The 72,089-nt window shown below is 37.2% G+C and overlaps 2 protein-coding genes and 2 pseudogenes across 2 annotated transcripts in view; all 4 read right to left on the bottom strand.

Annotated features, from left to right (window-relative positions):
* LOC123947082 (olfactory receptor 6C2-like) overlaps window positions 1–759 on the bottom strand; it is a 939-nt gene extending 180 nt beyond the window's left edge. The window contains exon 1 of the mRNA XM_046013056.1: window positions 1–759. This exon is cut by the window's left edge and continues 180 nt beyond it. Coding sequence (XP_045869012.1) covers window positions 1–759 — 759 coding nt within the window.
* Window positions 760–20,796: 20,037 nt separating this feature from the next.
* Window positions 20,797–21,731, bottom strand: LOC123947104 (annotated as a pseudogene).
* A 12,669-nt stretch (window positions 21,732–34,400) lies between these two features.
* LOC123946450 lies at window positions 34,401–35,332 on the bottom strand (annotated as a pseudogene).
* Window positions 35,333–67,576: 32,244 nt separating this feature from the next.
* LOC123947071 (olfactory receptor 6C2-like) lies at window positions 67,577–68,515 on the bottom strand. The gene has a single exon (XM_046013034.1). The coding sequence runs from the start codon at window positions 68,513–68,515 to the stop codon at window positions 67,577–67,579; it is 939 nt and encodes a 312-aa protein (XP_045868990.1).
* Between the last annotated feature and the right edge of the window lie 3,574 nt (window positions 68,516–72,089).

Raw genomic sequence — 72,089 nt, 5'->3', positions numbered from 1 at the left:
ACAGCTTCCATAGGTGATGGAGACTACAATCATGTGGGAAGAACATGTGGAAAATGCCTTTTTTCTTTGTTGGGGAGAAGAGAATCGTAGAATAGCCTTGATGATGTATATGTAGGATAGAAGTACACATATGAGGGTCATAATGAAGGTCAACACAGCACAGACTATGACCATCTCCTCTATAAGCCATGTTTCTGAGCATGATATTTTTAGGAGGGGGGATGCATCACAGAAAAAATGGTCAATAACATTAGAGTCACAGAATTCCAGATTTAGGCCCAGGCTAAGTGGTGGGAGAATGATCAAGAAGCCCGCTGTCCAGCACCCAAGGATGAGTCTTCTACAGACCCTCTTGTTCATGATGGTCACATAATGCAGGGGTTTGCAGATGGCAACATATCGATCATAGGACATGGTGGCCAGGAGAAAAAATTCTGTTACACTAAAAAGATCAGTAAAAAAAATCTGAAAGGCACAATTGTCATATGTGATTGTCTTGTCATCTGTTGATATGTTGTACAAATATCTGGGAATACAAGCAGAGGTAAATGATATCTCTAAGAAGGAAAAATTTTGTAGGAAAAAGTACATGGCATTCTGAAGGTGAGAATCTATGAAGGTAAGGGAGATGATTATCAGGTTCCCAGTTATACTCAACATATAAGTGAGAAATAGAAAGATGAAAACCATAATCTTCAGTTGTGGATCATCGGTCAGTCCCAACAGGATAAAAGTGGTTATTGTGCGGTTTCTCGTCATTGACTTCTGACTTCAATTCAATCTGCATTTAGAATTCAGGTATATTTGATATAGATGTAGTGGTAATTAATGGGAAAAAAACTAAGCAAATAATCACATGCATTTACAAAATCAACACACTGGTATTCTAGGTTCTACAATTGGGTGGTTTTGGTAAATTCAGGAGATATTTTAAAAAATCAGAAAAATCTGTATCACACTCCAAAATATTATGGGTGCTTTCTTTTCATTACATTTTATTTGCAATTTATATATTTTTTACTTATACCTGGGATTTGATTTTCCCAACAGATAGATTTGACTGCTCATGTTTTGTAAGATTATTTTGTCCCTAATTCACAGAATGAATCCTAAAGCTGAATCTTAAACTTTCATTATCACCTTCATACGTTTCCTTGAAGTTTTGTTTTAATAAGGAACAAATCACAAATAGTTTGAGTCTCACTATATAGGCTCTGCAAATCCATTACTGAAGATGGCAAGTTCTAGTATTATAATTTTAAAAATATGTGTTTCCTTAAAGAACTCTTTTCTCACTCATGCATTTCTCTGACTTTCATATTTTCTTTTTAAAATTACACTAATTTCCTACTGTGGTATGGGAAGACAGGAAGTATTTTGATGACAAATATATTGTATAGAATGATAATATGTACGTGTTGGATGAAAGATATATAGGGATGTAAAAAATAATTACAATTTTTCTTAGTTTTCAAACTGTTTAGTTGAGGTTGAAACACATTTCAAAATATTGTTATTAATATCACTAACTACAAAAAAATTCAGATTGAGCTATTAAACACATTCTTCAAGCATGACTTGCTTTCACTGTGACTCAGTTTTTATAATCTACAGAATGGAAATAATATTTTCCTTCATCAAAAAATTAAAGACTAATATATAAAGTACTTAGAATGTACATGGCTGATAGAGTGATAGGTTTATTTTAACTACTTCAATTACCTTGTCCAGAATGATTTTCCTATTAGTTACCTTACATTCAATCATCAATATGCTATAGTCCTGTTTGTTCTCAAGAACATACTGAAATAATATGTGCCAGAATTTATCACTTTTGTTTTTTTGCTTTTAAAGTTTAGGAAATTTCTAAGTAGAATCTGTACCTTCAACCACCCAATATTCATAGCATTATCTCATAACTTACCTTAATACCACATACATGTTTACCTGCCATGTTTTTGCATTCTAATCTCCAGATTAGAATGTTTCACTAATTTTTTTTTTTGCTGGTCTCTCATATGTTGACATAATTCTTAACACTTTTAAAAAAGATTTTATATATTTATTTTGTCAGAGAGAGAGAGAGCACAAGCAGAGGGAGCAGCAGGGAGAAGGAGAAGCAGGCTCAAGGGAGCCTGATGTGGTACTTGATTCCAGGTCTCTGGGATCATTACCTGAGCTAAAGGCAGATGCTTAATGGACTGCATGACCCATGTGTCCCAGTTGTTAATACTTTTTTACTTCTTAACACAATGCTCCCTTTGAGTATTTTCTTGAACTTCTAATTTCTAAAAATGATTGTGCTTCAGTTACATAAACAAATGCACTCCAGACAAATGAATCTCCAAAATGAAACTCAATTTTCTGTACTCTCATCCTATTTCTCCCACTGTGTTTTTTTAAATAATCTAACTTGTATATTTATTGAAGCTTTATTATATGCTAGACACTGAAGCCAACATTTTACATGGATTATCTATCTGGAGTAATCTTCCCTCCATTGTGCTGTGTTTCCCCACCCAATCTCAGTTTCCAGTCTCCAGTTTTGCTGGGCGTGCACATCCTCAGCCAGCCACTGGTTAATAGTTTTTAGTTCCCAGAATTTGCATTTGTGAGATGTATCACTTCATCATGGAATTCAAATTATGCAACTTTTAGGTGACCTCTTATTTATTGTTGCTTAAACTAATGTTATCAGTAACTACACACTATCCAAGAATAAAGTGCTCTAAAAATGATGTTTAATACCCAGATTAGAACTGACATTGCTAAGTTTTTAAAAAAACATTTAATTTATTTTAGAGAGACAGAGTGTGTGTGAGGTGGGGGCGGGGCAGAGGGAAAGGAAGAGAGAGAGAGAATCCTAAGAAGACCCTGCACTCAGCACGGAGCCCAGCCTGATGCAGGGCTCCATCCCAGGATCCTGAGAAGATGACCTGAGCCAAACCCAAGAGTTGGTTGCTCGACTGAGAGCCACCATGGTGCCCTTCTATTGCTAAATTTTATACAATCAGTAAAGATTCACTTACTATAGGTGAATATGACCCAAGTCTCAAAACAAATGTAACTGAAATGACAGGATTCATAATACTTACACTCTGGCAGTTAATCTTAGCTTCTCTCTATTAAGTTAACTACAATTATTCTTATAGCTACAACTTAAAGATGCATATAATGTTGAAAGCTTCTGGCCCCTACTGGCTGAGTCTGGCCACTCCTGCAGTAACAGCTCTCAGGAATATACATAATTTCCTCACAGTTTTTATCTTCAGGTGATTGTATCAATTCCCACACAATAGCTGTAGTGCCATCACAAGCCTAGGAAATAGGTATTTTTGTTTTAGTTCAGTTTTTTTTTTTTTTTTAACTCTCAGCCATTGAGAAGAAAAACAGGTTCAGGGGACCTCTGGAAGAGTGGATGTTATGAACTGTTTTGCTGAGAGAAGAGAATTTTCCAGTTTCCCTAGCTTGATATTTATTTGCCATATCTGCAGCAAAATTAATAAACAGAAGAGTCCTTGGTGACTCAGGTTCAAAAATCTCAACGCAGTGATCCGAAGGGGCACGTGTACCCGAATGTTTATAGCAGCAATGTCTACAATAGCCAAACTATGGAAAGAACCTAGATGTCCATCAACAGATGAATGCATAAAGAAGAGGTGGTATATATACACAATGGAATACTATGCAGCCATCAAAAGAAATGAAATCTTGCCATTTGCGATGACGTGGATGGAACTAGAGCATATCATGCTTAGTGAAATAAGTCAATCGGAGAAAGACAACTATCATATGATCTCCCTGATATGAGGACATGGAGAAGCAACATGGGGGGTTAGGGGGATAGGAGAAGAATAAATGAAACAAGATGGGATTGGGAGGGAGACAAACCATAAATGACTCTTAATCTCACAAAACAAACTGGGGGTTGCTGGGGGGGAGGTGGGATTGGGAGGGGGGAGGGGGCTATGGACATTGGGGAGGGTATGTGCTATCATGAGTGCTGTGAAGTGTGTAAACCTGGCGATTCACAGACCTGTACCCCTGGGGATAAAAATACATTATATGTTTATTAAAAAAAAAATTTTGGAAGGGGAGGCGAACCATAATAGACTATGGACTCTGAAAACAACCTGAGGGTTTTGAAGGGTCAGGGGTGGGAGGTTGGGGGAACAGGTGGTGGGAAATGGGGAGGGCACGTTTTGCATGGAGCACTGGGTGTTGTGCAAAAACAATGAATACTGTTACGCTGAAAAAATAAATAAAATGGAAAAAAAAATCTCTAATGAGTCATCTGTGTCATCATCTTGTATCATTTGACCTTAGGGTAAAAAAAAACAAAAATAAAAATTAACTTAACACAGTAGCAGTGGGAACATGTCCTTTAGAGACAGGAAAAGCAACAGAGTCATTTAAGAGACTGGTAGGAGAACATTGACTCTTAAACTAGTCCAGTTTTTTTTTTTTAATTCTTATGGTGTAAGGTAGATAAAAGATGATAGATCTCCCTCTCTGCTTTTTCAAATAGTTATGGAATGAACAAATTATGTGCTAAAATATTTGATTAGATATATAACAACAGAAAAATCAGAAAATTAGATATATAACAACAGAAAAATGAAATATTAGAGGGAATATTTTGGAGAATACCTTTCATTCTTTCCTTCCTGTAAACATATGCATGTTTGTCAGATGTAGCAAGTACAAATGCATGAACATTAAATTAAAAATACCTCTGTATTGAGATATACAAGTTGTCTCAGCTATTTTACCCTTAAAGTGTGTGAATCTTGTTATATCTTAATTATTATTGAGATACATCATTTTAAATCTATTTAATTTTAGTACACTATATTAATATGACATCAGACTTTAAACCAAAATTGATCAGTGTCATAAATGTATAGTGCTTCCAAAGTTTCACCATTGTAAAATATCACTGTATGGATAATTATACTGTTTCCAATTACCTTAAATCATTTAGCTTCTTTTTATATTTTTTACCATTAGAAAAAATTTTATAATGATTAAAAAAATTGTGGGGGCGTCTGGGTGGCTCAGTGGGTTAACCCGCTGCCTTCAGTTCAGGTCATGATTTCAGGGTCCTGGGATCAACTCCCGCATCGGGCTCTCTGCTCAGCAGGGAGCCTGCTTCCTCCTCTCTCTCTGCCTGCCTCTCTGCCTAGTTGTGATTTCTCTCTGTCAAATAAATAAATAAAATCTTAAAAAAAAAATTGTGAAAATATTTTTTGTACATTGTCAGAAAAATGATAGAATTGAACTCTCTTCATAATATTGATATATTTCTGTGTTTTTAATTAATAATTTTATTAATTCATTATTTTAAGAAATAATTAATATCTTCTTTTAAATTAAGTGTATAAAGAGTATCTTTGTGCATACACCTAAGTCATGAACATACATCTTCTTTTTTTAAAGTAATTATTACCTTGATATATTTCTGTGTTTTTAATTAATAATTTTATTAATTCATTCTTTAAAGAAATAATTAATATCTTCTTTTAAATTAAGTGTATAAGAGTATCTTTGTGCATACACCTAAGTCATGAACATACATCTTCTTTTTTTAAAGTAATTATTACCTTCATTCATTTATGATTAACATGGGTCTAGGTTGGGTTACAGATTTGTTACAGTAAAATTTACATACAATAAATGGACCATTTTTTAATATTTCAGTTGAGGAATTTTTACAAAAATATACCTCTCTAATTATTACTACCACTGAAAATACAATGAATATTTCCATTTCCCTACAAAGTTCCTTCATGTCTCTTCCTATTAAAACCCTCTAATCCCAGCCAATGGAAATATACTTTTCATCATTTTATATTAAATTTGATTTTTTCAAATGCAAATCTTTTTCCTGTGTTTCATATGAATGGAATCATACATAACATTCTTCCCTTCTGTGTTTTATATTCATCTTTTTTTAGAAGATTTTATTTATTTATTTGAGAGAGATCACAAGTAGGCAGAGAGGCAGGCAGAGAGAGAGAGGGGAAGCAGGCACCCTGCTGAGCAGGGAGCCAGATGCAGGGCTCAATCCCAGGACCCCAAGATCATGACCTGAGCCAAAGGCAGAGGCTTAACCCACTGAGCCACCCAGGCTCCCCTATTTTCAACTTTTTTTTTTTTTTTAGGTGTTCCATAGACTTTTTTTTTAATTTTTTTAATTTTTTTTTCCATTTTATTTATTTTTTCAGCGTAACAGTATTCATTCTTTTTGCACAACACCCAGTGCTCCATGCAAAACGTGCCCTCCCCATTACCCACCACCTGTTCCCCCAACCTCCTACCCCTGACCCTTCAAAACCCTCAGGTTGTTTTTCAGAGTCCATAGTCTCTTATGGTTCGCCTCCCCTCCCCAATGAGGAACATCCATATTGTTTTCCCAGAGTTACTGCACCAACTTGCATTCCCACCAGTGGTGTAGGAGGATTCCCCTTTCTCTGCATCGTCATCAGCATCTGTCATTTCCTGACTTGTTAATTTTGGCCATTCTGACTGGTGTGGGGTGCTATTTCGCTGTGGTTTTAATTTGTATTTCCCTGATGCCAAGTGATGTTGAGCACTTTTTCATGTGTCTATTGGTCATTTGGATGTCTTCTTTGCCAAAATGTTGGTTCATGACTTATGTCAATTTCTTTCTTTTTTTTTAAAGATTTATTTATTTATTTGACAGAGAGAGATACAGCAAGAGCAAGAGGGAATAGAAGCAGGGGGAATGGGAGAGGGAGAAGCAGGCCCACCACTGAGCAGGGAGCTTGATGCAGGGCTTGATTCCAGACCCTGGGATCGTGACCTGAGCCAAAAGCAGATGCCCAACAACTGAGCCATGCAGGCACCCCCTATCCATTTCTTGATTAGATTATCAGTTCTTTGGGTATTGAGTTTGATAAGTTCTTTATAGATTTTGGATACTAGCCCTTTATCTGATATGTCATTTGCGAATATCTTCTCCCATTCTGTCAGTTGTCTTTTGGTTTTATTGACTGTTCCTTTGCTGTGCAAAAGCTTTCGATCCTGATGAGTCCCAATAGTTCATTTTTGCCCTTGCTTCCCTTGCCTTTGGCAATGTTCCTAGGAAGAAGTTGCTGAGACTGAGATCGAAGACTGTGCTGCCTGTGTTCTCCTCAAAGATTTTGATGAAGTCCTGTCTTAGATTGAGGTCTTTTATCCATTTTTAGTCTATTTTTTTGTGTGTGGAGTAAGGCCATCATCCAGTTTCATTCTTCTGCATGTGGCTCTCCAATTTTCCCAATACCATTTGTTGAAGAGATTGTCTTTTTTCCACCGGACATTCTTTCCTGCTTTGTTGAAGATTAGTTTACCATGGAGTTGAGGATCTATTTCTGGGCTATCTATTCTGTTCCACTGATCCATGTGTCTGTTTTTGTGTCAGTATCAAAGTGTCTTGATGATTACAGCTTTGTAATAGAGCTTGAAGTCTGGAAATGTGAGGCCACCAACTTTTTTTTTTTTCCCAACATTACTCTGGCTATTACAGGTCTTTTCTGGTTCCATATAAATTTTAGGATTATTTGTTATATTTCTTTGAAAAAAATTATTGGTGTTTTGATAGGGATTGCTTTAAATGTATAGAGTGCTCTAGGTAGTATAGACATTTGCACAATATTTGTTCTTCCAATCCATGACCATGGAACATTTTTCCATTTCTTTATGTCTTCCTTCATTTCTTTCATGAGTACTTTATAGTTTTCTGAGTACAGATTCCTTGACTCTTTGGTTAGATTTATTCCTACATAACTTATGGTTTTGGGTACAATTATAAATCGGATCAACTCTCTTTCTTCTGTCTTGCTGTTGGTGTATAGAAATGCAACTGATTTCTGTGCATTGATTTTATATCCCAACACTTTAATGAATTCTTGTATGAGTTCTAGCAGTTTTGGAGTGGAGTCTTTTGTGTTTTCCATATAAAGTATCATATATCTGTGATGTCCATCTGGTCCAGTGTGTCATTTAAAGCCTTTATTTCCTTGCTGATCTTTTGCTTAGATGATCTGTCCATTTCAGTAAAGAGGGTGTTAAAGTCCCCTACTATTATTGTGTTATTGTTGATGTGTTTCTTTGATTTTATTATTAATTGGTTTATATAATTGGGTGCTCCCATGTTGGGGGCATAGGTATTTAAAATTGTTAGATTTTCTTGTTGGACAAACCCTTTAAGTATGATATAGTGTCTTTCTTCATCTCTTATAGTCTTTGGCTTAAAATCTAACTTATTTCATATAAGGATCGCCACCCTAGCTTTCTTTTGTTGTCCATTAGCATGGTAAATTGTTTTCCACTCCCTCACTTTAAGTCTGGAGGTGTCTTTGGGTCTAAAATGAGTTTCTTGTAGACAGCATACTGATGGGTCTTCTTTTTTTTTTTTTAAGATTTTATTTATTTATTTATTTGACAGAGATAGAGACAGAGAGAGCAAGCAGGCAGAGAGGCAGGCAGAAGCAGAGAGAGAAGCAGGCTTCCCACTGAGCAAGGAGCCTAACGTGGGGCTCGATCCTAGGACCCTGAGATCATGAACTGAGCTGAAGGCAGCGGCTTCACCTACTGAGCCACCCAGGTGCCCCCATGGGTCTTCTTTTTTTTATCCATTCTGATACCATGTGTCTTTTGATTGGGACATTTAGCCCATTTACATTCAGGTAACTATTGAAAGATATGAATTTAGTGCCATTGTATTGCCTGTAATGTGGCTGTTACTGTATATTGTCTCTGTTCCTTTCTGGTCTGTTCCTTTTAGGCTCTCTTTTTGCTTAGAGGACTCCTTTCACTATTTCCTGTAGAGCTGGTTTGGTGTTTGCAAATTCTTTTAGTTTTTGTTTGTCCTGGTAGCTTTTTATCTCTCCTTCTACTTTCCATGATAGTCTAGCTGGATATAGTATTCTTGGCTGCATATTTTTCTCATATAGTGCTCTGAATATATCATGCCAGTCCTTTCCGGCCTGCCAGGTTTCTGTGGATAAGTCTGCTGCCAACCTAATATTTCTACCATTGTATGTTACAAACCCCTTGTCCCAAGCTACTTTGAGGATTTTCTTTGCCACTGAGACTTGTAAGTTTTACTATTAGATGACAAGGTGTAGTCCTAGTTTTATTGATTTTGAGAGGGCTTCTCTGCACCTCCTGTATTTTGATGCTTGTTCCCTTCACCAAATAGGGAAATTATCTGCTGTAATTTGCTCCAATATAACTTCTCTCTTTCTTCCTCTTCTGTGATCCCAATTATTCTAATATTATTTCATCTTATGATATCACTTAACTTTTGAGTTCTCCCCTCATGATCCAGTAGTTGTTTATATCTCTTTTTCTCAGCTTCATTATTCTCCACTATTTGGTCTTCCATACCAGTAACATTCTCCTCTGTCTCATTTATCCTAGCAGTAAGAGCCTCCATTTTTGATTGCATCTCATTAATAGCTTTATTGATTTCAGCATAGTTACATTGTATTTTTTTATTTCTCCAGAAAGGGATTCTCTAATATCTTTTAGGCTTTTTTCAAGCCTAGCTAGCACCTTGATAATCATCATTCTGAACTCTGGTTCTGACATATTACTAATGTCTGTGTTGATTAGGTCCCTAGCCCTTGCTACTGCCTCTTTTTTTTTTTTTTTTTTTGTAGTGAGATTTTCCACCTTGTCATTTTATCCAGTTAAGACTAGGTGAATGAGAGAACAAAATATTAAAAGGGTAGCAATGACCCCAGAAAAACATACACTAACCAAATCAGAAGAGACCCCAAACTGGGGGGGGGGGCAAAGGAAGGGGGAGAAAAAGAAAAATATATATATTAGACTGGTGAATAGAACAAAGCTGCACACTTGATTTGGGTGTATTTTGGTCTGTTAGAAGAAACTATCTCCTAAAATTTTGAAGAAAGAAAAACTTGTATATAGACCAAAAAAAGGGTTAAACACGATGAAGAGATGGAATATGAATGTGAAGATGAAAATTAAAATAGATTCTAAAAAAGGAATTGATAAGATAAGAAGTTGGTTGAAAAGAGGAAAGAATGTAATCAGGCTGGAGACTAGTTTTAAAGCATGCACTCAATTTAGGGTATATTTTTTATTATATTATTATATTATATATAATATATATTATATATAATAGATATTATATTATATATATATAATAGATATAATTATATCTATTAGAAGAATTGTATCCAAAATTTTAAAGAAAAAAACCTTATATTTACACAAAAAATAAGGTTAAAAACAATGAAGGAATAAAACACGAGTATGACAATGAAAATTCAAAGTTTTGAAAAGGTATTGGTAAGATAAAATAGTCAATGTTAAAATAGGAAAGAGGAAAAATTTTAAAAAATGGAATGAGAAAAAAATGAAATAAAAAAAATTAACTCTGAAAGACTAAAAGACCATAGGGGGGAAAAACCCCATGAATTCTACGTGTTGCTTTCCCCTATATCTGGAGTTTTGCATTTCTTGATGGTTGGTGAACTTGGTCTTGCCTGGATGTTCTTGCTGATATTCTGGGGGAGGGGCCTGTTGCAGTGATTCTCAAATGTCTTTTCCTGAGGCAGAATTGCACTGCCCTTGCCAGGGGCCAGGCTAAGCAATCTTCTCTTGGTAGCTTTTTTTTCCTGAACACTTTCTGTATAGCTTTGGAGGACAGGAATGAAAATGGCAGCCTCCCATTCTCCCATCCCATAAGAGGGAAGAATTCAGGGCCCCACTCCTCAGTGCACCCTCCTAGAAAAGTGGTCAATCCACTTTTGTGGGTTTTGTAATTGAGTTCTAGCTTCAGAGAAGCTCTCCCTGGTCTCCGGGTGTGCTCCAAGATCACTCATCCTGTGAGCAAGCATTTCTATCTTTGGCACATGGCTGGGTTTGGAGTCTCTATTGCCAGTAGATACCTGCAAGGTACTCCTATGTCACTCCTCCCAGAGAAGGAATGAGGTCTCTCTGGATCTCTTCAGCTGCAGTTGCCCTGTTGTGCCTTGGATCATGGCTTAAGGTAACCCCAAGCTGGGACCACACTCCTCGGCTCTGTCTCTGCAGTTGGCTTCGCTGCTCCAATACCTGGAAGCTCTGCCACACTCTGACATCTCTCGTCTTTTTGTGTCCCTGTGGGTGCTGAGACCACATTGTCCCCATGAGGGCTCCACCTCCTACTTAGCCTCTGGAGCAACAGTGGAGCAGACTTATAAAATTTCTGATTTTGTGCTCCACTGCTCTCTCACTTGCTGGGTGCTGACCCCTTCCCCTTGGTCTATCTTTCTGTCTCTTCAGATTCACTTCTCCACATGTCCTACCTTCCTGAAAGTGGTCAATTTCCTGTTCCTAGAATTGCTGCTCTTCCCCTCTTCGACCTCCTGTTAAGTTTGTAGGTGTTTGGAATGGTTTGATAACTATCCATTCAGTTTCCTACTCATCCGCCATCTTGCTCCTGCTCCATGTTAAGGAGTTTTTAAATGGAGCCAGGAGGCCATTAAGGAGATGGGTCTCATACAAGTCTTCACTGGTGGAACCATGAACTTTTAAACTGGGCCAAACCCAAAATATTCCAAGGACTCAGCCTGAACAGCTGCCTTTGTTATAGTAAGAGACAATTTACTGATAGACTTTGAGCCAATTATATTCAGTCAAGATTAGCTTTCTGTTGCCAGCACTAATAAAAAATTCTTTGTCAACAACTAATACAAGAATTCCCTATTTGCTTAAAAAAACAAAAACAAAAACAAAAAACAAACAAACAAACCAAAAAAAAAAAAAAAAACCCTGGCTTTTGCTCCCTAGTAAGACACTATTTAGTTTCTCCCAAGTCTGTGTACCCTGAATTGCAATTCTTTGATTCCAAATAAATACTCTTGGTTAATTCTTGCTTCCTGACAATTTTAGGTTGACATGACTGGTGTCAGAAGCTGGACTGGAAGCAATCCCACTGCTGCAGGTTCAGTGTGGCCTAGAACTGGCCATGGTATTCACTCAGGCATTTGTGCTCATCACTTCCCTGGACAGCTGTCTCCTTCAACTGTGAGTCCTTTCAGGTTCCAACCTCCTCCTTCTGGTTGAGATTGTAGCCTTTATTTGGGGCCAAGTTGGAGATACCAAGGGAGATGATTATGGTGCCAGCTCACAGCTATGTTGTGGTGGTGGTGGCGATGGGTCTTCCTATTGGTGAATACACTTTTCTTTCACAAGGGGGGAAAATGAGTAATTCCTGGTATCTTAAAATAGCTGTTGGATAATTTAAAATTGCATTGGCCATTTTGGGGAAGCTTTAACAGAGACTCTTAAAAGAAAAGATTCCAAACCACTTGAAGACCATGGAACGCATTCTTTGATTGGCATACAGAAGCTTCTAAAGACAAAATAGCTCCCATACAGCTCTAAAAGGATTCTGACAGCATGCAAGTAATAATAATAATAATAATTTAAAAAGTCTTATTTAAATAAAAAATACACTATACCTATCAATGTAGGTGGATGGATGATATATGTGTCTTTAATTTTACCTATAATTTACAGATTTTATTATAGATTTATTTATTACCTTTATATAAATTAAAAAGAATAATGTCATAGAATGGAAAATAGAGTATGCATGGCATATACTGAAGATATATACATGTCAGGAAATACTTGCTGAAAATATTTCCATGTCAAGGAAATACATGTCCATTTATTGAACTTTTATTTCAGTTACTTATATGGTTCTAATGTGTATGTATGTCCTGGGACACAAATGTACACTATTTCTTACTGTGAAATGATCCAGCATGTTTGAAAGCTACTGGTTTTATACCACATCCATATGTTGTCTGCAAGAGACCCATTTTGAACCTAAGGATACACCCAGACTGAAAGTGAAGGGATGGAGAAGCATCTTTCATGCCAATGGGCCTCAAAAGAAGGCCAGGGTAGCGATTCTCATATCAGATAAATTAGATTTTAAACTAAAGACTGTAGTCAGAGATACAGAAGGACACTACATAATTATTAAAGGGACTATCCGCCAAGATGATCTAACAACTGTGAATATCTATGCCTCCAAAATGGGAGCACCCAATTACATAAGAAAACTATTAATCAAGATAAAGAGTCATATTGATATGAATACAATAATAGTAGGAGATCTTAATACGCCTCTCTCAGAAATAGACAGATCATCGAAGCAGAAAATTAATAAAGAAACAAGAGCATTGAATGAAACTTTGGACAAGATGGACCTCATCGACGTATACAGAACATTCCACCCTAAATCAACAGAATACTCGTTCTTCTCAAGTGCACATGGAACCTTCTCCAGAATAGACCACATACTGGGTCACAAAGCAGGACTCAACCGATACCAAAAGACTGACATTATTCCCTGCATATTCTCCGATCACAATGCTTTGAAACTGGAGCTCAATCACAAGGAAAAGTTCAGAAGGAACTCAAACACCTGGAAGCTAAAGACCACCTTGCTTAAGAATGCTTGGATCAACCAGGAGATCAAAGACGAACTTAAACAATTCATGGAAACCAATGAGAATGAAGACACCTCGGTCCAAAACCTATGGGATACAGCAAAGGCGGTTCTAAGGGGGAAATACATAGCCATCCAAGCCTCCCTCAAAAACATTGAAAAATCCAGAATACACCAGCTGTCTCTACACCTTAAAGAACTGGAGAATCAACAACACATCAAACCAACTCCACATGCAAGAAGGGAAATAATCAAGATTAGAGCAGAGATCAATGAGGTAGAAAAGAGAGATACAGTAGAACGTATCAACGAAACTAGAAGCTGGTTTTTTGAAAGAATCAATAAGATCGATAAACCATTGGCCACACTAATCCAAAAGAAAAGAGAGAAAGCCCAAATTAATAAAATTATGAATGAAAAGGGAGAGATCACAACTAACACCAAGGAAATAGAAACAATCATCAGAAATTATTACCAACAGTTATATGCCAATAAGCTAAGCAATCTAGATGAAATGGATGCATTCCTGGAAAGCTACAAACTCCCAAAATGGAACCAGGAAGAAATTGACAACCTGAATAGACCGATATCTAGTAACGAGATTGAAGCAGTGATCAAAAACCTCCCAAAAAACAAGAGCCCAGGACCTGACGGATTCCCTGGGGAATTCTACCAAACTTTCAAAGAAGAAATAACACCAATTCTCCTGAAGCTGTTCCAAAAATTTGAAGCAGAAGGACAACTTCCAGACTCTTTTTATGAAGCCAGCATTACCCTGATCCCCAAACCAGGCAAAGACCCTACCAAAAAGGAGAATTTTAGACCAATATCACTGATGAATATGGATGCAAAGATTCTCAACAAGATCCTAGCAAACAGGATCCAGCAGCACATTCAAAAGATTATCCACCATGATCAGGTGGGATTCATCCCTGGGTTGCAAGGTTGGTTCAACATTCGCAAATCAATCAATGTGATAGAACACATCAATAAGAGAAGAGAGAAGAACCACATGGTCCTCTCAATTGATGCAGAAAAAGCATTTGACAAAATCCAGCATCCGTTCCTGATGACAATGCTTCAAAGTATAGGGATGGAGTGAACATTCCTGAACTTCATAAAATCTATCTATGAAAGACCCACAACAAATATCATCCTCAATGGGAAAAAGCTTGCAGCCTTCCTGTTGAGATCAGGAACACGACAAGGATGCCCACTCTCGCCACTCTTGTTCAACATAGTATTAGAAGTCCTAGCAATGGCAATCAGACAACAAAGAGAAATAAAAGGTATCCAAATTGGCAAGGAAGAAGTCAAACTCTCTCTCTTCGCAAATGACATGATTCTTTATATGGAAAACCCCAAAGACTCCACCCCCAAACTACTAGAACTCATACAGCAATTCAGTAACGTGGCAGGATACAAAGTCAATGTACAGAAATCAGTGGCTTTCTTATACACTAACAATGAAAATACAGAAAGGGAAATTAGAGAATCGATTCCATTTACTATAGCACCAAGAACCATAAGATACCTGGGAATAAACCTAACCAAAGAGGTAAAGGACCTGTACTCAAGGAACTACAGAACACTCATGAAAGAAATTGAAGAAGACACAAAAAGATGGAAGACTGTTCCATGCTCTTGGATTGGAAGAATAAACATTGTTAAAATGTCTATACTGCCTAGAGCAATCTATACTTTTAATGCCATTCCGATCAAAATTCCACCAGTATTTTTCAAAGAGCTGGAGCAAATAATCCTAAAATTTGTATGGAATCAGAAGAGACCCCGAATTGCTAAGGAAATGTTGAAAAACAAAAACAAAACTGGCAGCGTCACGTTACCCGATTTCAAGCTTTACTATAAAGCTGTGATCACCAAGACAGCGTGGTACTGGCATAAAAACAGACACATAGACCATTGGAATAGAGTGGAGAGCCCAGATATGGATCCTCAACTCTATGGTGAAATAATCTTCGACAAAACAGGAAAAAATATTCAATGGAAAAAAGACAGTCTCTTCAATAAATGGTGCTGGGAAAACTGGACAGCGATATGTAGAAGAATGAAACTCGACCATTCTCTTACACCGTACACAAAGATAAACTCGAAATGGATAAAAGACCTCAACGTGAGACAGGAATCCATCAGAATCCTAGAGGAGAACATAGGCTGATATCGCCACAGCAACTTCTTTCAAGATATGTCTCCAAAGGCCAAGGAAACAAAAGCAAAAATGAACTTTTGGGACTTCATCAAGATCAAAAGTTTCTGCACAGCAAAGGAAACAGTCAACAAAACAAAAAGGCAACCCACGGAATGGGAGAAGATATTTGCAAATGACAGTACAGACAAAAGGTTGATATCCAGGATCTATAAAGAACTTCTCAAACTCAACACACACAAAACAGATAATCATATCAAAAAATGGGCAGAAGATATGAACAGACACTTCTCCAACGAAGACATACAAATGGCTATCAGACACATGAAAAAATATTCATCATCACTAGCCATCAGGGAGATTCAAATTAAAACCACATTGAGATACCACCTGACACCAGTTAGAATGGCCAAAATTAGCAAAACAGGAAACAACGTGTGTTGGAGAGGATGTGGAGAAAAGGGAACCCTCTTCCACTGTTGGTGGGAATGCAAGTTAGTGCAGCCACTTTGGAGAACAGTGTGGAGACTCCTGAAGAAATTAAGAATAGAGCTTCCCTATGACCCTGCAATTGCACTGCTGGGTATTTACCCCAAAGATACAGATGTAGTGAAAAGAAGGGCCATCTGTACCCCAATGTTTATTGCTGCAATGGCTACGGTCGCCAAACTGTGGAAAGAACCAAGATGCCCTTCATCGGATGAATGGATAAGGAAGATGTGGTACATATACACGATGGAGTATTATGCCTCCATCAGAAAGGATGAATACCCAACTTTTGTAGCAATATGGACGGGACTGGAGGAGATTATGCTGAGCGAAGTAAGTCAAGCAGAGAGAGTCAAGTATCATATGGTTTCACTTATTTGTGGAGCATAACAAATAACACGGAGGACATGGGGAGATGGAGAGGAGAGGGAGTTGAGGGAAACTGGAAGGGGAGATGAACCATGAGAGACTATGGATTCTGAAAAACAACCAGAGGGTTTTGAAGGGGCGGGGGGGGGGGGTGGGAGGTTGAGGAACCAGGTGGTGGGTAATAGGGAGGGCACGTACTGCATGGAGCACTGGGTGTGATGCCAAAACAATGAACACTGTTATCCTGTAAATAAACAAGTAAAAAAATAAAAAAAAAAAACCACAACAAATAAAACCCTACAATTTATAAAGAATAATATTAACGTATTAGGTGAAGTAAGACACAAACCTGGAACTTGGAGATTATTTCAATCTCTTCAGTTGTTTACCATCAGAAATAGGATTATGGTTAAGAATGATAGGACAAACTCATTTATCGCTGTTAATCTTAATTATATGTGTTCTTATGTTAACCAGATGTTTACTAAAATTTGAATCTTATGCTGTAAATTGCCCAACTGTGCAGCTTATGTTTGCACAGAAGACTATGTCAGATAATTTTAATTGGCATGGATTTTATAGACTAGAAGACTTGGAGAAATTAATCACAGAACCTCCCCTTACTTGCTCCCCACAACTCTGTCACAGAGGGACTAGATGGAACCAGGGCAGGTATTGAAACTATGCTGGCCTTTTAGTGACTAACATTACTCTATTGATGTTTCTTCAGGGACTTATGAGGAAAGGGAAAATATATGAAAAGAGTAGCTAGCAATGATTCCATATTTGTACTTCAGATTTTATCTCATTAAAATATGAAATTTTACAGGCCTTGCTGACTTGCCAACAGTAAGGTTTTATTTCCTTGGATCTGTGCTATTGCACTAAGTTTACTGAGCCTTTAGATGTTTCATAATTCAATATTCTTAACAATTTTCTAGATTAATGCCTAATGTACATGAGTTTCAGGGAATATTATTATTGCTACTAGCTCTTTTTCTGCTTATCATCTAGCTAAGGAAGGTGAACATCTGATTATGGTCACTCCAAGGATTGATTTGCTTGAAATTCCAGGTGGCTTATTAAAGCCCCAGATGAGGAAACGGTCTAAGAACCATTTTTCTGACTGCCTCCATGTTGCTCATTGTGGCCTGATGCTAATGACAGTGTCCTTAAATTGTCCAAGATTAAAAATTCCCTCCAACATGGGACATGATTTCCTGGGATAGGTCCATCCCAGCGACATGGGACTAAGTAAATACATGACTGATTAAGGATGCTTTCAGAGAAAGTTCTTAATCCAAAGGGAGAAATGTGAAAAGTGAAATGAGATGGGGTCACTTATATCAAGGGGTTTTACAGTGAATCTGGGAGGCCATTAAGGAGGTGAACCTGTCCTTCCCCATGAAGCTATGAAATTTTAAACTGGACCAAATACCAATATCCCAAAGACTCAAACCAAATACCTGCAATTTGCTGTAATAAGAGATTTTGCTTAGCAACTAATTATATTCAGTCAATATCGGCTTTTTACGCCTAACACCAAGGAAAAGTTCTTTGTAAATAATGTATACAAATATTCCCTTTTGCTTAAAAAAACTGCTGACTTTTGCTCCCTAGTAGGATACTATTTGAGTTACTTACCCAAGTCTGTATATCCTGAATAGCAGTTCTTTGATCCCAAGTAAATTCTCTTGCCTAATTATTGCCGCCTCACAACTTTAGACTGACAGTATAAAATTGTAAAGCAGATCTCTAGAGCTTTCTTATTTCCGTGATGACTGTTGATTAATAATTTTTCATTTTTATCTCCTCTTATTCCTGGTCAGTACCATTTTAATCTTTGACTTTATGTATTTGACTATTTTAGATATTTAATATAAGTGGGATCATGAATTACTTGTCTTTCTGTGTCTGGCTTATTTCACTTAAAATAAGTCTTCAAGGTCCACTCATGTTGTTGCATGTTACAAAATTTCTTTCTTTTTAAAGGCTGGGTAGTATTCCATAGTATATACCACATTTAATATATCCATTCATCAGTTGATAGACATATCGGTTGATATACATATGTTTCTGCATTTGAGTTATAATGAATAGAGCTGCAATGAACATGAGAGGGCAGATATCTCTTTGAGATCCTGATTTCAGTTCTTTTGGGTATGTACCCAGAAGTGGGACTACTGGATCATAGGGTAGTTAATGTTTATTTTTTTGAGGAATCTGAAACATTTTTAAATTTAAAACTAAAGGAAAAAAAGAGTGAGCCAATAACGAATGAGAATATATTTAGATGGGGAAACAGCAATTGGAAAAATTTAGATGTGACACAGAGGAGAAATGTCAGTTCTAATTCCTAAAGCATGGAGAGTGGTGAGATGGGGAAAACAGTTTCAGATGATGAGCTGTATGAGGTTCTTTTTTTGGAGAAAATGTGATAAACAGTTTGTATTTTTCCAATGTGTATCTTTATATCACAAAAGATGGAACACCTTTATGTTTAGCTTTTCATAATCCTTTTGGGAGATTTTTTAAGTTTCCAAGATCCTATGTATCTAGCTATTTTTATTTCTTTGATTTCTTTCACTTTATTTATTTATTTATTTATTTTTTTTTGGCAAGGGTTTGCTTATTTTAGTGAAATTCTCTGTTAGCATTTCAGTTTGGTATATACATCTGGCAGGTTTTTAAAAAAATATTTTATTTATTTATTTGACAGAGAGAGAGTTAACAAGTAGGCAGAGAAGCAGGCAGAGAGAGGGGGAGGCAGGCTCCCCGCCAAGCAGAGAGCCCAATGTGGGGCTCCATCCCAGGATCCTGAGATATTGACCAGAGCCGAAGGCAGAGGCCTAACCCACCATGCCACTCAGGTGCCCCCAGTTTTTTTTTTTTAATACTTTAATACTTTTTTTTTAGTACTTTAATACTTTTTTTAATATTTGAATTCTTCAGGATAGTTTCCCATTTTCTTTTCTTTCTTTCTTTTATTTTTTTTTTAACCATTTTCATCATCTTCCCTTTAACTTTGTGTAGTTTTTGAGAAAGGCTTATCTGTAACATTTAAAAGTTTTGGTTATTTTCAGTTTGATGTAGTTACAAATTTTATAATTTTTGTTTCGGTATTTTAGATGATTTTCCATAATTGTAAGGTTTATAACTCCCTTTCATGGAAAAATATTTATTTGAGTGCAAGTTTCTTTCTTTCTTTCTTTTTTACTTTTACTTTATTATTTAATAATTTTTTAATTTTTTTATTAACATATAATGTATTATTAGCCCCAGGGGTATTTTCTTTCTTTAATATAGAATTGTTTCTGTTTTGTTCTGAGGGTACATGGAAGTAAATTTCTGTGATTTGGTCTCTATTGTTAGTGCTTAACATAGTACCTTACTCAAGGAAACTACCCAATTCAGTTTCGTTAAGTGAAACAAGGGATAAATCATTTGAAAGCTTTGGATTGGAAGAAACAATGCAACCATTACTTAGTCTTTAACTGGAAAAAGTAAAAGTTGTAAACTATATTTTCCTCTTTTAATATTTTCTGATTTGGAGATATACTTCTGTTTAATTTGTTGTGTTTTGTTTTTTGATTTTCCTAATTTGGAGGTAAAGCTAGGATTTAAGTTTTTAAAAGCTATTAACATGCCTGTTTGTGGAAGGATCTTACTGTGGAAAGAACCAAAATGCCCTTCAACGGATGAATGGATAAGGAAGATGTGGTCCATATACACAATGGAGTATTATGCCTCCATCAGAAAGGATGAATACCCAACTTTTGTAGCAACATGGACGGGACTGGAAGAGATTATGCTGAGCGAAGTAAGTCAAGCAGAGAGAGTCAAGTATCATATGGTTTCACTTATTTGTGGAGCATAACAAATAACACGGAGGACATGGGGAGATGGAGAGGAGAGGGAGGTGAGGGAAACTGGAAGGGGAGATGAACCATGAGAGACTATGGATTCTGAAAAACAACCAGAGGGTTTTGAAGGGGCAGGGGGGGGGGTGGGAGGTTGAGGAACCAGGTGGTGGGTAATAGGGAGGGCACGTACTGCATGGAGCACTGGGTGTGATGCCAAAATAATGAACACTGTTATGCTGTAAACAAACAAACAAACAAACAAAAATAATAAAATTTGCTACAAAAAAAAGATATTTGTGATGAAGATGTTACTAGAATAGGATGAATGAAAGTGTACTGAATAAAATAACTTGACTATGAAATTTGGCCCATTATTTTTGGTTCATTATATTTATTTATTTATTTGGCTTCACATTCTCTTATTTCCTGGAAAATAACACAATTCTTTTGATTGAGTTAGTGAAGGCTTGTTTGACTTGCTTGTTCCTCAGTGTATAAATGAAAGGGTTCAGAACTGGAGCGATAGAGGTAGTGAGCACCATCACTCCCTTATTAATCGCCACTGATTCCCTTGCTGAAGGTTTGATATAGATGAAGATGCAGCTGCCATAAGTGATAGAAACCACAATCATGTGGGAAGAACAGGTAGAAAAGGCTTTTTTCTTTTGCTGGTAAGAAGGGAATCCTAAAATTGTCTTGATGATATAAATGTAAGACAGAACTACACATGTAAGTGTCATAAGGAGGGTCAGCACAGCACAGATTATAACAGTCTGTTCCATGAACCAAGTATTTGAACAAGAGATTTTCAGGAAGGGAGATGCATCACAGATAAAATGATCAATGGTATTAGAATCACAGAATTCCAGATTTAGGCCTAAGCTAAGTGGGGGGATTATAATAAACAGAACAGCTACCCAACAACAAAAAACACATCTTCTGCAGACAGTACTACTCATGATGGTCACATAATGCAAGGGTTTGCAGATGGTCACATAGCGGTCATAGGACATAGCAGCCAACAGAAAAAATTCAGTTACACCAAAGAAGTCAGTAAAAAATACCTGACTGGCACAGGCATTGTAAGTAATGACCCTGTCACCTGTTGCTATGTTATACAAATACCTGGGAATACAAGCAGATGTGAATGAGATCTCTAAGAAGGAGAAATTTTGTAGGAAATAGTACATGGCAGTTTAAAGGTGGGAATCCAATAAGATGAGGGAGATGATAGTCAAGTTCCCAGTAATACTCAACATATAAGTAGGAAGAGAAAGATAAAGATTAAAACCTGCAGTGGAGGGTCATTTGTCAGTCCCAGCAGAATGAATGTTGTTACTGTACCGTTTCTCATTGCTGATTCCTGATAATCTGTTAAATCTGCATGTAAATCATAGTCAGGTTTTTATTTATTATTATTAAAAATGTTTGCAATTTAAGTGTACACTCTGTAATGGACTACTTTTTTTTTTAAGATTTTATTTATTTATTTGACAGAGAGAGATCACAAGTAGGCAGAGAGGCAGGCAGAGAGAGAGAGAGGGAAGCAGGCTCCCCGCTGAGCAGAAAGCCTGATGCGGGACTCAGTCCCAGGACCCTGAGATCATGACCTGAGCCGAAGGCAGCGGCTTAACCCACCGAGCCACCCAGGTGCCCTGTAATGGACTACTTTTGACTCTCATGGGTCTTTCATTTCATAAGAGAAAGATGCTTTTTGATTTTCAAGAATTCTTTGATGTATTTGCTTGACATATTGTTCCTTCTTAAAGTACTAATATGTCAGACATGTTGGGTTTAATGCATATTCTGTAGTCCCTTGAAGTCTCTGTTTATGATTAAAGAATTTTGCTTTCTGTTTTTGCTTATTGCGTACAAGTTTTCTCCCATGAATATCTCTAAACTTTATCCTGCGTGCATTCACACACACTCATACACATACACACACACAATGTCTTTACCTCTCCCTCTAAGATTTGTCTGTCCCTAAGTAATCACCTATAATTCATAGTGGAGCAGAATATATAATGTCTTAATGTGCAGTATACTTTGCATGAGATACTTTTATACTTTCACAAAGTGCTCTGATCAACCAACTTCAAAGATATTACAAATGATATATCCTTGTATATATCAGTGTTTTCTTCATTTCCCTTCATTTCTTGCCATAATATTTCCTCTGTAGCTGCATCAGTTCCTATGTTTTGAAATATTTCAAGTGGTCATCACTAAATCTGTATCTTTAGTTTATAATTGTTCTTTCTCATTCTCAGATGCAACCTAACATCTATTTGGATATTTCACATGGACTTGAAATTTCCTGTATCACAAATGAAATGTAATCTCCCTCTCTCTTCCACCTCATCTTAATATGTGTTTTTCAAGAAGGATAGTAGACTACATTTATTGAACACATTCCATGTGATTGGCATTTTAGTAAACATTTCTCCTGAAACATCTGTTCTCGGTCTTCAACTCACTGAGTAATTTCTATTCATCTTTAAGCCCTATGGAGTTTCCTAAAAGTCTGATGACTATTCTGTCTTTAAACCTCATCACTGTGTTCCCATAGAAAACAATGCTTTCTACTATTTTTTTTATTTGTTTATTTACAGCATAACAGGTTCATTGTTTTGGCAACACACCCAGTGCTCCATGCAGTACGTGCCCTCCCTATTACCCACCACCTGGTTCCTCAACCTTCCACCCCCCCGCCCCTTCAAAACTCTCTGGTTGTTTTTCAGAGTCCATAGTCTCTCATGGTTCATCTCCCCTTCCAGTTTCCCTCACCTCCCTCTCCTCTCCATCTCCCCATGTCCTCCATGTTATTTGTTATGCTCCACAAATAAGTGAGACCATATGATACTTGACTCTCTCTGCCCGACTTATTTCGCTCAGCATAATCTCTTCCAGTCCCATCCATGTTGCTACAAAAGTTGGGTATTCATCCTTTCTGATGGAGGCATAATACTCCATTGTGTATATGTACATCTTATTTGTTATGCTCCACAAATAAGTGAGACCATATGATACTTGACTCTCTCTGCCCGACTTATTTCGCTCAGCATAATCTCTTCCAGTCCCATCCATGTTGCTACAAAAGTTGGGTATTCATCCTTTCTGATGGAGGCATAATACTCCATTGTGTATATGTACATCTTCCTTATCCATTCATCCGTTGAAGGGCATCTTGGTTCTTTCCACAGTTTGGCGACTGTAGCCATTGCTGCAATAAACATTGGGGTACAGATGGCCCTTCTTTTCACTACATCTGTATCTTTGGGGTAAATACCCAGCAGGGCAATTGCAGGGTCATAGGGAAGCTCTATTCTTAATTTCTTCAGGAATCTCCACACTGTTCTCCAAAGTGGCTGCACTAACTTGCATTCCCACCAACAGTGGAAGAGTGTTCCCTTTTCTCCACATCCTCTCCAACACACGTTGTTTCCTGTTTTGCTAATTTTGGCCATTCTAACTGGTGTCAGGTGGTATCTCAATGTGGTTTTAATTTGAATCTCCCTGATGGCTAGTGATGATGAACATTTTTTCATGTGTCTGATAGCCATTTGTATGTCTTCTATTTTTAACACTCAAAAGAGAATACTAATTTGTGAAGATCATAATGTGCTTTTTTCACCATACAGCTAACACAGCTCTGTATACATTTTTAGTCACCTAATGTTTCTAAGTGAATTTATTTCCAGTGTGCTTTCCAGACACCTATGCAGATATTTTCCTATTTGGATTTCTAATTCAAAGCACTTTGATAATAATTTTGTTCATTGAAATTTTCTATTGGAGTCTATTATTGATTTTTTTTTTTTACTTTTAAAGAAGATCAAGTTTTTTTGCTTTTGTTTATTACTTTCATAGAGGATAAAAGAGAAACTGCCTTCTCTTTGCCCTATCTTCTAGTAAATTTCTGTTGATGCAATTTTTGCCACTGGATGCAAGATATTAACTCCAGAGGGAATGAAATTTTTTGATTGAGTTTCTGTTATTAGATCTTCCACAGGGTGTTTTAAGGCATTGACAGTTAATTAGTGAAGAATCAAATATGTTCATTTAAAGTTACTGTCTCTAGGTTTGAAATTTCCTATTACAGTGAATTATGAAAAGTTTCCCCTGGAGACTCCAATTTACTTATATGTGGACTACTCAGTTTAGCATGTAAAATAATGTATTGAAAAAATTAATTTTGTTCAGTTATAATTTTGTATAGTACAACATTAATTTTTGATGTAGTGTTCAATGATTCATTAGTTGCATATAACACTCAGTGCTTATCACGAGTGTATTGTTTTATTGATGTGGAACAAGGTTGGCTCTAAGGAGCAAAACCAGTTAAGGCCTCAGGATGATGATATCAAACAGAAGAAAGAACTGAACTAAGCTCATAGTTGGTCTGACAGAACACTCTAAGGGAATCAAGAGATACGTTCAACTACTGTAGTAAATCAAATTGATATGTGGGAGAAAAATTTCTGTGACCCATCTCCTACCTTCCTCCAACCCAGTTTCTAATTTTTCAGCAATGCATACATCATGGTATTAATTAAATGTACTCAGCCCTATCTCCATAGGATATTATTCTGTACTCTAAAAAGTTTTTTTTAATCTAAGGTGTCATAAGGTATAATACAAGACTTAAAAAAGACTCAGTGAAATGTGACTAATTGGTTTTTGTTTATTCTGCCTTCAAAACATGTTTGATGTGGGTTTAAGGATCTCTAATGAGGATGAAACTTTGGCTGATGTGTCATTATTCTGAGAGAGTAAGGGTATGTTTATATAATTATGTGAATATATATCTTATTTTTTGGTGAGATTGATGATACAGGTAATATATTTCTGGATAGCTATCAAATTTTAATCCTTTTAAATGTCAGTATATTCTTGTACATAAAAGTCTCTCAGAAAATTACATTTATGTATCACTCTCATTTATAATTTTTAAAAGATAGGTAAAACATGTTTTGTTAGAGCATAATAAAACTCAGGTGACATGAAAGTAAATATAATTAAAATGACACTTTTTCTCACTTACTATTATGACTGTGAATCAAAGTTTCTGCTGGTTTTTGAAACACATGAAGCTTTAAAACTCCTAAACTGAAGAGGATAGTTGGGGTGAAGATTTTTATCTGAACTTCTGGCCACTTTTGCTTATGAATCCACTGTCACATTCCAAGATGCACAGTAACGTCCATCTTCAACCAGTTACATGGAATTCCTTGTTTGCTATTAAAATCCCCCTCACAAAAGGGATAAAAACAAACAAACAAACAAAAAACCCATACACAAGTACAAGGCTGTGGAATGTCAGTAACCTTCTCCAGTTTCAAGAAAGTTGCAATTTTGACCTCTCAGGGCTGTGAGGACAATTGCTATATCTAACTTGACATTTGCGTTATTTGATAAGAATGCAACTAAGGGAATAAACAAAAAGTCCCTGATGATTGAAGAACAGAGTCCTTAATGAATCTTCTGAGAAATAAAATTGGGGTAAAAAAAGAGTACACTAACTGTGGCTTCTTTGGAGTCAGTGTCCTTGGAAACAGGAGGGTACAGCAGCAGATAATAGGCATAGGACAACAAAAAAATCTGGTTATAAACAACTTTAGCTCCTTTTGCTGTCATATCACATTAACTGAGAGACAGCACAAGGGAGGGTCATAAAGAAACCGCATTCTTCATTTACTGATTTGTTACATAAAGTATATTTGGAAAATTTAAATACATAAATTATATTTGGGAAATTATACTTGGACAAGAAAAAGGAAAACTATGTGAATCCATATAACCCATAGTGCTTAATTATAGCATCAAAACTCCAGTATTTCCCGCCCAAATATATCAATATACTTAAAGGTATGATTTAAAAATAAACATTAGTAACATAATTGGTATATCTGGACATATACATCAGTGTTCTTCTAAACATATTCTAGATTAATATACATATAATTATATTTGAATCATTTATTGTTATTAACTTATGTTCAATATCTTTTTTTTTTAACTTATGTTCAATATCTTAATGTTCCTTCAGCTCTTGAATTCAAATTACTATAAATCCATGTCCTTAAGACTTTTCCATGCTGCCATGGTCTATTAATTTATGACAAAAGAACCAAGAACATACACTAGGAAAAGGGAAAACTCTTCAGTAAATGCAATTGGGAAAATTGGACAGCTACATATAAAATAATGAAACCATACACAAAAATCAACTTGAAATGGGCTACAGACTTGAATGTAAGACCTAGAACCATAAAATTCCCAGAAGAACACATAGGAGGTATCAGTCTTGATGTCTTTGATATCAGTCTTGGCAGTGGTTTTGGATTTGACACTAAAAGTGAAACAACAAAGAAAAATAAACAAGTGGGTCTACATCAAACTAAAAAACTTTTACCCAGCATAGTAAACCATCAACAAAGTGCAAAGTCTCCCTACTGAATGGGAGAAAATATTTGGAAATCATTTATCTGATAAGAGATTAGTATCCAAAATAATATAAAGAACTAACAACTCAATAGCTAAAAAGAGAAAAACAAAACAAATAAAATTAAAATTGGACAATGGGTAGAAGATCAGAATAGATATTTTTTCAAAGACATACAAATAGCCAGAATGTACACAAAAAGGTGTTCAACATCACTAATCATCATGGAAATGCAAATCAAAACCACAATGGGATATTACTTGACACCTGTTACAATGGCAGTTATCAAAAATACAGGAGATAAAAATTGTGGTAAAATATGGAGGAAAGGGAATCCTTGTGCACTGTTGTTGAGAATATAAATTGGTGCAGCCACTGTGGAAATAGTATAGAGTTTCCTCAAAAATTTAAAAATAGCACTGGGGTGCCTGGGTAGCTCAGTGAGTTAAAGTCTCTGCCTTCGGCTCAGGTCATGACTCCAGGACTCTGGGAATGAGCCCTGCATTGGGCTCTTTGCTTGGCAGGGAGCCTGCTTCCCCCTCTTCTCTCTGCCTGCCTCTCTGCCTATTTGTGATCTCTTTCAAATAAATAAATAAAGTCTTTAAAAAAATAAAAATAAAAATAGTACTAGCATAGGATCCAGCAATACCTATTCAAGGTATATATCCAAAGGAAATGAAAACAGGGATTGAAAAGATACATGAGTTGCATTTTTGTTGCAGCATTATTCATAATAGCTGGGATATGGAAACAACCTATAAGGTTATCAACATATGAGTGGGTAAAGAAGATGTAGTGTGTATATGTACAATAGAATATTATTCAACCATAGGGAAGAAGGAAATCCTGTTTTTTGTGACAACATGGATGGTACTTGGGGGCATGATGCTAAGCAAGATAAGTTAGACAAAGAAATATAAATACTGCATGATATCACTCATATGTGGAATCTAAAAACATAAAAAAAAATCAATAACAGAGTGTAGGAAAGTTGTTGATGGGACTGGGGGATGAGGAAAATAAGCAGAGGTTGGTAAAAGCATAGGAACTATAAAGTGAATAATGTCTGAAGATCAAATGTATGACATGGTGACTATATTTGATAACACTGTGTTGTATAACTAAAATTTGCTGAGAGTAGAACTTAAATGTTCTCACCAAAAAAACAAATAAACCCTAAAAGCCTTGAAACCAAAACCAAAAAGTCAAACCAAAACATTTGATGATATATAAACTGTGATGATTTGATATATGCAGAAAGCCCATTGTTCCCATGGTGGGATCCATTTTGGAGGACAGAGTCTTGAGAGAGCAGTGTGTCGTTGAAACCATCTAGACAGTATGTGATTAAACACAGCTAAAGCTTCTACATAAACTTTTACATTCTGGAGGAGATGGGTGTAGAGATTTAATCAACTTGCAGCCACTGATGACAAGCCTCATATATAATATATTCTCCTGCTTGTTGAAACTACAGTTTATCAGTCTGGAGTGGCCTGCATCTTTTGGTCCCTCCTTGCCCTTTGTGTAATGGGACAAGTTTCAGATTTCACCTGGAAAGCTTCTGAAATTATGAATCAACAACTTTTTAAAATAAAAAAAAACTTATAAAAGGGCATTAGTTTCCACAGTGGTACATTTAGATAATTTCAAGGTATATTAAGAAAATCAGCTTATTTATAGGGCACTCTAATGACAAATCATGATTCATTTATTCCCAATTTATGTTTTATTTTTATCTGGACATTGGGTTAGAATTACTTGTATTTATATTTTACTGCTGACTGAAGATATATCCTAAAGTTAAACTTCTAAAGACTTAATTTTTCTTTGTAATTTGGTTGCTGATAAAATGCAAATATACACAAATAGTTATGGGCTTTCTGTATCCATTACTTAAGATTTTGAGATCTAGTATTATTCTAATTTTAGAACCCATGTTTTCTTCTCTAAACAACTTTTTCCTGACTCATTTCTTTTCATCTCTCCCCCTCATGAATTTTTTGTTTAAACTTTGTGGTCATTGTCTATTGCTATTGGTGAGAAATTTGTTGTTTGAAATGTTAAGATATGTTGGGTGTGACATTCATAGGATTGTATGACATCATCACAATTTTTTTTTTTTACTTTTAATTTGTTTGGCTAAAATTTAAACATTCCAACATCTTGGTTCCAATGTCATTAAGTAAAAAAAAAAGTCAGATTTAAAATATTAATCACATTTCCCAAGCACTATTTACTTTCACTATTACTCAGTTTTGTCATCTGTGAAGTGTAACTAATAATAGTGTCCTTTATATGCCATTTAAAGAAAACTAAGTTCTACATATCTGAAACTTAGAAAGTACCTAGCTTGTTATAACTATATGCTCCCTATTTCAGTGTTCTTATTCACAGTAATTTTCCTTTTGTTATTCACCCTCCATTATTCTTTACCACATTGTAATCATACATTTGACCCCATTGTTCTTTTTATAAAATTTTCTATTTATTTATTTCAGTGGAGAAGGCAAAGGGAGAGGGGGAGGAAAAGAATCTCAAGCAGACTCCCTCCTGAGTGCAAAGTCTGACACGGGGCTTGATTTCATGACCCTGAGATCATGACCTGAGCTGAAACCAAGAGTGGGTTGCTCAGACAACTGAACCATCCAGATGCCCCACCCCTGTTGTTCTAATAAAACCATGTTTACCAAAGTTTATTAAAGACCCCCCATTTTGATATAAAATAGTAGAAGACATCTATGTAGAATGGAACCCAATGAAATTATGATATATGGGTTGGATATCATTCAGTGTAATCAATTCTTTCTCCTATTCCAGTATCACCCTGATAATGTACATTATTTTGAGGCTAATGTGGTGCTTTTTATCTAGAATAGCATCTATAAGTAACACAGTTCCATATATATTCAACACCTAAAAAATTTACTGGCAAATTTTTTTTAAAAAGACTTATTTATTTATTTGAGAGAGAAGCAGAGAGAGGAAGAGAAAGATAGAGGGAGAGAGAGGAGGACGAAAGGGAGAAGGACAAGCAAACACTGTGCTGAGTGAGGAGCTCCATCTCATGATTCTGAGATCATGACCTGAGCCACAATCAAGTCCTTATTGGTAAAAAATTTAAGTCAAATTTTCCAGCTGAAGCTACATTATTTTTATTTGGGATACAGCTAAAACTGCTTGGATATTGAATTTACTTATTTGACTAATTAATTTAGCTTATTAGTATCTAATATTCTGAGTTTAACATTTTGACTTTTGTTTTTGATTTTTTTTTTCCTGGCTAGTGTGGTAAGTCTTATCATGAAGAAGCACTACTCTGATTATATTCATTATATTCACTCCTAAAAAAAGTGGTAATTTCCTTCTCTTTGCCTAACCTGTCAATCAGAGGAATAGTAGTATGTTCATGAGGAGTAATTGTATGTTCATTCATACTGTTTTTGCTTTCTTGATGAATCCCTCAGTGGGATATTAAACCCAGAAGCCAGGGTCTTTGAAATTCTAAATTTGTAGCATTATGTTTAGATTTCCCCCCCTCAATGAACACAAACTAAATACTATGCTGGCTTTTAAAATATTTTCAAAATGAAATCAGGGTTTCCCAAAATAGTATTTCCTACAATTTGAACTGGAGGCTCCAGTTCATTTACTATGTGAAATGTTTTGCTATATTGCTTTATAATATTTTCTCCATATTGAGATGGGGCCAGTACCAGCTCTGATCATGAGCTTAAATGCCAGAGTTGAATCCCAGGGATGACAGTCACTATCAAAGACAAGGGGCATGGACTTGCTCATGGTTTGCTTGAGAGCTAGAATGCTCCCATAAATGTAAGTCCACTCCTAACATTTACAATTGATCATTTCTATGATGAAATGATCAATTCATCACAGTGAGGACCATTTCTGCAGCCCACCCCCATCCCTGAATCTATTCTTCCCAACGTACAAAGACTTGGGCTTCTCTGGAAATGAATACAACCAAACTGACTCAGAATCATTTTTCTTCCAGTCATTAAAACTATACTTCCGTAAGAACTCTGACATTACAATGCAGGTGTTGAGTATAACTGATCTGAATTTTTATTGACTGATTGCTGTTTGTATGATATGTAAAAGGTTTTAAAATTTGATTTCTAATAAGATAATGCAATGTGGGCCAAGTTGTTAAGGGTTTTTTTTTTTTCATTGAGCAGGGCATCTTCATGTCTCTCAAGTTATGCTACTTTTGGATGACTTCCTATTTATTGGTACATACAAATGATCAATGAGTATAAGCTATCCCAAAGTAATACCTTTTAAAAAATAACATTTTATTAATATCCATATTAAAACTCACATCTTTTAGTTTTATACAGTCAGAGAAAATCCATTTCCCAGAGACAACATGACCCAATTATCACCAAAAGAGTATATAACTGAAAGGACAGAATTGATAATATTTATTTTTATTTCTAGTGATTAATTGTAACCTTTTGATGTTTATCTACAATTATTCTTACAGCAACAAATTTGAAAATAAATTTAATGTTGAAAACCTGCATGACAGCTTCTGCTTACTGCTGATTGAATCCATGGATACAGTTACAGAATCCTTGTGACTTAATCAATTGCATAAACTTCCTCAAGATAGATGTGCTGTCATAAGCCCAGGACATATTTTTTTTTTTTTTTACTTTCCATCACTAAAAAGAAAGGCTAATACAAAGGAACTTCCAGTAGCTTTGGAAAATTTGATGTTTTAAACTATCTTTGTTAGCGTATAGAAATGCAACTAATTTTTGTTATTGATCTTATATACTGCAAACTGGCTGCACTTAGTTCTAATAGGTGTTTGTGGATTTTCTATATACTAAATCATGTCCCTTCTTCATTTCCTGTCTTTTTTCTTTTCTTTCTTTCTTCCTCTAATTACCCTGGAAAAAAACCCTCTAGTACAATGTTGAATAGAAGTGGTGAAAGCAGATACCCTTTTGTTAACTGATCTTAGGGAGAAAACATTCAATCTTTCCCCATTAACTATGGGTTACCTGTAGATGCTTTTATGAAAAAAGACTTATATTCCTAGTCTTTCAAGTGTCTTTATCACAAAAGGGTGCTGGATTTTGTCCAGTCTTTTTACTGTGTCACTTGAGATAATCATGTGTATAATATGTAACATTTACACATTCAGAGAGGTTTTCTTTTTTGCATTTTTTTGGTTTATCTTTTATTGATCAGCAGTTAACAAAAAAAAACCCTGCAACATATTTTTTTTTTTTGGCTTGGTAATAGACATTTAATATTCTACCATTTTGTAGATGAAAATCTATTTGAAAGAAATTTTCTTTATTTTCACCCAAATGTATATACAAAACCTTCGTATATAAGTGGGATTATATGATCAGTGTTTTATTTTGATTTTTTCCTTTGTCTCATTATACCCATTCTTCTTTCTAATTACATTGTGTGGTTTCTGCTTCAGATAACCTTCATTAAAATTTGTTTTCCTTTAATATTTCATACGTTCAGTGATTATATGAAAATAAATATTCTGCACTACATAAATCTATGCATTCACACAGACACATGCTTATACTAAAATTTTCCAACCTGGAATATCTTTCTTTTGTTCTAGTCAAATTTCATATTCTTTTAAGAGATTTTATACTTTCCATATATATATATATATATATATATATATATATATATATATATATATAGTGCACTTCTTTGTTAAATTTATTCTCTTGGTAATTAAACCAAGATAACATTTTATGACCAAAATAACATTTGCTCATTGATTTCCTGTTGCTTTTTGCTACTAAAGTCTACTGCTTTTTAAAATAGTTTCCATTTTTTTAGCTAGAATACCAAATTCCCTTACTAGTTCCATTAGTTTCCTATTAGTTCCTTGAGTTTTCCTTGTATGTAAGAATGCCCTCGATATAAAAAAAGATATATCAAATTTCATCAACTTTAAGACAACATCAATTGTAAGACAACATCAATTGTAAAGCATGCCATTATTCTATTTATCACAATTGAAAAGAAAATGTTGACAATTAGCCTATGAACAATGGTAGATGCCATCCATTGTATGAAATGTCTGAATTTCAGGAAAGCAACATATGAATAATAATTTAAAATCAAGGAAATGCCATTGTTTGTATTCTCTCCTATATATCATTATTATTTTGTTTTCTTATGTCATCATCCAAGATCTAATAAAATATGGGGCATTTGTGATTTTTACTCATCACATTCATTGGGGTGGGGTTTATCTGTGCTATTAGAGTTTACAAAGAACTGGGTTTTGAATTTTTTAGACTTATTTAATTGATTTGAGTTTCTACCCACAGTAACATTTTTCATTCACTTTTATTTTCAATGTTTTTTTTTTTTCAAAATTCATTAGTTTCAAATTCATTAGTATAAATTCTTCACTTTTGGTCGTTTATATATTTTTGAAAAATGAATTTATTTAAGATAACAGAATTCCTTCTAACTACAGCTTTTTCAGTGCTCCAAATAATTTGTGATGGCATGTCTGCATTTCATTACTTTCCAGATAACAATTAGTTAATTTGATGTAAATTCCTTAATTTCCAAGGAATTATATTATGTGCATTTTTCATTCTTTACAGGTAAAACTCTGTGTATTATGGTTATTATGGCAGAATTTGGACTATGAGAGCTTAATTTGTATTAGATGTAGGCACAGGCTATCAAATACACTGGGGAATGTTTTCCCCTTGACTCAGAGTTCTATACCCAGCAGATGATATTTTTTTCAGAAACAAAGTAATCTTTCTGTGAAAATGAACTTGGTTTTCCAATTCAAACTTTCACTGAATGTGCAGCTATTGTGCTGTCCCAAGTACTTTCCACATTAATCCTGAGACTTTAAGCCTAAGCCTTCGTGATCCATAATGCGATGTCCTGTGCCCACCCTCCAGTCTATGCTCACCTCAGCACCCAGTAGTCATTTTGTAGATTATTACCGTGCTTTTAGTTGAATCTTTATTTTTGATATCTCCTGTTGACCGCTTTGCGATGATTTCAGCTATAGAGTTAAGAGAATATTTATTACATTTTATCCAGTGTTTCTGTGTGTTCATTATAGTGTATTTTCATCTATTTTCTCAATATTGGAAGTGCCATTACTCTTTTTCACATGCATTTTAAATTACATGATTATTCATCCATTTTAGACATTTCACTTATTATTACTCTTATTACGTGTGTTTACATATCATTATTGTGAATATTGAAGAGGTACAAACAATTTTACCCTATATTTACCCAAGGAATAACTCTTATTATATATTGTAACAAAATTAAGAAGTTAATTTCTCTTCAGAATGGTTTTTTAGAAATTGATATGCAAAACTACCAAATATTGGTTTGAAAAATCAAAACACAAGAATGGCATGAGCAGAGCTCAATGGAAGGTTGGTTTAAAAAGTGTTGAGAAAATTAATGTGACAGAAATATATGTTATTAAAAAACAAGATTATAGACTTCAAAATAAAATGTCTGTGGACATTTATTCTTGTTTTTGAGACATTTTAAAAATAATATATTTTTTTTTACTTAATTGAGAGAAAGGCAAATTCTTTTGACTGAGTCTTCAAAGACTTTCTTAACTTGATTGTTTCTCAAAGTATAAAGAAACGGGTTCAATATAGGTGAAATAGAGACAATGAGCAGTGAAACCACTTTATTAATGGTCACTTTTTCCTTTGCTGTAGGATTCATATAGATAAAAATGCATGTGCCATAGGTGATGGAGACCACAATCATGTGGGAAGAACAGGTTGAAAAGGCCTTTTTCCTTTGTTGAACAGAAGGGAATCTAAAAATTGTCTTGATGATATAAGCATATGACAGAACCACACATGTAAGTGTCATATTCAAGGTCAGCACAGCACAGATTATAACTGTCCATTCCATGAACCATGTATCTGAACATGAGATTTTCACTAAGGGAAATGCATCACAGCAAAAATGACCAATTATGTTAGAGTCACAAAATTTTAGATTTAAACCCAGGCTAAGTGGTGTGATTATTATACATAAACCAGCCATCCAAGAACAGATGATGAGAGTCCTGCAGGCACTGTTGCTCATGATGATCACATAATGCAAAGGTTTGCAGATGACCACATAGCGGTCATAGGACATGGCGGCTAGCATAAAAAACTCTGATACCCCACAGAGGTCAGTAAAAAGCACTTGGATGACACAAGCATTGTAGGTAATAACGTTGTCACCTGTTGCTATGCTATACAAATATCTGGGAATAATGGCAGATATGAATGAGATCTCCAAGAAGGAGAAATTTTTTAAGAAGCAGTACATGGGTGTTTTAAGGTGGGAATCCACAAAAGTGAGTGTAATGATGGTCAAGTTCCAGTTACACTCAGTGTGTAGGTCAGAAAGAGAAAGATAAAAATCAGAACTTGCAGCTCAGGGTCATCCGTAAGTCCCAGCAGAATGAATGTTGTTATTGTACCGTTTCTCATCACTGACTTCTGACTTCTCTCCAATCTGCATGTGATATTCAGATAAATGTTCTCATTGATTATAGGTTCTTTTAACTGTTCTAAAATATAATGTATACAAGCTTTTATATTTAATTCTGTTTTTAATATAAATATATATTATATGTATATTTACATTTTATGCCTATCCTGTACTTAGGATTTTCCCATGTGACCAAGTAGATTACTGAAAGAGTGTCATTTTAAGGGTAGAAAAGTTCTTCCCTATTGAGAAACTGAGTCACAAAATTTCACGCTTAATTTCGTGTCTTTTCTTGACACTTTGGGTCTTTCTAGAAAAATAGTGCTAATATAACTTGGGTTCACTATATAGACACTAGAGCAAAACAAGAGGTCTTTAGGGATACCTGAGTGGCTCAGTAGGTTGGGCATCTGCCTTCAGCTCAGGTCATGATCCAAGGGTCCTGGGATCAAGTCCTACATTAGGCTCCTTGCTCAGCAGGGAGCCTCCTTCTCCCTCTGCCTGCCTCTCATCTGCTTGTGCTCTCTCTCTCTCTGACAAATAAATAAATAAAATCTTTAAAAACAAAACAAAACTGGAGGTCTTTGTTCGAAAAGAAGATTTTTGTTCCATGGTGTGTTTTTAGGTTAAGTGAGCTTAATTCTTACGAGCAACTTCACAACCTGCTGATTCCACCTACCTCCTGCTACGTAGCCTAGCTATTTATCTTTCTGATTATTTGCATTACCGGCTGAATTTGTTACCTTTGCTGCTGATACAGGTGATGACAGCCTTCTCTTCCCTCTCTCATCTTCCAGTGAATGAATTATTTTATTTTCACTGATGTCATACCTGTAGGGACTCAGATATGTCCAATACACAATCAAGATCTTAAACATTGAGGTTTTCTGGCATACCGAGTTTCTTTGCGTTATGAGCAAATTCAGTTTATTGTTTAATTTACTGTGTGCTCTTCTCACTGAGACTGGGAGCAGAATTGTTTTTGGCAGAATTGTTTGGGACTATTCGCCTTATTCGTGGTGTTTCTAATATATAGAAAAATTGCCAAGGATCAAGGTTTACTCAAAAGTTAGAATCCTCTTAAGAAATTTAGGTTTTTTTCAACAACTACAAGATGGTTCTATCAAATGGAGATGCAAAAGGAATATTTGTATATTTATATACTTGCAACACACCCAGTTTCCTTTCACGTTTTGTCTGAATCTCTGAGATAATGTGTATTATTGTGAAATCTTCCTCAGCCCCCAAATGTTGAACATTATCCAATTTTCAAAATATACTCATTTTTCCCCCCAAGATATTACAACCTACTTTATGATGGAAGTTAGTAAGTTGAATGGAAGTGTAACTAATTGATTTTGTTTATTCTGTCTTTCTAATGAGTTTTCAAAATGAACACAGGACTCTGTCATGAGATGCTGTCGTTTCAGTCATGGTGTTCTTTTCAGGAATGGGAAGAGGAATACGGGTGCATGCTTATACACTTCTTTTTTTTTAAACCATATCTTTAAAAAAATTTTTTTTATTTATTATTTGACAGACAGAGATCACAAGTAGGCAGAGAGGCAGGCAGAGAGAGAGGAGGAAGCAGGCTCTCTGCTGAGCAGAGAGCCTGATGGGGGCTTGATCCCAGGACCCTGGGATCATGACCTGAGCCGAAGGCAGAGGCTTTAACCCACTGAGCCACCCAGGCACCCCCAAACCATATCTTTTTAAAAAAGATTTTATTTATTTATTTGACAGAGATCACAAGTAGGCAGAGAGGCAGACGGAGGGGGCATGGGGAAGCAGGCTCCCTGCTGAGCAGAGAGCGGATGCTGGGCTGGATCCAGGATCCTGGGATCATGACCTGAGCTGAAGGCAGAGACTTTAACCCACTGAGCCACCCAGGTGCTCCTGCTTATATACTTCTATATATAGGAAAACACTTTGTTTTATTTATTTTTTTCAGTGTTTCAAGATTTGTTGTTTATGCACCACACCCAGTGCTCCATGCAATACGTGCCCTCCATAATACTCACCACCATGCTTACCTAACCCACCTCCCCTCCGAAACCCTCAATTTGTTTCTCAGAGTCCACAGTCTCTAATAGTTTGTCTCCCCATCCGGTTTCCCCCAATTCACTTATCATTTCCTTCTTATAGGAAGACACTTTATTTTAAATCTGAGGTTGAATATCTATCCAAAATTACCCTAAATACTTCTTTCATTAAGTTAGATACAGATTTGTTTATGTATCTTATGTATACAATACTCCAGGCAACGACATTTATCTACACAAGGGAAATTCATTCTAAAAAATGACATCTCATACATATATCTTAGATACATTAAAAATATTAAAATTATCACTGCAAATCTATTTTCTTTCTTAGAGGTAAATATAACCTAGATCCTATAAAGGGAATCACAGTCAAAGAGACAAACTTTATTGTACTTACTTTTCTGTTAGTAGATCAGAGCTTCTGTTGTTTGTTTGACCATAGCCAATATCAAGAATACAATGTTAAAAGTGATATTTTTATAAATATCATTTATAAGTATTTATGTCTTCATATTCACTGACGCATCTGGTATTGCATAGAACTCCCTTTGCTTACTTTCTCCAACAACTTGGACTTGGTAATGGGCTTAATGCTGTTAGAAGCCTTTAAATATTTTCTTACTATCTCCATCATTGAAAAGAAAATAAATTACTCAAAAGGCTGAGGAACTCTCTGCACTGGTGGAAAAAATGAATTTTAAATCATAACAGCAGAGAAAAATGCATACACTATGTCAAATGTGAGTTATCTTTTTAATTGGCAGAAAATGTTAAGAGTGAAAAAAATAAATGGTCCTTGGGGACCTACAGTCAAGAGTCATTGATTTTCTGAGTAATGAAGTTTGGCAAAAACACAAGTAACACTGGCTTCAGTGAGGACTGTGCCTTTGGAGATAGAAGGATGTTAGAGCATCATTTGACACAAGTCAGGAGGGCAACAGTATCATTTAAGTTACGTAGTTAATTTGTTTTAAACTTTCACATCCACTAAGGCATTTGGAAGATTATAATCCTTTATTTATGAATGAAATACTTTATTATATAAATGTTTTATTATCATTGGCTAATTTTAATCAGATAAGCACAAGGAAATGTTTATATAATTATATAAGGCTACCGCTTGCATTACAGAACTTACCTTTTCAGATTTTTTCTCCAAACATATCAATTGCATTATAAGTATTAGTTATGAGTGCATAAAGATTTTCGGTCATATTTTATAATTGAATGCAAAACATATGCTTCATCATTGCATAGTAACACAGATATACTTAAAGCCACTAATTTTGTACTTCAAAATGGTCAAAATGGTAAATTTTATGTTATGTATATTTTACCACAATAAAAACATATGCTTTCATATATTTAAACATTTATTAATTTATTCCATGATATGCCTTTGCTTTTTTTCTAATTATTCAGTATTAATAATGTTGGCTGTATGAATATTTTGGCAATTTTAAACTAATGCCTGTATTAAATGTACAGTGTTCTTTATTTTTTATAGTTATCAATCATTCTATCAAAAGCATTTTCATACAAATATTTTTGCATGTGTGATAATGATTGGTGGAAGTGAAATTTCTAAATAAAAATATTATTATGCTTTTAGAAAATTTGTATAATCAGAGCCATAAGATTATTTTGGATCAAACATGTGTCACCATAATTAGGTTTTAGTGTACACTGTTTTTGTTTTTATGCTTATTTGTATCTTGTTCTTTTAAATAAGTTAAATATGAATTTTAAGATTTTGGCGAATCTTTAAAAGTGTCATTGCTGGGGATGAGTAAAGATGGTGGAGAAGTAGCAGGCTGAGATGACATCAGGTAGCAGGAGATCAGCTAGATAGCTTATCAAACCATTCTGAACACTTACAAATCCAACAGGAGATCGAAGAGAAGAAGAGCAACAATTCTAAAAACAGAAAATCCACCACTTTCTGAAAGGTAGGGCCTGCGGAGAAGTGAATCCAAAGTGATGGGAAGATAGACCATGGGGGGAGGGGCCGGCTCCCGGCAAGCGGCAGAGCAATGGAGTAAAAAATCAGAACTTTTAAAAGTCTGCTCCACTGAGGGACATCGTTCCAGAGGCTAAGCCAGGGTAAAGCCCAGGTGGGGACAATGTGGTCTCAGGTCCCCACAGGGAAACAGAAGGATCAGGGGCATCTGAGTGTCGCCGAGCTCGCAGGTCTTAGAGTGGAGAAGTCAGCTACAGAGATAGAGCCAAAGAGTGAGCTCTCAGCTCAGGGTTACCTTAAATTGTGATCCGAGGAATCCGCCACTTCTCTGTGAGCAGGGACTCCACAAGATCCAGGAGACCACCATGGAAGAGTGCAGTGACCTGTTGGGTTTGGAGACTCCAGGTGGGGCTGTGTGCCAGAGACAGACATACTTGGTCACAGGCTGGGTGAGCTTAGAGGACAGCCAGAGGCCAGGGAGACGGGAGTGATAAAGCACTTTTCTCCAAGGGCGCACTGTGAAGTGGGGTCCTGAGCTCTTGGCTGCTCCAGGCTGGAGATTGGAGGCTGCATTTTCATTCCTGTCTTCCAGAAATCTATGGATAATGTTCAGGGAAAAAAATTAACAAAATGTTAAATTACAGGCAATACAATGGCATTAAATTCATATCTCTCAATAGTTACCCTGCATGTAAATGGGCTAAAGACCCCAATCTAAAGACACAGGGTATCAGAATAGATAAAAAACCAAAATCCATCAGTATGCTGTCTACAAGAAAGCATTTTAGACCCAAAGACACCTCCAGATTTAAAGTGAGGAGGTGGAAAACAATTTACCATGCTAATGGACATCAAAAGAAAGCTGGGTGGCAATCCTTATATCAGATTAATTAGATTTTAAGCCAAAGACTATAATAAGAGATGAGGAAGGACACTCAAAGGGTCTGTCCAACAAGAAGATCTAAAAATTTTAAATATCTATGCCCCTAACATGGGAGTAGCCAACTATATAAACCAATTAATAAAATCAAAGAAACACATCAACAATAATACAATAATAGTAGATTAAAACAAACCACTAATATCATTCTAAATGGAGAAAAACTCAGAGCTTTTCCGCTAATGTCAGGAACACGGTAGGGGTGTCCACTATCACCACTGCTATTCGACATAGTCCTAGAAGTCCTAGCCTCAGCAATCAGACAACAAAAAGAAATTAAAGGCATCCAAATTGGCAAAGAAGAAGTCAAACTATCACTCTTTGCAGATGATATGAAACTATACATGGAAAACCCAAAACACTCCACTCCAATTCTGCTAGAACTTGTACAGGAATTCAGTAAAGTGTAAGGGTATAAAATCAATACACAGAAATCAGTTGCATTTCTTTACACCAATAACAAGACTGAAGAAAGAGAAATTAAGGAGTCAGTCCGATTTACAATTGCACCCAAATCCGTAAGATACCTAGGAATAAACCTAACCAAAGAGGCAAAGAATCTATACTCAGAAAACAATAAAGTACTCATGAAAGAAATTTAGGAAGATACAAAGAAATGGAAAAATGTTCCATGCTCATGGATTTGAAGAACAAATATTGTGAAAATGTCTGTGCTATCTAAGGCAATCTACACATTTAATGCAATCCTTATCAAAATACCATCCATTTTTTTTCAAAGAAATGGAACAAATAATCCTAAAATTTATATGGAACAAGAAAAGACTTTGAATAGCTAGAGTAATATTGAAAAAGAAAGCCAGAGTTGGTGACATCACAATTCCAGACTTCAAGCTCTACTACAAAGCTGTCATCATCAAGACAGCATGGTACTGGCACAAAAACAGACACAGAGATCAATGGAACAGAATAGAGAGCCCAGAAATAGACCCTCAACTCTATGGTCAACTAATCTTTGACAAAGCAGGAAAAAATGTCCAATGGAAAAAAGACAGTCTCTTCCACAAATGGTGTTGGGAAAATTGAACAGCAACATGCAGAAAAATGAAACTGGACAATTTCCTTACACCACGTACAAAAATAGACAGAAAATGGATGAAGGACCTCAATGTGAGAAAGGAATCCATCAAAATCCTGGATTTTGCAAAATCTTCAACCTCAGCCACAGCAACGTCTTCCTAGGAACATCGCCAAAGGCAAGGGAAGGAAGGGCAAAAATGAACTATTCGGATTTCATCAAGATCAAAAGCTTTTGCACAACAAAGGAAACAGTTAACAAATCCAAAAGACAACTGACAGAATGGGAGAAGATACTTGCAAGCAACGTATCAGATAAAGGGCTAGTGTCCAAAATCTATAAAGAGCTTATCAAACTCAACACCCAAAGAACAAACAATCCAATCAAGAAATGGGCAGAGGACATGAAACAGAAATTCTGCAAAGAAGACATCCAGATGGCCAACAGACACATGAAAAAGTGCTCCACGTCACTCGGCATCAGGGAAATACAAATCAAAACCACAATGAGATACCATCTCACACCAGTCAGAATGGCTAAAATTAACAAGGCAGGAAATGACAGATGCTGGCAAGGATGCGGAGAAAGGGGTACTCTCCTACACTGTTGGTGGGAATGCAAGCTGGTGCAACCGCTCTGGAAAACAGCATGGAGGTTCCTCAGAAAGTTGAAAATAGAGCTATCCTATGACCTAGCAATCCCACTACTGGGTATTTACCATAAAGATACAAATGTAGTGATCTGAAGGCGTACGTGCACCCAAATGTTTATAGCAGCAATGTCGACAATAGCCAAACTATGGAAAGAACCTAGATGTCCATCAACAGATGAATGGATAAAGAAGCTGTGCTGTATATACACAATGGAATACTATGCAGCCATAAAAAGAAATGAGATCTTGCCATTTGTGATGACATGGATGGAACTAGAGGGTATTATGCTTAGACAGATAAGTCATTCCTCTGAGAAAGACAACTTTCATATGATCTCCCTGATATGATGAAGTGGAGATACAACTTGGGAGATTTGGGGGTAAGAAAAGAATAAATGAAACAAGATGGGATTAGGAAGGAGACAAACTATCAGAGACTCTTAATCTCACAAAACAAACTGAGGGTTGTGATGGGGAGAGGGTAGGGAGAGGGTGATGGGGTTATGGACATTGGGGAGGGTATGTGCTATGGTGAGTGCTGTGAAATGTGTAAACCTGGCAATTCACAGATCTGTACCCCTGGGGCTAATAATACATTATATGTTAATAAAAAATTTAAAAAAATTTTAAAAAGTGTCATTGATGATTTTTGGCATCTAGTTCATGGCTTTATAGAGTCATATCTTTTTTTTTGTATTTTTAAAAATTTTTTAAACAGCATTATTGTGATATAATTGACATTCAATAAGCTGTACATATTTAAAGTGTACAATTTTGTAATTTTTTGATATATTGTATGTTCCTAAGAAAATAACACCGTAATTGCAATCATAAATATATCAATTATTCTTCAACGTTTTCTTGTGCCCCTTGTCAAATCCTTCCTTCTTGACCCCCACCTCTCTACCCTCACTGCTGCTATTTATAGCCAACATTTTTCATCTGGCTTATTTTATTCAACATGAGTTTTTTTTTAATAAAGATTTTATTTATTCATTTGACAGAGAGAGAGAGATCACAAGTAGGCAGAGAGGCAGGCAGAGAGATAGGAGGAAGCAGGCTCCTTGCGGACCAGAGAGCCAAGGTGGGGCTCGATCCCAGGACCCTGAGATCATGACCTGAGCCGAAGGCCAAAGGCAGAGGCTTAATCCACTGAACCACCCAGGAGCCCCATTCAACATGAGTTTTTGAGATTCATCCACATTATTATGTTTATCTAACTCACTCCTTTTATTTCTGAGAAAAATTCAATTTGTGGATATATCATAATTTGCTTACTATTCACCTGATAAAAGATATTTTGTAATTTTAGTTTTTTTAACTTTTTATTTATTTCTTATTTTTTTATAAACATATAATGTATTTTTATCCCCAGAGGTACAGGTCTGTGAATTGCCAGGTTTACACACTTCACAGCACTCACCATAGCACATACCCTCCCCAATGTCTGTAACCCCCCTCCCCCTCTCCCAACCCCACCTCCCCCCAGCAACCCCCAGTTTGTTTTGTGAGATTAAGAGTCACTTATGGTTTGTCTCCCTCCCAATTCCATCTTGTTTCATTTATTCTTCTCCTATCACCCTAATCCCCCATGTTGCATCTCCATGTCCTCATATCAGGGAGATCATATGATAGTTGTCTTTCTCCAATTGACTTATTTCACTAAGCATGATACCCTCTCGTTCCATCCACGTTGTCGCAAATGGCAAGATTTCATTTCTTTTGATGGCTGCATAGTATTCCATTGTGTATATATACCACATCTTCTTTATCCATTCATCTGTTGATGGACATCTAGGTTCTTTCCATAGTTTGGCTATTGTTGACATTGCTGCTATAAACAGTTGGGTGCACGTATGCCTTTGGATCACTACATTTGTATCTTTAGGGTAAATACCCAGTAGTGCAATTGCTGGGTCATAGGGTAGTTCTATATTCAACATTTTGAGGAACCTCCATGCTGTTTTCCAGAGTGGTTGCACCAGCTTGCATTCCCACCAACAGTGGAGGAGGGTACCCCTTTCTCTGCATCCTCGCCAGCATCTGTCATTTCCTGACTTGTTAATTTTAGCCATTCTGACTGGTGTGAGGTGATATCTCATTGTGGTTTTGATTTGTATTTCCCTGATGCCGAGTGACGTGGAGCACTTTTTCATGTGTCTGTTGGCCATCTGGATGTCTTCTTTGCAGAAATTCTGTTCATGTCCTCTGCCCATTTCTTGATTGGATTGTTTGTTCTTTGGGTGTTGCATTTGCTAAGTTCCTTATAGATTTTGGACACTAGCCCTTTATCTGATATGTTGTTTGCAAGTATCTTCTCCCATTCTGTCAGTTGTCTTTTGGATTTGTTAACTGTTTCCTTTGCTGTGCAAAAGCTTTTGATCTTGATGAAATCCCAATAGTTCATTTTTGCCCTTGCTTCCCTTGCCTTTGCCGTTGTTCCTAGGAAGATGTTGCTGCGGCTGAGGTCGAAGAGGTTGCTGCCTGTGTTCTCCTCAAGGATTTTGATGGATTCCTTTCTCACATTAAGGTCCTTCATCCATTTTGAGTCTATTTTTGTGTGTGGTGTAAGGAAGTGGTCCAATTTCATTTTTCTGCGTGTGGCTGTCCAATTTTCCCAGCACCATTATTGAAGAGGCTATCTTTTTTCCATTTTACATTGTTTCCTGCTTTGTCGAAGATTAGTTGACCATAGAGTTGAGGGTCTATTTCTGGGCTCTCTATTCTGTTCCATTGATCTATGTGTCTGTTTTTGTGCCAGTACCATGCTGTCTTGATGATGACAGCTTTGTCATAGAGCCTGAAGTCCGGAATTGTGATGCCACCCACTTTGGCTTTCTTTTTCAATATTTCTTTGGCTATTTGAGGTCTTTTCTTGTTCCATATAAATTTTAGGATTATTTGTTCCACTTTTTGGAAAAAATGGATGGTATTTTGATAGGGATTGCATTAAATGTGTACATTGCTTTAGGTAGCATAGATATTTTCACAGTATTTATTCTTCCAATCCAGGAGCATGAAACATTTTTCTATTTCTTTGTGTCTTCCTCAATTTCTTTCATGAGTACTTTATAATTTTCTGCATATAGATTCTTAGCCTCTTTGGTTAGGTTTATTCCTAGGTATCTAATAGTTTTGGGTGTAATTGTAAATGGGATTGACTCCTTAATTTCTCTTTCTTCTGTCTTGTTGTTGGTGTAGAGAAATGCAACTGATTTCTGTGTATTGATTTTATATCCTGACACTTCACTGAATTCCTGTACAAGTTCTAGTAGTTTTGGAGTGGAGTCTTTTGGGTTTTCCACATATAGTATCATATCATCTGCCAAGAGTGATAGTTTGACTTCTTCTTTGCTGATTTGGATGCCTTTAATTTTCTTTTGTTGTCTGATTGCTGAGGCTAGGACTTCTAGGACTATGTTGAATAGCAGTGGTGATAATGGACATCCCTGCCGTGTTCCTGACCTTAATGGAAAAGCTTTCAGTTTTTCTCCATTGAGAATGATATTTGCGGTGGGTTTTTCATAGATGGCTTTGATAATATTAATGTATGTGCCCTCTGTCCCTACACTTTGAAGTGTTTTGATCTGGCAGGGATGCTGTACTTTGTCAAATGCTTTTTCAGCATCTATGGAGTATCATATGGTTCTTGTTCTTTCTTTTATTAATGTGTTCTATCACATTGATTGATTTGTGGATGTTGAACCAACCTTGCAGCCCTGGAATAAATCCCACTTGGTCGTTGTGAATAATCCTTTTAATGTACTGTTGAATCCTATTGGCTAGTATTCTGGTGAGAATTTTTGCATCTGTGTTCATCAAGGATATTGGTCTGTAGTTCTCTTTTTTGGTAGGATCCTTGTCTGGTTTTGGGGTCAAGGTGATGCTGGCCTCATAAAATGAGTTTGGAAGTTTTCCATCTATTTCTATTTTTTTGGAACAGTTTCAGGAGAATAGGAATTAATTGTTCTTTAAATGTTTGGTAGAATTCCCCTGGGAAGCCGTCTGGCCCTGGGCTTTTGTTTGTTTGCAGATTTTTGATGACTGCTTCAATCTCCTTACTGGTTATGGGCCTGTTCAGGTTTTCTATTTCTCCCTGGTTCAGTTGTGGTAGTTTATATGTCTCTAGGAATGCATCCATTTCTTCCAGATTGTCGAATTTGTTGGCGTAGAGTTGCTCATAGTATGTTCTTATAATTGTCTGTATTTCCTTGGTGTTAGTTGTGATCTCTCCTCTTTCATTCATGGTTCTATTTATTTGGGTCCTTTCTCTTTTCTTTTTGATAAGTCTGTCCAGGGGTTTATCAATCTTATTGATTCTTTCAAAGAACCAGCTCCGAGTTCTGTGGATTTGTTCTATTGTTTTTTTGGTTTCCATTTCATTGATTTCTGCTTTGATCTTTATGATTTCTCTTCTTCTGCTGGATTTAGGGTTTCTTTATTGTTCTTTCTCCAGCTCCTTTAGGTGTAGGGTTAAGTTGTATACTTGAGACCTTTCCTGTTTCTTGAGAAAGGCTTGTACCGCTATATATTTTCCTCTCAGGACTGCCTTTGCTGTGTCCCACAGATTTTGAACCATTGTGTTTTCATTATCATTTGTTTCCATGAATTTTTTCAATTCTTCTTTAATTTCCTGGTTGACCCATTCATTCTTTAGAAGGATGCTGTTTAGTCTCCATGTATTTGGGTTCTTTCCAGCTTTCCTCTTGTGATTGAGTTCTAGCTTCAGAGCATTGTGGTCTGAAAATATGCAGGGAATGATCGTAATCTTTTGATACCAGTTGAGACCTGATTTAGGACCCAGGATGTGATCTATTCTGGAGAATATTCCATGTGCACTAGAGAAGTATGTGTATTCTGTTGCTTCGGGATGAAATGTTCTGAATATATCTGTGATGTCCATCTGGTCCAGTGTGTCACTGAAGGCCTTTATTTCCTTGTTGATCTTTTGCTTGAATGATCTGTCCATTTCAGTGAGGGGTGTGTTAAAGTCCTCTACTATTATTTATTATTATTGATATGTTTCTTTGATTTTGTTCTTAATTGGTTGATATAGTTGGCTGCTCCCACGTTAGGGGCATAGCTATTTAAAATTGTTAGATATTCTTGTTGGAATGACCCTTTGAGTATGATATAGTGTCCTTCCTCTTCTCTTATTATAGTCTTTGGCTTAAAATCTAATTGATCTGGATTGCATCGGGTGGGAGTCAAGATGGCAGGGAAGTAGGAGGAGGTGCTGTTTTAACCTGTACCCTAAAGTGAGCTGATTACCTACCAAAGAACTCCGACCACCCATGAAATCAGCCTGAGGTCAGAATTATACATGTCTGCATCTCTACAGGAGCAGAAGACGCCAGTGGCAGGTTAAGCAGAGTGGGAACATCGGACTGATATTGGAAGTTAAACAAAAGGGTGAGGGAGCCACCAGAGGTGACCAATTGGAAAGTAATACCCCTATATGAGAGTGCCCTGCGTCTGGGGACCAGCATTAACTTGGAGTCTGTTTAAAAGCACTCAAAAAACAAAGAGCAAAGGATTGCGGGAGGAAATAGTGGTAATCGTGGTGGATAGGGACCGGGATTTAAGTCCCCAGACCCAGGACAGTCTCCCCTGGCACTGAGCCAGAGAGAGTGTGGTGGAGAAATCAGGTCTCGGTCCCTGAGCCGCCAGCATACCCAAGAATGTGTGGGGTCCAGCTCCCGTGAGGGGCTGGGAGCCTCGCTAGATGGCAATCCTGAAACGCGTACGTCCCACACCCTCCCCTGGGAGAGGTGCACACAGGTGCTAGCCTGGAGCTCTGGCATCCAGAAAAACCAGACATTCCCAGCCCAGGACAGCAGGAAAATCTCAGTGTGCGATCTCTGCTTGGAACCTCTCTGGAGGTCTGGAGCCGCCTAGACAGCCACCGCTTCCCTGGTATTGGTCCAACAAGGAGCTCCTGCATCCCCAGGGACCGTGACTCAGAAGCGACTCTGCCAGCAGCTCTGCAGAGCATTCTGAGCCTTCTCTCTGAGAGGGAGGTTGGGGTGCAGTGTGCTCTCCTCTAAACCTCCAAAAACCATCAAAAGCTGTCAAGGCGAGAGAAAACAGATGAAAGAACATAAAAACCCCCAGAGAACAAAAGCCTGAAAAAAAACAGTTTCCTCAGAGCCCGCCCCCTTGAGGGAAGCGGGAGGACCTAACTTAGGGAACATCATTGTCTGAAAACATCTTCTGATGCCCATTAGCATGGTAAATTGTTTTCCACCCCCTCACTTTAAATCTGGAGGTGTCTTCGCATCTAAAATGAGTTTCTTGTAGGCAACATACAGATGGGTTTTATTTTTTTTATCCCTTTTGATACCCTGTGTCTTTTGCTTGGGGCATTTAGCCCATTTACATTCAGGGTAACTATTGAGAGATACGAATTTAGTGCCAATATATTGCCTGTAAGGTGACTGTTACTGTATATTGTGTCTGTACCTTTCTGATCTACTACTTTTAGGCTCTCTCTTTGCTTAGAGGACCCCTTTCAATATTTCCTGTAGAGCTGGTTTGGTGTTTGCAAATTCTTTCAGTTTTTTTTTTGTCCTGGAAGTTTTTTATCTCTCCTTCTATTTTCAGTGATAGCCTAGCTGGATAGAGTATTCTTGGCTGCATGTTTTTCTCGTTTAGTGCTCTGAGTATATCATGCCAGTTCTTTCTTGCCTGCCAGGTCTCTGTGGATAATTCAGCTGCCAATTTAATATTTTTAGCATTGTATGTTACAGATTTCTTTTCCCAGGCTGCTTTCAGGATTTTCTCTTTGTCACTAAGACTTGTAAATTTTACTATTAGGTGACATGGTGTGGACCTATTCTTGTTGATTTTGAGGGGGGTTCTCTGCACCTCCTGGATTTTGATGCTTGTTCCCTTTGCCATATTAGGGAAATTCTCTCCAATAATTCTCTCCAATAGACCTTCTGCTCCCCTCTCTGTTTCTTCTTCTTCTGGAATCCCAATTATTCTAATGTTGTTTTGTCTTATGGTGTCACTTATCTCTCGAATTCTCCCTTCGTTGTCCAGTAGCTATTTGTCCCTCTTTTGCTCAGCTTCTTTATTCTCTGTCATTTGGTCTTCTTTATCACTAATTCTTTCTTTTGCCTCACTTATCCTAACAGTGAGAGCCTCCATTTTTGATTGCACCTCATTAATAGCTTTTTTGATTTCAACTTGGTTAGTTTTAGTTCTTTAATTTCTCCAGAAAGGGCTTTTATATCTCCAGAGAGGGTTTCTCTAATACCTTCCATGCCTTTTTCAAGTCCGGCTAGAACCTTCAGAATCGTCATTCTGAACGCTAGATCTGACATATTACCAATGTCTGTGTTGATTAGGGCCCTAGCCTTCGGTACTGCCTCTTGTTCTTCTTTTTTTGTGGTGAATTTTTCCGCCTTGTCATTTTGTCGAGATAAGAGGATATGAAGGATCAAATAAAATGCTAAAACGGTAGCAAAGACCCCAGAAAAATGTGCTGTATCCAAATCAGAAGAGACCCCCAAATTGTGGGGGGGGGGAGAAAGGGGATAAAAAGAGGTTCAGGGAAAAAAAAGAAAAAAATTAAAAAAATAAAACAAATATAGAAAAAATATAAAAAAGGAAGAAAAAATATATATTTTAGATAAACTAGTCAAAAAGCGTTGAAAAAGGAAAGGGTAAAAGTTTAAAAAAATTTAGCAGAAGAATAAAAAAGAAAGAAAAAAAATTGAAAAAACAAATTGAATTAACCGCAAGACTAAAGAATCATGGGGAGAACACCATGAGTTCCGTGCTTTGCTTTCTCCTCCTCTGGAATTTCGCTGCTGTCCTATGTATTGAACCTGCTTTCCTCGACAGATGAACTTTATCCTGGCTGGATATTTTGTTGATCTTCTGGGGGATGGGCCTGTTGTAGTGACTCTCAAGTGTCTTTGCCTGAGGCAGAATTGCACCGCCCTTACCGGGGCCGGACTAAGTAATCCGCTCGGGTTCGCTTTCGGGAGCTTTTGTTCCCTGAACGCTTTCCATAGAGTTCTGGAGGACGGGAATGAAAATGGCGGCCTCCCAGTCTCCGGCCCAGAGGAGCCGAGAGCCCGGGGCCCCCTCCTTCGTGAGCCCCCAGAGAGCAGCACCCAATCACTCCTGTATCCCCAGACTCCAGCCGCGCTCCGAGCTCACCCAGCCTGTGACTGGTTCAAGGTAACCCTGAGCTGAGAGTTCAGTCCTTGGCTCTGTCTCTGTAGCTGGCTTCCCTGTTCTAATACCTGCGAGCTCTGCAACACTCTAACACGCCGATCCTTCTGTGACCCTGCCGGACTTGGGGCAATGCTGACCCTGCGTGGGCTTCACCCTGGTTTAGGCTCTGGAGAAATGTCCCTCAATGGAACAGACTTTTAAAAGTCCTGATTTTGTGCTTCTTTGCTCCGACACTTGCAGGGAGATGGCCCCTCCCCCCGTGGTCTGTCTTCCCGTTGTTTTGGATTCACTTCTCTGCCAGTCTTACCTTTCAGAAAGTGGTTGATTTTCTGTTTCTAGAATTGCTGTTCTTCTTCCCTTCGATCTCCCATTGGATTTGTAGGTGTTTTCAATGTTTAGATAAGCTATCGAACTGATCTCCGATGCTACCTGAGGTAGTCTCAGCCTGCTACTTCTCTGCCATCTTGACTTCCTCCTCCCTGTGATTTTAGTTTTAAGACACTTACAAGTAAAGCTGCTATGAGCCTTTATGCACAAATCTCTCTAATGACATATCCTTTCATTTCATTGTAGATTGGACAAAAACCTAGGAGTGGAATGGCTGGGGCATACAGAAAGTATATGTGTAACCTTTTAAGAAACCAGTTTTCCAAAGTAGTCACATGATTTTACAGTCCCACCAGTAGTGTAGGAATCTTTTCCTTCCTTCCTTCCTTCCTATTTCTTTCTTTATAAGACTTTATTTATTTATTGGAGAGAGAAAGAGAGAGACAGACAGTGAGAAAGAACCAGAGCAGGAAGGAAAGGGAGGGAGCCTAATTTGGGACTTGATTCCAGCACTCTGGGGTCATGACCTGAGCTGAAGGCTGACACTTAACAGACTGAGCCACCCTGGCACCCCTTATGGTCCACTTATTTTGTATGATCAATTTTTATACTTTTAGACATTCTAGTAGGTGTTGTATTTCCTTGTGATTTTAATTTTTATACACCTAATAGCTAATGTGTTCATTATCTTTTGGTGCATTTAGTTACCATCTGTATATTTTCTTTGGTAAGGTATCTGTTTAAATCATTTGCCTATTTTTAAACTAGGTTGTGAGTTTTCTTATTTTTTTTATTAACATTTAATGTATTATTTGTTTCAGGGGTACAGATCTGATTCACCAGTCTTACACAATTCACAGCACTCCCTGTAGCATATACCCTCCCCAATACTTTTTTTAATTTTTTTTTTTTTTTTAGGAGACAGTTAACTTGTTGAGATGTAACATGAGGGCTGGGTGGATGTTCATGTTCAGTTTCACATTAAGCCCTGCCAATACCAATACAAGCCTGGTAAAATTGGTGCACTGAATCATATTGCCTTACTGCTGATGAATGGAATTTCAGGTCCCATCTCAGCCCCACTGATACATTTCCATAACCAAGAAGGGCAGTGGCTCATATAGCCTCATTGCCTGAGTAGGGGTGGATGATTACCTCCATGCCAGGCCTCACTGCCACCAGCAAGGGGTGTGGGGAGGTGTAGCTTTACCACTTTGTTGCTCTAAGCTCCTAGTAAGGATCTGCTGATAGGTGAAAGCTCTTTATAAGCATTAGCTCACGTTTTTACAGCTCTGTGGCACAGCTGTAATTATTATTACTGTTTGCAGATAAATAAAAATACTAGAGTCCTGCAACTTGTGTAGTGTGGTGCCTCTGGGAAGTGGTGAAGTTTGGATTGAAATGAAGATCCCTGACTCTAGTGGTTGTTCTCTAGTTTTCCTCATTGTACGATTGTATTTCATGGTTGTATATGCAAGTTGTTGAATGTTAGGTACACAGAGTAAAGCAAGGTCCAATGTTAAATAGACACCCTGATCTCCCTTTGCTCCCCTGAAAGCAGAAGTGATTATTTTATGGGGGAAGAGTAAATATCTCTGATAAAATTCCACTTAACATCAGTAATACTGATATACTAAATTCTCTATAACAGGTTTGCTGTCCTTTTTCTTCAAACTCATAGAGCAGTATAGCTGTTATTAATTGGTGTTGTAAGACTCAAGTATTGTTTTGGGGTGCCTGGGTGGCTCAGTATTTTGTGTCTGCCTTCAGGTCTGGTCATGATCCCAGAGTCTTGGGATTAAGCTTGCATTGGGTTCCCTGCTCCACGGGAACCCTGCTTCTCCCTCTCCCTCTGCCTGCCTCTCTGCCTACTTGTGCTCTCTTTCTATCAGACAAATAAATAAAATCTTATTAAAAACACACTCAAGTATTGTTCGGAGAATAGTTGTGCTTATTCTCTTATAGGGTTAAACACGTGGTAAAACAGAGAGGATCCATACTATTGTACATTGCCATAAACAAAACAAAACAAATCTGGACTTAGTAAGGAGAGAGTTTATTCTAAAAAGATTATTATAAATATGAGAGCATACTGCAATAGGGGTAACTATTGCAATAGAAAGAATATTGAAACCATGAGATTTGCCAAGTGTCTCAAAGGTAGGGAAAAGAAGCTTTTCTTGTACACAGAGGAATCCCAGAAGCAGGATGTGGGGAAAGTGGGATGATAGGTATGGGGGAAATGGGAAGAAAAGTTAGCTACCTGATTAGGCATAGATTGGGAAGTAACCAAAGGAAGATTGCCCAAGGCAGTGACAGTTATGCTGAACTCTGTAGGATGGATAAGATTTATCTAAACTATGAACAAAAAACTAAAAACATACAAACAAACAAAAAGCATTTCTAGAATGAAAAAACATTTTTAAGGCATTCTGACAGTCACTCCAAACATCAGCAACCACCACCCTATCAGCTTAGCAGCTATTAACTTTGAGAAAGAACAATCCACCAGCAAAAAGATTATAAGTCACTGAAAGCTAAATGGTTAGCTTTTTATTAAAACAATAAAGTATTTTTATTTATTTAAAATTTTCAGGATTTATGTATTTTTTAATTTTTAAAAATTTTTTATTTTTAAAATTTATTTTCAGTGTTCCAGAATTCATTGTTTATGTACCAAACCCCTTGCTCCATGCAATACATGCCCTCCATAATGCCCACCAAGGCTCACCCTACCTCCCACCCCTCTGCCCTTCCAAACCCCTCAGATTGCTTTCCAGAGTCCACAATCTCTCATGGTTTGTCTCCCCCTCCAATTTTCCCCAACTCCCTTCTCCTCTCCATCTCCCCATGTCCTCCATGTTATTTCTTATGCTCCACAAATAAATGAAACCATATGATAATTGACTCTCTCTGCTTGACTTATTTCACTCAGCATAATCTCTTCCAGTCTGTCCATGTTGCTACAAAAGTTGCATATTCATCCTTTCTGATGGAGGCATAATACTCCATAGTGTATATGGACCACATCTTCCTTATCCATTCATCCACTGAGGAGCATCTTGGTTCTTTCCACAGTTTGGCGACTGTGCCCATTGTTGCTATAAACATTGGGATACAGATGGCCCTTGTTTTCACTACATCTGTATCTTTGGGGTAAATACCCAGTAGTGCAATTGCAGGGTCATAGGGAAGCTCTATTTTTAGTTTCTTAAGGAATGTCCACACTGTTTTCCAAAGTGGCTGTACCAACTTGCATTCTCACCAACAGGTTCCCCTTTCTCCACAACCTCTCCAACACACGTTGTTTCCTGTCTTGCTAATTTTGGCCATTATAATTGGTGTTAGGTGATATCTCAATGTGGTTTCGATTTGAATCTTCCTGATGGCTAGTGATGATGATTTTTTCGTATGTCTGCTAGCCATTTGTATGTCTTCATTGGAGAAGTGTCTGTTCATGTCTTCTGCCCATTTTTGGATATGATTATTTGTTTTGTGTGTGTTGAATTTGAGGCGTTCTTTATAGATCCTGGGTATCAGCCTTTTGTCTGTACTGTCAATTGTGAATATCTTCTCCCATTCTGTGGGTTGCTTTTTTGTTTTGTTGACTGTTTCCTTTGCTGTGCAGAAGCTGTTGATCTTGATAAAGTCTCAAAAGTTCTTTTTTGCTTTTGTTTCCTTTGCCTTTGGAGACATGTCTCGAAAGAAAGATTCTGTGGCCATTTGTGAAGAGGTTACTGCCTATGTTCTCCTCTAGGATTCTGATGGATTCCTTCCTCACATTGAGGTCTTTTACCATTTCGAGTCTGTCTTTGTGTATGTTGTAAGAGAATGGTCAAGTTTCACTCTTCTACACATAGCTGTCCAATTTTCCCAGCACCATTTACTGAAGAGACTGTCTTTTTTCCATTGTATATTTTTTCCTGCTTTGTCAAAGATTATTTGACCATGGAGTTGAGGGTCCATATCTGGGCTCTCTACTCTGTTCCACTGGTCTATGTGTCTGTTTTTATGTCAGTACCATATTTTAAAAAAATTTCTTTTCAGTGTCCCAGAATTCATTGTTTATGCACCACACCCAGTGCTCTATGCAATACATGCCCTCCATAATACCCACCATCTGGCTCACCCAGTCTCCCACCCCCCACCCCTCCAAAACCCTCAGTTAGTTCCTCAGAGTCCACAGTCTCTCATGATTTGTCTCCCCCTCCGATTTCCCCCAACTCACTTCTCCTCTCCATCTCCCAATATCCTCCATATTATTTCTTATGTTCCACAAATAAGTGAAACCATATGATACTTGACTTGTCTCACTCAGCATAATCTCTTCCAGTCCTGTCCATGTTGATATAAAAGTTGGGTATTCCCCCTTTCTAATGGAGGCATAATACAGCATAGTACATAGGATTTATGTATTTTGAAAGAAAGAGAGAGAGGGAGTGGGAGATGTGGAAAAGCAGAGGGAGAGAGAGAATCTCAAGCAGACTCCCCACTGAATGCTGAGCCCAATATAGGTCTTGATCACATGACCCCAAGATCATGATCTGAGTTGAAATCAATCCTGGACACTTACCAGCATGAGTCACCCAAGAGCCTCTTATTTATTCATTATAAAGCCTTTTTATTTAAGTATAGTTGACACACAGTATTACATTAGTTTCAGATGTACCAAACTGATTCAATTATTTGAAATTTTTTGGGTCAATTAGTATTACATATTTGGCCCTTTCTGTGATCTGATTACTTAAATAGCAACTAACTCAAGTATTCCCCATCTTCAATCATTGCATACTTTGTCATTTTCCCACATTGCTGAATTAAAAGCATTTACTTTAGAGGCCTAAATTAGATGGCTATATGGAGTTTCACTTGGTTGCTTTAAAAAGTTTCCTTCTTAATAATTAGAAAGGAGAGTTAGCATCTTCCACTTTGTACCTAGTCCCATAGTTTAGCCTAAAGAATATAGAAAAGCAAAATGAGAGTAAGAACAGGTCACAGTTAATTGTGGCATGTCAATACCAGGTTAAGGGACAACACAGCATTTCCATGGTGGTATAGAAAGGAACTGGATCTGCAGCCCAGGCACATCTCCTCCATGCCCATCACCACAATTCCAGATAAGTAACTCATCCTGAGACACCTCATTCAACCTGTATGTACTGAGGATGGTAACTTTTCTTAAACACACAAGCACACACACACACACACAGGTCATTTTCTCCCAGCTGTTAATTATTTGCATTATTAAGAACAGTGTCATGAAGTTGAAATTGACATTAAGATACAGAGATTAAAAATAAACTTCACATTAAAATGTAAATGACTATTAGAGAGCAAGATCACCCACTGGTAAAATGTCAGCAAACAAATATCTCAATGGAGATAAAATTTACACATTTTATGCATTTTTTTGTTAATTTTTAATTTTTATTTTTTGCATAGTTCTTGCTTAACATGAGGGTGAGATTGTGGCAGAGGATGCTTAAGTGTCCTCCCAAATTCCATGATGATCTTCATTCTAGATTATCTTCATTGTATTGATACATAAAAACAGGTTGCCAGTGACTGTCATATATTTGTCACTCATACTGAAAAGTCACACTTCATTAATGGTTGTTGGAACCTTTCATAAATTATTAAAATAACACATCATATCCATTATTTTGTTTTAGACAATTTCCCCAGAGAAAACATTCTGGAGTTCAAGGAAGAAAAAAAAAGCCAAAAAAATACTTTTCTGATAGTCATGATCTCAGATGTTTAGTGAACCCTAAAGTTGCAAAGGGTGAAAATAGTCATCCAGGAATGTCTTATCATGGAGATAGGTGGGTGGGCTCTGATTGCTCATTCTGTGAATACAGACTTACACAGAGAGCTTAGCAATTGCAGTTTTCACTAAGTGATCCACCATCTACATAAGATGAAGAGTTTTTCAGCAGGAAGCCTGCCTCCTTGTGAGCCCAGGAAAAATTTTCTTTACCTTGTTAACTCCAGAGCTTATAATAGTTTAAATGGGTATGTAAGGATCTCTATTTCTGTAAAAATTGATACTCTGATATTTCTAGCACAGGAAAATATTTCTGAATTGGTAAAATTGACCCAATTTTCATTTAAGTGAAATAAACACATATGTCCTTGGTGATTATGTCCTAAACATTACTAATGAATCTCTTATGTAAGACTTGGAAATACAGAGTGGAACAAACAGAGCTGGGGAAAATATCCTGAGACACAGATATAAATAACATTAACATCAGAAAAGTCCAGGTATGCAATAATAAGTACCAGATTACAAGGCAAAATGCAAATTTCTTTTCTTTTATTTCAACATCATTTTAAGTATTTGTAACATGATAAGGGCAATTTTTCTAACATATTAATCCTGTAAAGTGTTTAATTAATGCTTAGTGTAAATATAACTATCCAGATAATAAAAAAGAAAAAATCTCTTAAGAAAAGCAAAATGATTACTATTGATAGTTTTCAGAAATACCTCCCAGATTTTTATGATTCTTCTGTTTTTATATTTCATGGGCCTTTCTATTTCTATTTTTATTATTAATTGATTATTTTTGTATATAGGTGTCTGTTTTTTTCCTGATTTATTAGGAATAATTGGCAAATAAAATTGAATATAATGATTTAATAATGATTTAATACACATAGACATTATGAGGTGAATACCACAATCAAGTGAATTAATACATCCATCACCTTATATGTACATAATTTTTAATTTTGTGGTGAGAATGCTTAAGATTTCCCAGCCAATTTCAAGTATATAATATGGTATTATTAATTATTACCCACATTGTAGTTAGAGCCTCACAATTTATTCATCCCCTAGAGAATAATTATTTTGAATTCTACTTCACATAACTCATAGATTTCCATTTCTTTGTTCTCAGTATTGGAAAGTTATTGTGCTTCCCTGATGGTGTCATATGGCTTTACCTTCTCATGTTTCTGCTGGTTTTGCACTGATGTCTACAAATTTGAGGCAGCAGTTGCCTCTTGCAGCTTTTTCAAACTGGCTTTGGTGGGAAAAGACTTGAGTCTCCAAATGAGTGTGAGGGTGCCCACTAGGTGGGGGGCAGTGTTTCCACTTCTAGGGAGGGAGCAGTAGTACCCCAGTGGTCTGGGCACAGAACAGTGCAGTCTAGTCATAGCTGCATTTTAGGCCCCAGGGTTGGCATGCAGAGTGGTGACAGCCTGGCCTTAGTAGTGTTGAGTCGAAGTTGTGACCTAGGACCCAGGGGGCAGGGTGTATGGTAGCAGAAAGGAAGACATGACCTGGTGAAGTCCCCTTAATAGGGATTAACTAATGACAGATCTTCAGAGAAACATACTTTCAAAGAATAAGATGAATGGGGGGAGCAAGATGGCGGGGAAGTAGGAGGAGGCACCATTTCAACCTGTACCCTAAAGTGAGCTGATTACCTACCAAAGAACTCCGACCACCCATGAAATCAGCCTGAGATCAGAATTATACACATCTGGATCTCTACTGGAGCAGAAGACGCCAGTGGCAGGTAAAGCAGACTGGGAGCATCGGACTGATATCGGAAGATAAACCAAAGGGGGAGGGAGCCACCAGAGGTGACCGATTGGAAAGTAACACCCCAACACGAGAGTGCTCTGCGTCTGGGGACCAGCATTAACTTGGAGTCTGGTTGAAAGCACTCAAAAAACAAACAGCAAAGGATCGCTGTGGGGGGGGGGGTAATAGTGGGAACCTGGGCGGTTAGGGTCAGGGACCTAAGTCCCCGGACCCAGGACAGCCTCCCCTGGCACGGAGCCAGAGAGAGTGCGGCGGTGAAATCAGGTCTCGGTCCCTGAGCCGCGAGTGCACCTGAACGCCAGCGCGCCTGAGAACGAGTGGGGTCTGTCTCCCGTGAGGGGCTGGGAGCCTGGCCTGACGGCAATCCTGAAACGCGTGCGTCCCACACCCTCCCTTGGGATAGGTGCTCATAGGCGCTAGCCTGGAGCTCTGGCAGCCGGAAAAACCAGACATTCCCAGCCCGGGACAGCGGGAAAATCTCAGTGTGTGATCTCTGCTCGGAACCTCTCTGGCGGTCTGGAGCTGCCTAGACAGCCACCGCTTCCCTGGTTTTGGGTACAACGAGGAGCTCCTTCATCCCCAGGGACAGTGACTCAGAACCGACTCTGCCAGCAGCTTTTGCAAAACAGTCTGAGGCTTCTCTCTGAGAGGGAGGTTGGGGTGCTGTTTGCTCTCCTCTAAACCTCCAAAAACCATCAAAAGCTGTCAAGGCGAGAGAAAGCAGATGAAAGAACATAAAAACCCCCAGAGAACAAAAGGCTGAAAAAAAACAGTTTCCTGAAAAAAAAAAAGAGCTCACCCCCTTGAGGGGAGCGGGAGGACCTAACTCAGGGAACATCATTGTCTGAAAACCCACGTGGCAGGCCCCTCCCCCAGAAAACCAACCAGGAAGGAAGGGAAAAAAAAAAAAAAGACTACAAGAGAACAACCACCACTACTTCATAAATACAACTTTTATTTTTAACTCTTTACCAATATTCTGGTTCTTTTTTTTATACATACAGATAATTTTTTAACCTATTTACCATCACACTGAGGTGTCCAGTACATCAAATTCTTTAATAACCTTCTAACCTGAACTTTTTGATACATACACCTGTGTTTTTCTTTTGTTTTTCTATTTTTTTAATTTTAACTTAGTTTAGTCTAGTTTATTCTTTTTTTAATTTTTATTTTCTACTATACATATAGAGTTAAACTTCAAGGTAACCCCCTTTCCCCAATCAATGCTACCCCTATAGGCAAACCAGTTTCTAATCCCCCTGTCACTTAGGAAAGTTGAGTCCCTTAACAAAAACATCAAGATACCTTCAGGAAGAATCAAAATAACCTTCCTCACCCACACTGAGAATCTATAACCATTCTCCCAATTTTTCCTTCTGTCAGTGTTTCTGTGAATTTGTGTCTGTCCTGACAATATATAAATCTTATACTTGGGGTTCTTTCTGAGGAGGTTTTTCCCTTTTTTTTGCTTATATATACATATTTTTTTCTCTTGTCATATACTTTTATCACTCTTTTTGTCTGTCTGTTTTTGTTTGTATACTCCACAAATCTTACCTTGTGGCCCATTTGGGCTGAGCCTTCTCTTGTATCTTCCCTTTTTTTCCTATCTCTCTCTCTCTCTCTTTTTTTTCTTCCTTTTTTCTTTCCCCTTTTTTTTTCTTTCTTCTTCTCTATTTCTTTTTCTTTTCTTTTTTCTCTCATTTGGGTGGGGAATCCTGATTGCACAGAAGCGTTCCAGGGTGCACATTGACTGCACCACAATCGATAAGTCCAACTGCATCTGTTTAGTCATCTCTTACCAAAATGACTAGGAGGAGGAATACCCAACAGAAGAAAAATACAGAGGATGGGCCTTCTGCAACAGAACTAATGGCTATCGACATAGACAATATGTCAGAAAAGGAATTCAGACTAACAATTATCCAGGCAATAGCTAGGTTGGAGAAAGCCATGGATGACCAAACAGAATTGATTAGGGCAGAACTGAAAGCCACCAGGGATGATGTTCACAATGTTAGGGCAGAACTGAAAGCCACCAGGGATGATGTTCAAAATGCTCTCAATGAGTTCCAGTCCAATCTAAATTCTCTAAAAGCTAGGGTAACTGAGACAGAAGATAGAATTAGTGATCTGGAGGACAAACAGATAGAGAGAAAGGATCAGGAGGAAGCCTGGAACAAACAGCTCAGAAGCCACGAAAACAGAATCAGGGAAATAAACGATGCCATGAAACGTTCCAACGTCAGAATTATTGGAATCCCTGAAGGGGAAGAAAAAGAAAGAAGTCTAGAAGATATAGTGGAAGAAGTTGTCTATGAAAATTTTCCCAATCTCACGAATGGAAACAACGTTCATGTACTAGAGGCAGAAAGATTTCCTCCCAAGATTTTAGATTCTCGAAAGTCCTCACGGCACCTTATAGTTAAAATGGGGAATTATGTTTCAAGAGAGACCCTCTTAAAAGCAGCTAGGACAAAGAAGTTTCTTACATACAGAGGAAAGCCCATTAGAATAACGTCAGACCTTTCCACAGAGACCTGGAAAGCCAGGAAGGGCTGGCAAAATATATTCAGAGTACTAAATGAGAAGAACATGCAACCAAGAATACTCTATCCAGCAAGACTGACATTTAAAATGGATGGAGAGATAAAGAGTTTCCAAGACCGGCAAGGCTTAAAAGACTATGCAACCACCAAGCCGACACTGCAGGAAATATTAAGGGGGGTCCTATAAAAGAGAAAAAATCCTAAGAATATCATTGAACAGAAATATAGAAACAATCTATAGACAGAAAAACTTCAAAGGCAACACGATGTCAATAAAAACCTATCTCTCAATAATCACTCTCAATGTGAATGGCCTAAATGCGCCCATAAAACGACACAGGGTTGCAGATTGGATAAAACGACAGGACCCATCCATATGTTGTCTACAAGAGACCCATTTTGAACCTAAGCATACACCCAGACTGAAAGTGAAGGGATGGAGAAGCATCTTTCATGCCAATGGGCCTCAAAAGAAGGCTGGAGTAGCAATTCTCACATCAGATAAATTAGATTTTAAACTAAGGACTGTAGTCAGAGATACAGAAGGACACTAAATAATTCTTAAAGGGACTATCCGCCAAGACGATCTAATAATTGTGAATATCTATGCCCCCAATATGGGAGCACCCAATTACGTAAGAAAACTATTAATCAAGATAAAGAGCCATATTGATATGAATACAATAATAGTAGGAGATCTTAATACGCCTCTCTCAGAAATAGACAGATGATCATCGAAGCAGAAAATTAATAAAGAAATAAGAGCATTGAATGAAACATTGGACCAGATGGACCTCATAGACATATACAGAACATTCCACCCTAAAACAACAGAATACTCATTCTTCTCAAGTGCACATGGAACCTTCTCCAGAATAGACCACATACTGGGTCACAAAGCAGGACTCAACTGATACCAAAAGACTGACATTATTCCCTGCATATTCTCTGATCACAATGCTTTGAAACTGGAGCTCAATCACAAGGAAAAGTTCAGAAGGAACTCAAACACCTGGAAGCTAAAGACCACCTTGCTTAAGAATGCTTGGATCAACCAGGAGATCAAAGACGAACTTAAACAATTCATGGAAACCAATGAGAATGAAGACACCTCGGTCCAAAACCTATGGGATACAGCAAAGGCGGTTCTAAGGGGGAAATACATAGCCATCCAAGCCTCCCTCAAAAACATTGAAAAATCCAGAATACACCAGCTGTCTCTACACCTTAAAGAACTGGAGAATCAACAACAAATCAAACCAACTCCACATGCAAGAAGGGAAATAATCAAGATTAGAGCAGAGATCAATGAGGTAGAAACGAGAGATACAGTAGAACGTATCAATGAAACTAGAAGCTGGTTTTTTGAAAGAATCAATAAGATCGATAAACCACTGGCCACACTAATCCAAAAGAAAAGAGAGAAAGCCCAAATTAATAAAATTATGAATGAAAAGGGAGAGATCACAACTAACACCAAGGAAATAGAAACAATCATCAGAAATTATTACCAACAGTTATATGCCAATAAGCTAAGCAACCTAGATGAAATGGATGCATTCCTGGAAAGCTACAAACTCCCAAAATGGAACCAGGAAGAAATTGACAACCTGAATAGACCGATATCTAGTAACGAGATTGAAGCAGTGATCAAAAACCTCCCAAAAAACAAGAGCCCAGGACCTGACGGATTCCCTGGGGAATTCTACCAAACTTTCAAAGAAGAAATAACACCAATTCTCCTGAAGCTGTTCCAAAAAATTGAAGCAGAAGGACAACTTCCAGACTCTTTTCATGAAGCCAGCATTACCCTGATCCCCAAACCAGGCAAAGACCCTACCAAAAAGGAGAATTTCAGACCAATATCACTGATGAATATGGATGCAAAGATTCTCAACAAGATCCTAGCAAACAGGATCCAGCAGCACATTAAAAAGATTATCCACCATGACCAGGTGGGATTCATCCCTGGGTTGCAAGGTTGGTTCAACATTCGCAAATCAATCAGTGTGATAGAACACATCAATAAGAGAAGAGAGAAGAACCACATGGTCCTCTCAATTGATGCAGAAAAAGCATTTGACAAAATCCAGCATCCGTTCCTGATGAAAACGCTTCAAAGTATAGGGATAGAGGGAACATTCCTGAACTTCATCAAATCTATCTATGAAAGACCCACAGCAAATATCATCCTCAATGGGAAAAAGCTTGCAGCCTTCCCGTTGAGATCAGGAACATGACAAGGATGCCCACTCTCACCACTCTTGTTCAACATAGTATTAGAAGTTCTAGCAACGGCAATCAGACAACAAAGAGAAATAAAAGGTATCCAAAGTGGCAAGGAAGAAGTCAAACTCTCTCTCTTCGCAGATGACATGATTCTTTATATGGAAAACCCCAAAGACTCCACCCCCAAACTACTAGAACTCATACAGCAATTCAGTAACGTGGCAGGATACAAAGTCAATGTACAGAAATCAGTGGCTTTCTTTTTTTTTTTTTTTTTTTTTTTTTTTTTTTTTTTTTTTCCCCCTTTTATTAATTTTTTCAGCGTAACAGTATTCATTCTTTTTGCACAACACCCAGTGCTCCATGCAAAACGTGCCCTCCCCATCACCCACCACCTGTTCCCCCAACCTCCCACCCCTGACCCTTCAAAACCCTCAGGTTGTTTTTCAGAGTCCATAGTCTCTTATGGTTCGCCTCCCCTCCCCAATGTCCATAGCCCGCTCCCCCTCTCCCAATCCCACCTCCCCCCAGCAACCCCCAGCAAAATATCCAGCCAGGACGAAGAAATCAGTGGCTTTCTTATACACTAACAATGAAAATACAGAAAGGGAAATTAGAGAATCGATTCCATTTACTATAGCACCAAGAACCATAAAATACCTGGGCATAAACCTAACCAAAGAAGTAAAGAACCTGTACTCGAGGAACTACAGAACACTCATGAAAGAAATTGAAGAAGACACAAAAAGATGGAAGACTGTTCCATGCTCTTGGATTGGAAGAATAAACATTGTTAAAATGTCTATACTGCCTAGAGCAATCTATACTTTTAATGCCATTCCGATCAAAATTCCACCGATATTTTTCAAAGAGCTGGAGCAAATAATCCTAAAATTTGTATGGAGTCAGAAGAGACCCCGAATTGCTAAGGAAATGTTGAAAAACAAAAACAAAACTGGCGGCATCACGTTACCCGATTTCAAGCTTTACTACAAAGCTGTGATCACCAAGACAGCGTGGTACTGGCATAAAAACAGACACATAGACCAGTGGAACAGAGTGGAGAGCCCAGATATGGACCCTCAACTCTATGGTCAAATAATCTTCGACAAAACAGGAAAAAATATTCAATGGAAAAAAGACAGTCTCTTCAATAAATGGTGCTGCAAAAACTGGACAGCGATATGTAGAAGAATGAAACTAGACCATTCTCTTACACCGTTCACAAAGATAAACTCGAAATGGATAAAAGACCTCAACGTGAGACAGGAATCTATCAGAATCCTAGAGGAGAACATAGGCAGTAACCTCTTCGATATCAGCCACAGCAACTTCTTTCAAGATAAGTCTCCAAAGGCCAAGGAAACAAAAGCAAAAATGAACTTTTGGGACTTCATCAAGATCAAAAGCTTCTGCACAGCAAAGGAAACAGTCAAAAAAACAATGAGGCAACCCATGGAATGGGAGAAGATATTTGCAAATGACAGTACAGACAAAAGGTTGATATCCAGGATCTACAAAGAACTTCTCAAACTCAACACACACAAAACAGATAATCATATCAAAAAATGGGCAGAAGATATGAATAGACACTTCTCCAACGAAGACATACAAATGGCTATCAGACACATGAAAAAATGTTCATCATCACTAGCCATCAGGGAGATTCAAATTAAAACCACATTGAGATACCACCTGACACCAGTTAGAATGGCCAAAATTAGCAAGACAGGAAACAACGTGTGCTGGAGAGGATGTGGAGAAAGGGGAACCCTCTTACACTGTTGGTGGGAATGCAAGTTAGTGCAGCCACTTTGGAGAACAGTGTGGAGATTCCTGAAGAAATTAAAAATAGAGCTTCCCTATGACCCTGCAATTGCCCTGCTGGGTATTTACCCCAAAGATACAGATGTAGTGAAAAGAAGGGCCATTTGTACCCCAATGTTTATTGCAGCAATGGCTACGGTCGCCAAACTGTGGAAAGAACGAAGATGCCCTTCAACGGATGAATGGATAAGGAAGATGTGGTCCATATACACAATGGAGTATTATGCCTCCATCAGAAAGGACGAATACCCAACTTTTGTAGCAACATGGACGGGACTGGAAGAAATTATGCTGAGCGAAATAAGTCAAGTAGAGAGAGTCAAGTGTCATATGGTCTCACTTATTTGTGGAGCATAACAAATAACATGGAGGACATGGGGAGATGGAGAGGAGAGGGAGTTGAGGGAAACTGGAAGGGGAGATGAACCATGAGAGACTGTGGACTCTGAAAAACAACCAGAGGGTTATGAAGGGGTGGCGGGAGGGGGTGGGGTGTGGTGGGAGGTTGAGGAACCAGGTGGTGGGTAATAGGGAGGGCACGTACTGCATGGAGCACTGGGTGTGATGCCAGAACAATGAACCTGTTATGCTGTAAATAAGCAAATAAAAATAAATAAATTAATTAAAAAAAAGAATAAGATGAATGAAGGTCAATTATTAAGATGTTACTAAAGAATCACTAGTGAAATATTAATTGTAATGTGTGAGAAAGCGACTTTAGCTCAAAATGCACATCTTATAATGCTCATTCAGATTTATTCAATTTATCCTAGCTTGTGAGAGTTCCAAATGTAGTGAGGATTGTGGTTTAGAATGGCAAACGTTTGTACAGGGGATTAAATTTAAGCTTAGGGAATCTGCAAGAGATTGAGGGACTACATCTGTTTGCACAATCCCTTGTAGAGTATATGGAATATATTCCTTCTGATACAGTTACATACTTTACTCTTACCAATGTACACAAAGGGTCAAGAAAAACAAAATATTATATAGACATATTATACTCCATAATGCTCTCAATGCAATGGACTCCTTGAAAATTGGAAGGGGCAGTTAAACACTAGTTATTTAAAAAAAAGTGGTTGAAAAAATTTAAATAAAAATAAAATTTTATTTAAATAAATGTCTCCTCACAGTGAAGATGAGAGGAAGTAATATGGGGACTTAACTGGAAAGGTTTATAGGACCAGGAGATGTGAAAGAGGGATGGGTAGTATTATAACTTAACAATTTTGTACATATTATTTTTTTGTATATATTATTTTTAGTACTATTTTCCTCATATGGTTGTTCTGGGCTAGATTTGAATTTATGGGTGTCTGAGGAGGATGATGCCAATAGTCAAGACATAATATTCATAACATTAAATTCAGCAGTACATACTTCTAGTGATTCTTTAGTAGAGGTCATAATTTCATCCATTTAGATAAAATAGAGGTAACTATGAATGTGGTTCCCTTAACTAAGCGACAGGGATAGCTCTGTAATACTTTACCTGTCCAATCTGGTGACAACTGAGTTGAGGTGGGGCAAGGAAGAAGCTTTATCAAGTTTTCTGTGACTGCCATCTTTGGATGAAGAACAATAGCTGAGATGGAAAATTAGCTTCATTCATCACCAATGTGAAACTTACAAAATCATTAAACCTGGTATCTGGCTGGTAGTGGGGAAAAAGGGGGTTGGTGAATCACATATTAGGTATTTTATAGGCCAGGTTTAAAAATGGTGCACATTGCTCCACATCACTTGGCATCAGGGAAATACAGATCAAAACCACAATGAGATATCACCTCACACCAGTCAGAATGGCTAAAATTAACAAGTCAGGAACCGACAAATGCTGACGAGGATGTGGAGAAAGGGGAACCCTTCTACACTGTTGGTGGGAATGCAAGCTGGTGCAGCCACTCTGGAAAACAGCATGGAGGTTCCTCAAAATGTTGAAAATAGAACTACCCTAGGACCCAGCAATTGCACTACTGGGTATTTACCCTAAAGATACAAACGTAGTGATCCGAAGGAGCACGTGCACCCGAATGTTTATAGCAGCAATGTCTACAATAGCCAAACTATGGAAAGAACCTAGATGTCCATCAACCGATGAATGGATAAAGAAGAGGTGGTATATATACACAATGAAATACTATGCAACCATCAAAAGAAATGAAATCTCGCCATTTGCGACGACGTGGATGGAACTAGAGGGTATCATGCTTAGTGAAATAAGTCAATTGGAGAAAGACAACTATCATATGATCTCTCTGATATGAGGACGTGGAGATGCAACATGGGGGGTTAGGGGAGTAGATGAAGAATAAATGAAACAAAATGAGATTGAGAGGGAGAGAAACCGTAAGTGACTCTTAGTCTTACAAAACAAACTGAGGGTTGCTGGGCGGAGGGGAGTTGGGAGAGGGGGAGTGGGAGTATGGACATTGGGGAGGGTATGTGCTATGGTGAGTGCTGTGAAGTGTGTAAACCTGGTGATTCACAGACCTGTACCCCAGGGGATTAAAAATACATTATATGTTTATAAAAAATAAATAAATATAAAATCAAAAAAATGGTGCACATCACTTCCATAGCCATTCTGTTAACTATAACAAAGGCTACATAGTCACACCTGACAGTGTAGAAATATGACAAAAAACAAAACAAAACAAAACAAAAAACTGTGATCTACTGTTTTTCCGGGGATAACATCCAACATGTTTGGCAAACATCAATTTCTGTCAGACACTAAGAGCAAATAGGCACAGCGTTTAGTTTTAGCAGAGAGCGAAAAAGTGGAATAGTGCTCACAGTAAGCTGTTTAAGAAGAAAGTGAGAGTGTCCGTATGACTGGAGAATAAATGATAGAGATGAACTGTTTTAGAAGCCTCTTTGTCCTTCCTTTCAGTTGGATTCATAGACTCATTTCTCCTTTACATCTTTGAGAGGAATGCAATTTTTTTAATTGAGTCATGAAAAGCTTGCTTCACTTGCTTGTTTCTCAGTGTGTAAATAAAGGGATTCAACATTGGTGAGACAGAAGTAATAAGAAGTGAAATCCCTTTATTAATAGCTACCTCATCCTTGGCTGAAGGTTTGACATAAATAAAGATGCAGCTGCCATAAGTAATGGAAACAACAATCATGTGGGAAGAGCAAGTGGAAAAGGCCTTTTTCCTTTGCTGGGTAGAGGGAAACCTTAGAATGGTCCCAATGATATAAATGTAGGAAAGAACTATACACATGAGGGTGATGATGAAGGTCAACACAGCACAGACGATAACCATCTGTTCTATCAACCATGTGTCTGAGCAAGAGATCTTCAGGATAGGAGATGCATCACAACAAAAATGATCAATGATGTTTGAATCACAGAATTCCAGGCCCAAGCCTAGACTAACTGGTGGGAGAATGATGATCAGTGCTGCTACCCAACAGAAGAGGATGAAGTTCTTGCAGACTCTATTGCTCATGATGGTCAGGTAATGCAGGGGTTTGCAGATGGCTATGTAGCGGTCATAGGACATGGTGGCCAGGAGAAAAAATTCTGTTACTGCAAAGAGGTCTGTAAACAACAGTTGACTGGCACAAGCATTATAGGTAATGGACTTATCCCCAGATGATATGCTATATAAGAATCTGGGGACACAAGCCGTTGTGAATGAAATTTCCAAGAAGGAGAAATTTTGGAGGAAAAGATACATTGGTGTTTTAAGGTGGGAATCAATCAGAGTGAGGGTGATGATGGTTAGGTTTCCAGATATACTCAGCATGTAAGAAAGAAACAGAAAGATAAAGAGCAAAATTTTCAGTTGAGGGTCCTCTGTCAGTCCCAGCAAGATGAAAGTTGATAGTGCTGTTTGGTTTCTCATCCTTGACTACTGTTTTTTGCCCAATCTGTTTGAAACAATAAAGAAGACTATATGAAGAACTCCAAACTCATAGCCAGTGTCCAACTTTAAGAGAAGTAAATCTGAGAGTGATTCCTATACAACTGGTGAGTGGAGAAGTGAGCACATAACACATGACGATGTTTGAATACCTCTTGGCATCACACAAACTGACTATTCACATTTGAATCAAGTATTTATTTTCTGCTACTGCTTCTAATAAATCTACAACTTAGCTATACTTGGTGTCAGTTCAACGTATCATCTTATAAACATCATTAAAAAAAATCCTATCTCCATAAGTTGCTTTTGAATCAACAATTCTGCCCTCCCCAAATTTTCTATCTGCAGACATGCTTCCAGCAGAGACGATTTTAAGAAAAACTAACAATGGTCTTTGGCAAGATAATCCCAATATTAAAGTTTACATGTGTGTTAGTTATTAAACAGACAATGAGTACTTACTGCATAGTTTACCCTTTGTCAGCTTATTTAGGCCATCTTCTTGGAAGTGTGTTTATGACATTTTTATTGGAAAAAAAACATTTTTATTGGCTATATTTTCTTAAAGATTCATTTGAATGTTTTAACTGTTCAATTTTTTCTTCAGGTTTTCACCATAGAAATTTTACTTCAAAGGTACACATTTAACATTGTAATATTTACCTTTGGCTGTATTTTCTTTTTACTTTCAGAACAGAATATCTATGCGATATATTTTGATGCTTCCTGGGATATCCTTGTGCTAAGGATTTCTTCCCAGGTTGCAAGCTGAAGTCTGGGATTGTAATGTCTCATTCAGTACTTTCTTCTAGATTTCTTTAGTAGTAAAAGTCCTAACATACTCTAACTGCTACTATTTTGTATTCTCTAGATCTTGAGAAATTTTTCCCCCTCTTTTCACTTCAGGGGATTCTCCTTAAGAGCAGATTCTTGATATTAAAATTCTAAACTGAATTTCCATTGTTTCTTTTTAAACACATATTTTTTAAACGACATATCGCTCCTTGGATGTATTGTATAGCAATGTGTTGGATTCAGAATTTATTACAAAGAAGTAAGGTAGCACGTATTGCATGGAGCACTGGGTGTTGTGCAAAAACAATGAATACTGTTACGCTGAAAAAAATAAATAAATTTATAAAAAAAAAAGAAGTAAGGTAACGCTAAAAGTATATTGATAGAGTTGAAGAGCCATATCCCTGTTTTTTGTTTGTTTGTTTGTTTTTGGCTAGCCTTGTTTCAGTTTGAAACACTGTCAACCACTTTTTTACAAATGACATTTAGCAATGTCAGGTTTAAGAGATTTTAGCCATTTTTAATTATACTTACACATTTTCGCTTAAATTTCACCTACATGGCAATTGTCTCCTTTGTCCTAGTAACCTTTTGTACATCAACTCATCTGAGTATTGCAACATTTAAACTACTCTAGCCAAGTCACCACTAGCCTCCCTTTTGTTTCACTCATTAAACAAAATTCAATTTTCACTTAACTCAAACTCTGTGGAATATGAGACTACAAAGTGCTAATTTAAGAAAGTCTTTACAGCTTTATTCCCACTATTTCACATTTCCTTGAACTTCTTCCTACTGCGTTGTCTATTCTTTTTCATTCTCTTTCATGGTTCTTCTTTTTCTAATTCCTGTGGTTGTTTATTCATCTGAAATCTCTTCTCTAGAAAATCCTTTCTTTCACTCTCTCTTATAAATGAGGTGATTCTTATAAGTAAGGTGATTTCAAATAGGCTGATAATCCTGAAATTTATATTGCCAGGGAAAAATACATCTATACAGGGTTCTGATTTCAACATTCAGCTTATTCTGGACATCTAGATCTGACTTAGTAGGTTTGAGTTTACACTTTCCCTTTTTCCTTTCAGAGTGTCTTTGAGCAATTTGCTGAATGTGCAAAATTCAGGTAAAATAGTGTTTACATCTCAGGGTTATACTGAGAAATCTAGATAATATAGATAAAATATATACAGCTGCATTTGGAATATGGTAAACACTCATTATTATTAACTACACTTATTATCCTTATTTTGTTATTCTTATTGAGAGTCCTGTAGATGTGCATACTTCAAGATTTAAATATGCCTCTCAGATTTTTATATCCTTTCTTGTCAATCCTTTTTTTTTTAAGCTTGCAAAAATATATGGTTGATTTCTTCTTTTTATTTTTTTCTTTTCAGCGTAACAGTATTCATTGTTTTTGCACCATACCCAGTGCTCCATGCAATACGTGCCCTCCTTAATACCCACCACCTGGCTCCCCCAACCTCCCATCTCCTGCCCCTTCAAAATCCTCAGGTTGTTTTACAGAGTCCATAGTCTACATGGTTCACCTCCCCTTCCAATTTCCCTCAACTCCCTTCTCCTCTCCATCTCCCCAAGTCCTCCATATTATTTGTTATGCTCCACAAATAAGTGAAACCATATGATAATTGACTCTCTCTGCTTGACTTATTTCACTCAGCATAATCTCTTCCAGACTTTCTTGTCAATCTTAAGTCTCATATGAGGACATTCCTTATTGTTCCTTTTTCTTTTCTCCCATTTTCAGTTTAACACTTGGTCTTGACATTTTGGTTTTCTTCTTAATTTTTTTTCTTTTACTCTCTCACTCAAAATACTAATTTTACTCTGGGTGTCTTTATCTCATAGCTAAAATATTGCAAAAGCGTATTAACATACACTTTAACATATATCTTTGCTTCTCCCTTCAACATTTTAAAAATCAATGCAATCAGAATCATTTTTAAAAAAGATCAGATATGATTAATTCTCCTTTATGTTTTGTGAAAAAATGTTTCTGAACTGTTACCAACTGACATTCATCCCATAATAGATGTTTCCTTAAAACTCTTGATCCATATCTCAGTTACACGAAAGTTAATTCATTTTGGCTTTACATAATTGAGAAGAGTAGAAGAAGGAATATATTTATGGATTTTAAGTTTCAAATGCATCAAGCATTTAGATTAATGGAATATTTTCAGGCAATAAATATTTCTTTCAGTGTGGTGACTAAGGACAAACGCTTTCATTTTTAGAGAATTTATGAAATTTGTTTAGCAGGGGATAAGAAATTTGGGGGATAGTTAGAGAATTTGATGGTTCTGCATGAGATCTCTACGTTTGGGGCCCTTTGCTATCTTCCAGTGATACAGAGCCAGAATGACAGAAGGAAAGAACATGAGATACAATTCTTCAGTTTTTTTTTCTTGTAGAGATCTAAGTAGGAAAATAATAGGAAGTAATTAGTTGCTCTTTGAACACAAGCTAAAAGGGCTTTAGAAAGTCACATAGTTTTTCCATTTTCAAGACTGGTATAGAATTAGAAGAAGGTTGTTCTCATGCCTAATGGTGACAAGGAAACTAAAATGGAACATTTGATACTTCGTACATTTTCCTGTATTGCAATTTGCTGCAGAAATACTAAAAGTGTCTTAAAGCTTATGCAGAGAACCACTAGACCATAAGAGTACTATCAATCCCAAAGTAGTAGAGATAAAATAGGTATTTGAGGACCTGAAAAGATGATGCATATTTT

Source organism: Meles meles, chromosome 7 (assembly GCF_922984935.1).
Source record: "Meles meles chromosome 7, mMelMel3.1 paternal haplotype, whole genome shotgun sequence".
NCBI classification, from domain to species: Eukaryota; Metazoa; Chordata; class Mammalia; order Carnivora; family Mustelidae; genus Meles; species Meles meles.
This window is presented reverse-complemented; position numbering and strand designations above follow the sequence as displayed.

Excerpts from the sequence above, each read along its gene's own strand:
- LOC123947071 (XM_046013034.1), bottom strand. The coding sequence starts at position 68,515 with ATGAGAAACCAAACAGCACTATCAACTTTCATCTTGCTGGGACTGACA.